Here is a 72,089-nt window from a genome sequence, read left to right on the forward strand (position 1 = left end):
TGGAAATTTTTCAAAAAATCCATAACAATACAATAGATTCCATGTTTCCCAAACAGACGTTTAATAATTGAGAAAATATTAGACTATATTCATTATTTCATGTTTTTGCCTTCCCACGCCAATGCTTCCCTAGCACAGATGACAGAAATATATACGAGATGAGCTATGGGTTAAGCTGACCTTTGATTGTATTTAATTTACGCTCTGATCGAGTAGTGGACTGTATACTTCACCGTGGGAGAATTTCGGAAGGGTCGAGGGAGAAACTTCACAATCGTTTACATTAATTAATAACTTTATTGTCTATCCTTATATAACTACACATTTAGAACACTTTAAAAATCAACTTAACTTCATCATCACACTCACACTAACATCATAACACGTCTTAACTCAGTGCTGGCTAAAAAACTTCTGAACATGTGACGCCAGGAAATTTCCACACAAGTCCTGCAGTGGAAAGTTTCGGAACTGTACACGTCGAACCAGCAGAAATCATCGATCGGCCCATGCGTTGCGTTACGAACTTCGTCGATCAGCAGTCACCGCCTTCGTCGATCTGCGATCGCGTTGACAAGGGGCGACGGTAACTTAAATTACATCGAGCTGTAGGTAACTGCTCGAACATCCTCCCCCGGGGAATCGTCGACTTCATCGCCCAAAGGTTGATTGTCCAGAATCGGTAATGGTGCAAGTTTGTGAATTGGTCGCATCAACAAACCAGCCTTGGTTCGTAGCTCCACAGTCCTAACCATGTTGTCCGCACCCGGGTATGTTCTTTCGATTCTTCCCATCTTCCAAAGTTGTGGTGGTAGGTTGTCATCTTTGACCAAAACTATCATATCTTTCTGCAGATTTGAATGTTTGCGAGTCCATTTGCATCTTGTCTGCAACTCCATCAAATATTCGCGAGACCACCGTTTCCAGAATGCTTGTCGTAAATTTTGCACATATTGCCAACGAGAGAGACGGTTCAAAGGAATTTTGTCGTATGTTGGCTCAGGAATTGCATTCAACGGTCTACCGATTGCGAAATCACCTGGTGTGAGGGGTTCCAAATCCGCTGGATCGTCAGATGAAGCGTACAATGGCCTTGAATTCAAAAGCGCTTCAATCTGGCAAAGTAAAGTGGCAAACTCGATCATGGTGAGTAAAGCTGATTGGCAAATCTTCCTCAAAATTGTCTTGGTACTCTTCACTCCGGCTTCCCACAATCCGCCCATGTGCGGCGCATTCGGTGGTATCATCTTCCAGCGAATTTGTCGAGGGTAACAAAATTCAAAAATTTTCTGCTCGGTCTGTTGCTGTTTGAAAAGCTGGTATAACTCATGAAGCTCATGCTTCGCTCCTACAAAATTTGTCCCGTTGTCAGAAAATATATCTTCAGGCAATCCTCGACGAGATACGAAACGAACTAAAGTAGCCATAAATGCCTCAGTAGAAAGATTTTCTACAGCTTCTAGGTGAATTGCTTTCGTTACTAAGCAAACGAAAACACATATATACCCTTTAACCGGGCCCGCCTTACGCGATGTTTGCTTAATCATAATGGGTCCTGCAAAATCAACACCCACCTTTTGGAATGCTGGAGCTCTATCGCATCTACTCGCAGGTAGATCTCCCATAAATTGGTTTGCGGTTATTGGTTTGGTCTTAAAACATTTCACACAAGCTCTTGTCACCTTGCGAAAAGTAGATCTTGGTTTGAGAATCCAAAATTGTCTGCGTACAATAGCCATTAAAGTAGACGGACCAACATGCAGATTCTCGCGATGGATTGCCATAATAAGGCTTTCAACTATTTGGTTACGGTTAGGTAAGATCCACTGATGTTTGTTGTCTTCCATTAAATTCGAATGGCGCAATCTACCACCCACTCTCAATAATCCATTATCCAGTATTGGACACAAATTCCATATACGTTTGCAAGGCTTACCCGCCTTCACTCTTTCAATTTCATCTGCTAAGTACTGATATTGCAGCACACGCACTAAAGTATCCATTGCCGCTCGTAGTTCTGCCACAGTAGGGTATCGCTCCAACACGCGATTCATTTTTGTCTTCTCCTTGCAATTTCGGTAAAAGCGCAACACATATGCTAACACACGCTGCAGCTTTCGAAACGATTCAAATTTGTCGAATACGGGCAAAGGTTCTAGGCTAACCACCGCATGTACGCTGACAACACCTTTCAACTCAGGAACGTCTTCATCAGCCAACGGCTCCGGCGCTGTCGTATCATACATCTCATTACGCAAAAATCTTGGACCATACCACCAAAGATCATTTTCCATCAACTTATCAGCAGATACCCCACGAGAAACCAAATCAGCAGGATTTTCTTTTGTGTTATTGCAAATTGCATCAAAAATGCGAATTGCAAGTAACTTGCAGACAAAATGCAAGTAAAATCTTAGCAGAGAGCTGTCAATAGTTAACGTCAAATAAATGTGACCTGTCAAATTACTGTTTACCAATACATCAGCCAATACACTTTATTGTTTATGAAAAACAGAAGTGAGCAAACATAACTACAAAATCATCAACTAACTAATTATTTAACTAACTAACGTAACTAATTATTTAATATTGCTGGTTTTGTACTGATAGTCCGCTTAAAGGGGCTGATAGTCGGACGAAGGGGTTAATCCACACATTTTAGCAAAAATTTGTATGCGCTGGCATATTTCTTTCTAGAGTAAGTTTTTTAAAAGATTGGCTTGTTATCTTCCTTTTTCAGGACCATGGTAGGAAGAAAGATTAACTTTGTAACTAGTCAGATCCACGGACGGCACGCATCAGAAAATACAAAATATCACGCTATGTATGGATATTACGTTATAAACAGGCCAGTCGGAGAATTAGCGGCACTATATGGGAAACATCCTTCAACGATCTACAATTGGATCCATGAATTCGAAGAGAAAGGCAGCTTCAGCCGCTCTCCGTACGTCAGGTCTAGAAAGTTCGGAGAAAAGGAAAAAGAATGGTTGCACCAATTATATACTACTACTGATCCAACATTCTACCTGGATGAATCACAGTCTCGATTTCAGCAGCATTTTTCAATGGGGATTAGTAAATCTACAATTTGCCGTCTATTACAGAAAATTGGATTTTCCCGAAAGGTGCTGGAGAAACGTGCAATGCAGATAAAAAACACTGAAATCGAATTTTACTGTTCGGAACTTCAATCCTTGGAGTGGGACATATTCAATATTCTCTTCCTGGATGAGATATCGTTTGACAACCGTGATATGAGTCGAAGCACGGGCTATGGCCCGATTGGAAAAAGAATCATTGCTCGTGGTAACCATGTTCGCCAAACTCGAATTTCCTTGCTCTGTTTTATGGGAGTTGGAGGTATCTTGGAAACATTTTCAACTGATGGAACTTTCTCCAGGAAAATTTTCTTTGAAGCATGCAGAGAATTCGCGTTGAGTGGTCGGGTAAATCAATATCCAGGTAAAAATTCTATATGGATTCTCGACGGAGCAAGGATTCACGTTGACCCGAATATGGTGCGATATTTCCGTTCACTAGGAATAATGTTCGTATTTCTTCCCGGATACTGCCCACACATGAACCCTATTGAAATTTTATTTGGTCTTATCAAGCAAATGTTCAAACGTTATTACTTCAGCATTAATCATGACGATCTTAAAGTATTTGTTCTGGGAATTGCGATGAAGTTCGCCACTTTCAATGCCACTAAATTGTTCAAGAAATGTGGTTATTATCCAGGACGGCGTTTCGAAGCTAAACTTGAACCAGCCTAATAAATATTAAACACGAGATTCAACCGAGTTTTATTTATTAAAACAAAAAAAGCTATGGAGCATTTCAATAGTTAGCAGGAAAAAAAATCATATGTGGTCAACATCAGGACAATCAACAATCTTCTCAGCGTACAGCCTTGACTCTTCTCCTTCGCTTACTTTAAGAGAATGCTTGAAAGCAGAAATCAAAGACTTATTGTTTCGTCTACAAGCTTTGAATTGTTGTATTTGGTTACGCAATTCAGTAACAGTGGATTCCAACTTTTCGAAAGTCGACTCAATATCTGCAATCATTGTTTCGAAGTTTTCCTGAACAGTCTCAGCGATCGTGGCATCCTCAATTGAATCTAACAATACAGCATGTGCGCTGCTTTCTTCGACTTCAATAAACAAGTGCTTCAGATGATCGGGTGGCGATGCAGTAATTAGATCATCTCTAAGATGAGCAGCCGAGCATTGTATGTAATTCGCCCACAAAGTGAAACTGGCATCCAAAGGTTTCAGAAATCGGTCCTTGTTTTCTTTTTTCAACGTTGACACCTCATCAAGCTTTGGTTGGCATCTGCTCCTGATCTATCTTTCATCCCACCAACACGTTTTCCTAGTGATAATATTTCTTTTGCCCGATCAAAATCCTTTGCACTGATCAGTGAATCAGAGTAGACAAGTACAGACATTTTAACCGTAAGTCCTTTCAAACTCGCTAAAAAGTCATCAGTTAGATCCGAAAGCCGTATTGAATTTCGCTTGTACTGAAGCCGGAAGAAGCGATCTCTATCCTCCCAACACGGTGTCGTCACGGGACTCCATTCCACCTGCTCTTCGCATCCTTCTTCGGCACGCTGGTATAAAATTTCTCGCCTTAAAACCGAGCTGTATGCGCACCATACCTGTCGTTCAAATTGGTCCTTATTGTTTGCCTGAACGTGAAGCATGTCTATAGGCTTGTCCTTCTTCTGACCTTTAAATTCTCGCTCGTGAGCCTCGATGTAAAAATCAAATACCTCACCATCCGCTTCATGTTCCATTCTTACGTTATCGTTATCTGAAAATACATCGTTGTCAAGGTACTCCATATCCTCGAAATGGTTATCATCGTTTTCACAGAGATTTTCATTTCCACTTTGAGTGGCACTTTCCGAATCGGTGGCAGACATTTTAAAGAGCACAGCTGCAAATTAATTAACTTATTTATAATGACAAAGCAAATTAAATTAAGTAGGTATTAACACTCACCATGAGAAATTTAGATGCAATCGGTTCACTTTGTATTTGTTTACTTTTCAGCCTGGAGCTGTCAGTCATTGTATGCAGTGACACCAGATTTTTGGAAAACTGTGAAATCTGAAATTATAACAATGTAACAAACGGGCGAGTTTGTTAATTTTTCAGTTTTTATTTCTCTTTTATCACTCAATATGCGCAAAATAATTCAGATAAAAATAACAATTCTGCCAAGAGTTCTGCTCGTATTGTGACAATGAAAAAACATCTCATGTTTTATCCACATTATAACTATACTACAAAATATTGCAGTGGCTTAATTTTGATCGCAACACTGATTGCAAGATCTTTGGGTGTTATTCAGCAGTTGCTGTGCATTTTGATGCTTCACTGCAATCTGCAATAATATAACACCAACGAAATTTATCACCGGTAGCGATAATCTCACTCACACGGTTGGAAACGAACACATCTAGTAGGCTGGGATTTTTCTGCAACCATGCGAGCACAATTTGGCTGTCAGACCACAAAACTATTTCATCGAATACAGTATTCAATGCAGAAAGGATTTTCTTCACTAAGCGGTGTAACAAAAGGGCCGCAAGCAATTCTTTACGAGGAACGGTGAGTACACTCTTTGGTACTATTTTTGATTTTGCGGTCAATAACTGAACGGCAGCTTGATTTCCAGGAACAACGGATCTAATAAAAATGCACGCTCCATAAGCGTACATGGAAGCATCGGCAAAACCGTGCAGCTCAACGACAGTGGCATTTGAACGCACCACCCGGCGTGGAATACGAATTGTGTTGACACCACTTATGGCCTTCAGGTAATTATCAACATCTTGCTTCAATTCACCAGTGATTACGTCATCCCAATCAATTTCCTCTTTCCAGGTTTTGTGCATCAAGAGTTTCCCGATAACGATCACCGGTGCTACTAAACCTAATGGATCGTACATTCGTGCTATCACTGACAACAGTTGTCTTTTGGTTGCTACCTCAGTGTTGGACATAGGAAACGAAATAAACATCAACTCATCTGATGTAGGGTTCCACATTAAACCCAGCGTTTTGATTGCTTCGTTTGTGCCGATGGATACTAGTTCTTCACGATCAACCTCAGGAATCTTTTCCAGCAATTCGACACTGTTTGACGACCATTTATGCAGATGGAAGCCACCGGAGGAAAGAAGTTCAATCAACTGTTCTTGTGCGGTGGAAGTTTTGATGAGGTCATTGAACCCAAATAATGCATTGTCTATATAGCAATCATTCTGAATAACATCAGCAGCAATAGGAAACCTTTCTTTTTCATCGATTGCCAACTGTTGTAGTGCCCTTGTGGCCAAGAAAGGAGCGGAAGCAGTGCCATAGGTGACAGTAGTCAATTCTAGCACGCGAAGTCGGCACGATGGATCTTGTCTCCAAAATACACGTTGTAGGGGAGTATGGCAGTCATCGACAACGATTTGTCGATACATTTTAGTAATGTCGGCAGATAAAACATATTGTGGCTCACGAAAGCGGAGCACTATAGACTGTAAATCACTCTGGTTAATGGCACCTACCTTTAGTACGTCATTCAGGGAACAACCAGAGACCTTTGCAGAAGCGTCAAACACCACGTGGCACTTGGTGGTAGTATTCGACGGTTTCAACACAGCATGATGTGGTAAGTACCATTTTACTATACCTGGCAAATCATTATCTTCACTTATTTCCTTGCAGTGTCCAAGCTCCTCATATTCAGTCATGAACTCAACGTACTGTTTTTTCAGCTCTGGCAGCTGAGCAAATCTTCTTTCCATTGCACGGAATCTTCGCAATGCTACGGAACGGGAATCACCAAGCTCGCTTATTGTGTCACGCAAAGGCAGCTGTACGATATATCTACCAGTTGCGTCCCGTCGATGGGTGGTCTGAAAATGCAGTTCACACTCTTCTTCTTCGCTGCCACGCTTTGAACTGCCGTGCGCATCTTCTACTTCCCAAAATCTTTTGATAGAAGAATTCAAATCCTCAAGGGTGACGGAATGCGAATGGACCACTGGAACAGCAGTTGGACTTTCATCATAGGTACCACCGACAACCCAACCAAACTGTGTCTCTCGTAGGATAGGAGTGTTATCAGAAAGCGTGATTTCCCCTGGCAGTATCAATTTGAGGAACAATTGATTTCCTAGCAGCATGTCGATCTTACCCTTCTGGTAAAATTGTGGATCTGCTAGTCGCACACCGGTCGGAAGGTTCAATGAACCTACATCGATGGATGTGGATGGCAAGTCGGCTGTGACTTTGTCTGTCACCAAGCAACTCACGTCAGCTACAAAATTGGAGTATCGCGAGTGTACTGTTACGACGCAACTGCTCGAAGCATGGCTCTTTATGTTGTTTACTCCTGCTACAACTACATTGGATGGACGCTGCTTCAAGCCTAGGATTTCAACCATAGATCTAGATATCAAGTTAGCCTGCGAGGCTGAGTCAAGTAAAACTCTAACGGGGTGGGAATTGCAGTTTGCATCGATGACATCTACTACGGCCGTGAGCAACAGCACATGCTGCTTTGGTCTGGTCTTACTAGATGAACAGGTGGCGGTTGTTAATTGTGACTGACTTGGCTGTTTGTTTTCATCTTGCATCGCTGATGCTTCTACTTGAGCAGGAGAATTTTCTTCGGTTGCTTGTGGCTTTTCCTCTAAATGGAGCAGACTATGGTGACGTCGCTTGCACTTGAAGCAAGTCTTATCAGACGGGCAATTCTTACCTTGATGCCCTTTTCTCAGACAATTAAAGCAAACCCTTTTCTCACGTACTTTGGCTAGTCGCTGCGGTATAGAAAGGGATCTAAATTCGGAACAGGTAAAGTTTGCATGTGGCTTACTACAGAAGTCACACTTGACTTCGTACTCGCTAGAAGTAATCGCAAATGATTTTTGAGAATTTGGTTTCGCTGTTGTAACTGTTTTCGATTGAGTTTGTTGGGGCTTCGTTGTCGATTCACAACGCTCTAAAACAAAGCACTGATCTTTCAGAAACTTGAGGGTATCAGCATACTGAGGCAATTCACCATGAACGATGGTTGTCTCCCAACGTCTTCGGGTCTCTTTATCTAGAGCCTTTGCTAACAGATGGACCAGAATCTGTTCCGATACACCAGTAAACTCTTGTTCCAGGTATTTTAAACTTTCTACGTGTCGGGTACATTCATCAACCAGATTTCGTAACTCACTGTGGTTCTCTTTCGACATTCGCTTTAGGTTGAGCAGTCCACTTATATGATTGTCGATTGAGTGACGTTTGTTTTCGTACCTTTCCTCCAGCAGTTGCCATGCATGAGCATAATTGCCTTCATTGATGGTCTTTGCATCTATTAGACCAGCTGCACTACCAATCAATGACTTATCTAGGTGGTATAGTTTTACTGCTGGCGGATCAGGACCTCTATCTACTAGGTCTTTGAACATCGCTTTAAATTTCGGCCAACTTTCGTAGCGACCGTCAAACGTGGGAATTGGCATTCGGAGAGGTTGATGTACCACGACAGGTGCTTGCGGAACAGCAACGGCTTGAAATTGGCTGGCGTTTGCAGCCAAGGCATGGGAACTAGGATTAAACCTACTAGCTTGCTCTTCGAGAATGATAGATACTTCATCGTGCAAACTATCAAAGGTGTCAAAATGCTCGTCGTGCGGTTCACGCTCATCAGCGGACACCATGCCTATTATCTGATCCTGAATCTTTAGATACTCAGCATAGGCGGCTTCTAGCTTTCGAGTGTAAACCTTTACCTGAGCTTCGGTTAGGGTAAGGGTACCGTCGTCGGAATGGCAAGTATTAAAAATTTTGGTTACCTTACCTTTCGCTACGCCGCGACGGTGGACGAGTGCATCTAGCTGCTCCATGATTAGCAGCTTTTCCTGCAGCTTAAACTTACGCTTCTGGCGTTTACCTGTTGGAGTGGAGGCTGACGAAACTGATTGCCCAAGTGCTTTATCAGATTCGACACTACCATGCGGTTGCTTGGAACCTCCGGACATACCACCGAAGACGCAACTTAGTTTCAAGCCTAATGCTCAAAACCGGGAGAAACACAGCCAAGTCTGTGTTCACGTATACCAAAGCTTACGTCTTCGATCAGAACACTTCAATCACTTCACTATTTAGGTTTATGCCATCGAATTTCAACAAAATGGCGGTTTTTTCTCGGTATTTTTCCACTAGCACATGCTCACCAAGATGGCGTCCAAATATGACCGTCTCTTTTCGGCAGTTTTTCCACTATTTCACTGGCTCGCTTCTCGAGCGCACTACCATTTTCACAATTGGCACTTCCGAAATCTCAGTCTCTCACAACATCCGGTTCGAAGGACCAAATTATGTTCGAGTAGTGGACTGTATACTTCACCGTGGGAGAATTTCGGAAGGGTCGAGGGAGAAACTTCACAATCGTTTACATTAATTAATAACTTTATCGTCTATCCTTATATAACTACACATTTAGAACACTTTAAAAATCAACTTAACTTCATCATCACACTCACACTAACATCATAACACGTCTTAACTCAGTGCTGGCTAAAAAACTTCTGAACATGTGACGCCAGGAAATTTCCACACAAGTCCTGCAGTGGAAAGTTTCGGAACTGTACACGTCGAACCAGCAGAAATCATCGATCGGCCCATGCGTTGCGTTACGAACTTCGTCGATCAGCAGTCACCGCCTTCGTCGATCTGCGATCGCGTTGACGAGGGGCGACGGTAACTTAAATTACATCGAGCTGTAGGTAACTGCTCGAACACGCTCTATAGAATCCACGCGAAAATTGTTGAGCTTCAGTGGGTGCTGCTTGCTCGGAATAAGGTATCGAAGACATTCAAATTCACCAAGCAAGACGCCAACAAACCGAAGAAGTAACCGACTCGCCCGCCAGCGAACGGTATGGTTTTTGCTGCTATCAATACCCAGTAAAATCAATGGATCCTCGCTGCAAGCCGTTAGAAGTAAATCGCCGCTAGCCACAATTGTGACGTTCCAAGGTTGGACACATTTGTGAAAAAGGTTTTGAAATTAGCTGTCGAAAAGCTGGTCCAAACAAAAAGAACAGGCGCTTCCGATTTGTTCAAGGTTGATAAAACGGACGAAAACAATTTATCTTTGCTAACTGCTGCAAAGGCGGCTCCGATTAAAACTGTACTACTGGAGTAAATATGCGGGTGCCCCCGAACAAAAATCTACTAAGCCAATGAAAACCGTAGCAAAGGCACCGAAAGCCCCAGTCAAAGTCGTTCCAGCGGAGAAGGTGCCCGAAAAAAACTGCTGTCTAGATGTAAATTTCCTTGATTTGCATTACTACTATCTGGTAGAAAACAATCAGTTCTTTTAAGAACTACTGAATAAAAGTATACGAAGCAGTTAAATTGATTTTTCTCACATTTTAAAGTGATGTTGGCAGTTTAGTATGAGCGTTCGAAGTATGAGCCCGTCAGAAATTACATGTTTAAACTGTATTAAGACAAACCTTCCGAAGAATATATCTGAACAAAATTGTTCATATACCTACACATGCAAAATAATACGAATTTAAGATTCTTTCTAAAAGCATGAAACGAGTAAGCCACATTATCTGGCAAAAGAAAACTGTGCCACTTCGTAATTCGAGACTAAGCGTTTAGTGAGAAAATCGAATTGCATCTTCATTTACATTTATATATTAGGCCCTAAAAAGGGCTAATTGTTGTATATAGTTACATAAGCCTGACCAGATACATTTACTATAGGCCGGTATACTTTGGTACCTTCCGAGACGGCGCGCTTGGCAAACTCACCCGGCACAACCACACACAACTGTGAGTGCACGTCTGCCATGCCCGTTGCCGTGCCATCCCTGTCGGCATTAAATGAAAGAAAATAGCGTTGCTCTCCTAGTGGCGTGGCTTTTTCTTCTTTTTCCTATCGCGCTTTGCGGCCTTTCCACTGGTTTTCGGTGGCATGAAGACGATGCTTCATATTAGGTTGCTCTGCAGAAACTGGTAGCTCTTTATTAAGGAAGCACCGGACACCGGTTTTCTTCAAACAATGTACGGAGTACGGTTTCGTTGTACCGCCTTTCTTTCGTGTCTATGATTCTCTGCCCTACGTTGATCCGCCTTTGTTACAACTTGCTGCCGTTTGCTCTGGTATATAATCAGAAGTAAGCCGGCGAACGGCATCATTTTCGCATAAACCTTTGCACGGTGCCTAACCTCAACTCTGGTTTGACGTTTTTGTGTGTTTTGTTTTGATTCCCTTTGTAACCTAATTTTATTGCTAGTGGGTTTATTACTTGTAATTCGTCCCACTTGTTTGCGGGAACCGGAAATACCCGACTTTTCCGAAGCAGGAAAATGATAACAGTTCTGTACAACATATATTTTTGTCCTTTTTGCAGTTTTTTGTTTCTGGGTCTTGCGAATAAGTAATCAAAACAAACCCCATAACACTGTCAAACCTGGTAAGAAAAAAAACGCACTGACATCTGCGTGCAATGCTTTATTGGCATCGGTACGGTACAGAGCACTAGAGCAGACAGCAGAGAGTTGCGGTTATATCTCCCTCACTGGACTCGGCAAACTGGTAAAACGCAGCGCAGCGGCAGCAGCAGCAGCAGCAGCGGATCATTGTTTGGTGTAGAGTGCGCCGAACGCGTTGGTACTGGAGCATTGATCTATTATCAGCTGTATTAGAATATTTGGTGGCGGGAGCGGAAGAATGGAAAATGCTCTACCGGTAACCATTGTCACCATTGCCCTGGGAGGTGTTGTTTCAAACATTCAAGCCATTCTGCTGGCCGGATTTTCAACCACATAATTTACCACAACCCGTCCTTTTTAGGACGAACGAATTTGTTTATGAAGAGATGAAAATTTTTCTGTATACTAAATTTCTTTAATTAAATTTCCCAATGTCGCTGATTCTTTAAATCATGAAGAATTTCTTCTGATTTGATCTATAAAACGTTAAATATGTGGTGACTCACCATGCGATCTTCTAACTCATGACGTTGCTTTAATTCTATTTTTGCAAAAAATTTTTGCCTTCTCACGCCAGTGCTTCCCTAACACAGATGACAAAAATATATAGGAGAAGAGCTATGGATTAAATTCCCTTTGAATCAAAGGGATCAAAGTTTGATTGTATTTAATTTACGCTCTATAGAATCCGCTCGAAAATCGTTGAGCTTCAGCTGCTTCCCCGGAATAAGGCAACGAAGACATCCAAATTCACTAAGCGAGACGCCAATAAACCGAAGAGTCAATGGATCCTCGTTGCAAGCCGTCTAGAAGTATATCGCCGCCAGCTACAATTGTGACGTTTCAAGGTTGGACACATTCGTGAAAAAGGCTTTGAAGTTAGTTTTCAACAAGAGAAAGCTGGTCCAAACAAAGAACTGGCGCTTCCGGTTCCTTCGCCTACCAAACTTGCTAGCGAGAAGCAAGATTACTAAGTCAAAGAAGACCATAACAAAGGCACCGAAAACTCCAAAGCCAAAAGAAGTTGTTTTAACGGAGAATGCGGTTCGAAAAAAGCTGCTGCCAAGCAGTAAATTTCTTCGATTTGTATTATTAACAGCTGGTAGAAAACAATCAGTTCTTTTAAGAACTACTGAATAAGTACCTATATGAAGCAGTTGAATTGATTTTGTGAACGGCATCATTTTCGCGTTGTTTGGGTTACAAATAATAATGAGAGTTACGATTTTATCTCCCTGTCCGGATCCGGAGGTGGTAAAACTCGGCAGCAGCCAATTATTGTTTGGTGTGGAGTGGAAATTACGCCGACCGTGTTGGATTCGAAACATCGATCTATTATTGTCAATTGCAAGGAAAATTATCCAATCAATAAGTACGCAATCGCTCATAAAAGTGCTATTTTAGCTTAAATCGTTTCGGTCTCTTCGGCGCACTTATTGCTTGAAAGATAACGAAAAAGTACGCCGAAGATCGAAACGATTTAATGCAAAATAGCACTTTATGAGCGATATCGCACTTTGGATGGTACAATTTTACTTGCAATTGACAATAAGCTGCTATAATAGAATATTAAATTAGCTAGAAAACCCAAATTTTGGTCGCGGAAGCAGAAGGGTTTAAATGGGTGGGAATAGTGATGTCCGAAATTTTCAATTATTCGATTGCCGATTAATCGGTGAGCCTTATCTGCACTAATCGATTAATATAACTATTCGATTAATTCAACTACTCGTGCTGGCATTATTCGATTAAAAATTATTCGAATATTCTTTGTGTTATTCGATTAGTTGAATTAATCGAACGATTAACGGACATCACTAAGCCCATCTGAAGGACGAAAGTTGACAATGGACACTACGAGTCAGAAATTTGAGAATTAGAGATTAACAAACGGACCTTTTCAGGTCCACCATATATATTAGCTGAAGAGTTGAAATTATGAATTTCTCACATGTAAGAACACATTTTTTTAATGCGCAACTTGAGCATCTATATATGAAATTCATACAAAAATCACCGGCTTTAGCATTGGGAGACGAATTGCGCTACATTCGTAGTCCTACTTCAAGCCTGCGCCCGTGCCCCTAGGCATGGACCTTTGTACTTTTTCTTTTTAAATTTTATTTCTTCATTTTGCAACCACTTACAAGTGCCAATTACATGAAAATGAAACGAATACTAACGAATACGCGTTATAAAAACCGACAGAGATCATAGAACCGCACGTAGAACTAAACTGCTCTGGCAAAATAAACCATTAATGAAACCAATATATGTAAACCATACCAGACTCTTGCACCTCCTTCAACACATACATATGACCTACGTAACGAACCAAACCAAAAAACAACGGCGGCACAAAATGATGATAAAATAGTCAACATAAAATAAAGAATACCTAACCCGAAAATAACATGAAACGTGAAACACGAGTCGGTGTTGGAACGAGGAAATTTTTCAGGATCCGCAAAAGCTCCTAAACTTTACTATAAAGTACACTGTTCACTACTTGTTTTACATTTACCGAAGCGGACGGTTTATCGAGATTTACTTTAGCTATTTGACTTTAGCAATAGCCCGTGGTAGATCAACGGATCTCGGGGTTGCTTGAGGGACTTAGTTCTTCAGTTGGCGATAGCCCGATTGGGGTCGCATTGAATGCACAAAGTCTGAAGTCGAAATGGCTTGCTTTATTATTTGAAGGGTTTGCTTTTATAGTTAAATTTTGGTGGAAAATATCGGTAATGCATATCGATATTTTCCTTATTCTAAATGCATTCTTAAAGCTAAAAAGAGAAAGACTACTGGGACAGAAAGATTCTTTGTTCGATACATTTGGTTCTGGAATTGTAATTCGAATCCTTACACCGAGTCACATAGGCCACCGACAGGTCGGAGAGCCAGCTCAGCAAAATGCGTGCACTTGTGAAGTGTATGCATGGCGCTGGTGCTAGCGTTCGGTGCCCGCCGTGTGTCTCAATACGATCGGAGTTGTCTGTTTTGTTTTGCCTGTTGCATAATATTTATTTACATGATGGTGTGCATGGCTAGGGTAGAGTACGGATGGTACACCTCCCCACTTTTTTGAATAATGAAGTGAAACGTAATTATTCAGAAAAAAATATAGCCGTCCCAGATGCCTTTACAAATTTGTGATTTTTGAAATGTTTTTTGTTCTTGATTTTTTTTTTGTTTTATATAATATGTTTTGCTTGTCACTATGAGACAATTATAGATATATATTTTAAAAAAATTAAGTATGATGTCACTATATAAAAGTTGTTGTTATTATTCACATTTTAATTAACCTATTTTGTGTACAGTATTCGCAATTTTGGATTTTTACTACTTCTTAGAACTAATTACTAACATTGTTTTGACCAACGATTGTAATCTATTGAAAAAAAATTAATGCATGATAAAATATAAATTTTTATTTAATACAATTTGCTTCTTGATTAATAATAATGAAAACCTTATATCATCGTACCCAGTAGCTTTTTGAATTAAAGCAATTTACTATTACGGCAAATTAGTTTTGGCCTCATTTTAGAGGTCTACAGAAATAGCAAACTTTCTTTGCGATTTCTCCAGAAGAGCAACCTTGATTGACTTCCATTATATTTTAATACATCTGGTCATCTGTGTGCCAGGCATCCGGGGAAAAAATCCATTATAGGTCACGAGCGCTAGAGCCTGTGCCTTAACTAGTATTTAACAATATTTTCCAACGGACACTAATGTCAGCGTTGATTGTTATATCCCGGGCATCTGGGGCTAAAATTTTATTATTCACTTCTTAGTTATGCTTCGATACCGTAGTATGAGCCAATATTTTTCTCATCATATATGCTCCCAGGTATAAATTGTTTATTTTTCGTTTTCTTATAATCTATGCCTTTGTCATGGATTTTTAGCCTTTTCGCATGACAAGGCAGGCTTGGCTTATTTGCGTAGCTCTTTAAAATAAAAAGTTGTGGAGTAATAAAATAATAAAAAAAGGTTTAAAAAGTGGTTAGGGGAATGCTGAGGATTTTTAGCCTGTTCGCTCAGCTATTAGTAAGTGTCTTGGCACTGGTAATGGTACTGTGACGATTTCCTTTTTATGTGCATCAAGTACGGGAAAGGGGATTGTTTATTGGGTAGGATAAATAAATCGACCTTCGCACTGGAAATGGTAATTTTACGATTTCCTTATAGCGTGCAGTAAGGTGGATTGGTTAAATAATTAGGACTGTCTCCGCACTGGGATCAGAAATTTTTGCAATTTCCTTATTAATGTGCAAGGAGAGTTTAGGAAAATCCACGTTAGTGGTTATACATATGTATAATAACTTAATGTTTCGGGAAATCCTTCTGGCTAACCTGATTGCAAATTGATTCGAATTGCATTCTGGCTTCCTGAGACTTTCCTTCTTGTCAATGGTTCTATTGTTATCCATTATAAAAATTGTAAATGGTTCTAGTGTTAACCATTTATAATTTAAATTGTATGTTATGCACTTTCAATTAAAAATAATGTAAGCTGTGAAAAAAAATTTATAGTAAAATTTATGCATTCGCTGAGCTGTTCTGGGTCACTCATGATTTAAGCCTCTTCATTTAATATTTTTCATATATTCATAATGTAATTTTATTTTATTTAAACAATCATATTGCAAAAATATAAGTCTCGTTTTTTCAAGGCACTTGTGGGTTACAAATTTAATTATTTATTATTTTAACTTTTTAATTTATTTTTGATTCATTTGATAAAAATTCAAAATTCAAACTTTAATAAAAAAAAATTCTTTATAAAATTTAAATATCAATACTCTTAAAAAGATTACTTTAATTTTAATTCACTTTAATCCATTTAATTAAAAAAAAATTAATACAATAATAAGAAGAATTTCACTCACGCATAGTTCATATTCACTCGTGTGCTTTGTCGTGTGCCAGTTCGGTGTTGATCCATGATTGCTGCTTTGGATTCTCTTTTCCAACCTCCTCTAGTATGTCTTCGAGGAGTTTTCCTAGCTCCGCGTAGACTTCCTCTTCTTCCGGGTTCATGTTGTTGTCTTATAGTTAATTCGTGGTTGTAACCATAATGATGAATCTGCCTATATGTGTATCAGCTGATGGTTTGGCTGAATCGACTAACGTGTTTGTTGTTGTTGTACAGGGTCCAGTTACTCCATGTCACGAAAGTTGTTTCTGTATGAGCCAGTGTCGTGTTATATTTCATTGCAGCCAAGGAAGGTTATTTCTCCTGTTGTAATTATCGCGCCTGTAGTTGTTTTGGTATCGGTCGTGTGGTGTCGTTTTTCTGTTGTCGTATCGTGGGTGAGGTCTTGGCTGGTTCCGTTGCGTGAATCAGCAGCATCACGCACTTGTGTCGAAGATTGCAAGTCAAGCGTCACGTGTCGCCATATAAAGTACACTGTTCACTACTTGTTTTACATTTACCGAAGCGGACGGTTTATCGAGATTTACTTTAGCTATTTGACTTTAGCAATAGCCCGTGGTAGATCAACGGATCTCGGGGTTGCTTGAGGGACTTAGTTCTTCAGTTGGCGATAGCCCGATCGGGGTCGCATTGAATGCACAAAGTCTGAAGTCGAAATGGCTTGCTTTATTATTTGAAGGGTTTGCTTTTATAGTTAAATTTTGGTGGAAAATATCGGTAATGCATATCGATATTTTCCTTATTCTAAATGCATTCTTAAAGCTAAAAAGAGAAAGACTACTGGGACAGAAAGATTCTTTGTTCGATACATTTGGTTCTGGCATTGTAATTCGAATCCTTACACCGAGTCACATAGGCCACCGACAGGTCGGAGAGCCAGCTCAGCAAAATGCGTGCACTTGTGAAGTGTATGCATGGCGCTGGTGCTAGCGTTCGGTGCCCGCCGTGTGTCTCAATACGATCGGAGTTGTCTGTTTTGTTTTGCCTGTTGCATAATATTTATTTACATGATGATGTGCATGGCTAGGGTAGAGTACGGATGGTACATTACTTATCAGAACAAGAGCCTTATTGAGTTGTGAACTCGTTTCTATTGTTTCTGTGTACAGATTTAGCGAAAACTAACCGATCTTTTTCGAAATCAATTTGATTTTGGCGTAAAATAGCCCTTTTTAGCGTTGCACTGTATTTATCGAAATTGTTGACCCTTGTGCTATTCCGATTCCAATTGGCATCGATCGTTTAAATTGCGAAAAGAAAAAAAAATTAGTAAATAACTGACAATTGCTGTAGGATATATTTAGTATAAATTTTGCTCCACCTGAAACTGAACGGATAGAGAACGGGTAGGTAGCTAACTAGCTAGCTAGAATGAGAATGGATGAATCCGGTCCGGCTGACGGTCAGAGGCGAATCGGTGGAATTCGAAAGCCCGACAGAAGAAGCATTGAGTACCATTCATTACTGCTGTACTGTGCTGTAAAGAAGCAACAAACAATCCAGGTGAATGATAAAGTATTGCAATAAAAATAATTTCCGAATGGTTGTGTTTTAGCGGGTGAAAATGGTCCCTCCCCTCGCCCTAATTGGCTTGAGGTTACTAGTTCGAGGAATCCCAGAACCAGACTCATGGCAAGTATCATTCTTGTCCACGTTTATACCCTGCTGACGCCTACCGCGCTTTCAGACCCACGACCACTAGACCATTGAAAGATGATTCGCTCCACGCTTCTTTTTCTGCATCAACGGAACGCACGCCAAAAAGTATGATGGAAACCCTCATCCCGTCCGTCACAGCCGAGTATCGCTGTCCCGTCGATTATGTCATCAGTCGCTGCCATCAGAGCCGTTCCGTTCCTGTGATCGGTACCGGTGATGAGGGTTTCCAACTTGCTTTCCCAGGCAAGTACCGACTTTATAGTCTATCCTCGCTCCTTAATGTTCTCTCCATCCGTAGCAATGGTTCCTGCAGCGGCATTCCTTGTCATCGAGTCTCCGTTCCCAGCGCCCACCTAAACTGCCATCCGCCGTGTACTCCAGCCTCCGAGCCAAATTGCGGAATTGTCACAGCTAGCAACGTGGAAAATAACTATCTGAACGATGCATTGCCGATACTTGAAGTCGACAGGACACCGGGATGCACCGACAGTAGCACTATGGAAGTCCCTATCCTCCCCGCCGCAGTCGCGCCTTTCCTGCCAGCGCTCATCAGTCGTCCCGGCCCTGCGTGTGGGTGTAGCGAAAGGGGCTTCCAAAATTCCCTTCCAGGCAAGCGCACTACCGCCAATCTTGATCCTCCCGTTGATCCGTCTTCCGTTTCTAGCACATCATCCAACCGGCTACCGAACAGTACTCGCGACGTCCAGCAAAACATCCACGTGTACTACCAGAATGTAGGCGGAATGAATGCAAGCGTTCACGACTATCTGCTAGCATGTGTCGATAGTCCATACGATATAATCGTTTTAACCGAAACCTGGCTTGACGAACGAACCTCCTCCACACAAATCTTCGGACCGAACTACGAAGTCTTCCGGTGTGACCGAAGTGCGCACAACAGCCGAAAATCAACGGGCGGCGGCGTTTTAGTAGCGGTTCATCGTCAACTCAAGGCCTCTGTCTTAGAACACAACGACTGGTTACCTGTTGAGCAAGTTTGGGTGTCTATAAATTTATCCGATCGCTCTCTATACCTGTGCGCTGTCTATTTCCCACCGGATCGAGTAAGGGACGCCGTACTCCTCAAGGCTCATATGGCATCGGTCTCCACAATTTCTTCGGCAGCCTCCGCCTCCGATGATTTGCTAATTCTGGGAGATTTTAACCTCCCCGGGATTAATTGGCGTGATCGCGGCAACGGCTATCTGTTCGTCGACTTCAGCTCTGTAACTCCTCCCCCGATCACCACCGAGTTGTTCGACTGCTATAGTACAGCCACTGTGCAGCAAATTAACAAAATCACCAATGAAAATGGACGCTGCTTGGATCTCTGCTTCGCTAGTGTTTGCAGTCAGGCTCCAGAATGTATGTTGACGCCTGCTCCACTCGTTAAAGATGTTCTCCATCATCCACCGCTATTAGTTCCGATTTATCAACATACACCATGCAAAACGACCGACTCACCGTCGTCTGTCTATTACGATTTCAACTGTGCCGATTTTGATGCGATCCAAGGTATACTAAACAGTATCGACTGGAACGCAGCCTTGGAAGAGAACAACGTAAATGCTGCCGCCTTGACCTTCTCGCACATTTTAAATTATATCATCGACCGCCACGTACCGAAAAAGACGATACGCATAGAGCCGCACATGCCTTGGATAAACGCCACGCTACGTCGCCTTAAATCTGAAAGAAAGGCTGCCTTGAGGAGGTTCTCAAGGTATAAAACCCAATATCTGCGAAACCACTATCAGGCTCTCAATAAGCGCTACAAAAAGTTAAGCCGACACTGCTTCCGCAAATACCTAAACAACGTTGAGCGAAGACTGAAGCGTAACCCCCAGTCGTTCTGGAAATATGTTAGTGCACAACGGAAAGACGACGGTCTTCCATCAGCCATGTTCCTTGGAAGCGACACTGCGACCAAATTGGATATGGTTTGTCAACTGTTCTCGCGGAAATTCTCCAGCGTCTTTGTCGATGAAAGGCTGTCCGAAACAGAAGTATCGACTGCTCTAGACAGCGTTCCAAATCTCAGCGACTCTCTCACTAACCTGTCTATTGATGATTCTATGATCAAGCAGGCCGCTTTGAAGTTGAAAAACTCAACTTCCAGTGGACCGGATGGCGTACCTTCAATATTTTTAAAGAACTGCATTGATGCCTTGGCTGCTCCAATCCGACGTCTATTTAACTCCTCGATTAGCTCAGGCATATTTCCTTCAGCTTGGAAATCCGCTTACATGTTTCCAGTTCATAAGAAGGGGAACAAAAGGAACATAGACAACTACAGAGGTATCTCTGCCTTATGTGCATTATCGAAACTCTTCGAGCTCGTTGTGTTCGTGCCAATTTCCTCGTTCGTCCAGCAATACATCGCCGATGAACAACACGGATTCATGCCGAAGCGCTCAACGTCTACCAATCTACTAACTCTGACTACGTACGTAACGGACTGCTTTGACGACCGATCCCAGACGGACGTTATCTACACTGACCTCTCCGCCGCCTTCGACAAGCTAAATCATCAAATCGCCGTTGCAAAACTGGACAAACTGGGCATTGGAGGGCCGCTGCTTCAGTGGTTTAAATCGTATCTGACGAACCGTCCCATCAACGTGTCTATCAATGGCTTCACCTCACCGTCCTTCACCGCTTTTTCTGGAGTCCCACAAGGAAGCCATCTCGGACCGTTGGTCTTTCTTATTTATTTCAACGACGTCAACTTAATGCTCAAAGGTCCTCGGCTTGTGTTCGCCGACGACCTGAAACTGTTTTCGAAAGTCAACGATTCAACGGACACTCTCGCACTCCAGGAGCAACTGTTGATATTCGCTGGATGGTGCGAACACAATCGCTTGGTACTAAACCCCGACAAATGTGAAGTGATAACTTTTTTTTTTTTTTTATTTTCCGTCACCGTAACAATTTTAATAATATGTTTCATTGATATTTTTCGGTGAAATAAAACCCTTCTTTTCTCGGTCTGCGTAACGTTTCTGGCTACTATGCTTCGCCTATCGTCAGACGCCTGGAAAATTTTATTTTTGGTCAACTAATTTATACAAATTTTAAACACATTTTTCTTTTCACAAACTTACATTACAAAAACAAATAAAAAGCTTACATTTTCGTCACTCTATTTTCTTAGCACATTGCTAATGCTGCGTCCGTTGCCGACGAGTAACCATTGCCTGCTTACTTTCTTCACACTGCCGTAGCTTAGTGACCAGACCGTTATACATTGCGTTGAATGTTCCACATTCACGCTGTAGGTTTACAGTTTTTTCTTCCCCCAGTATCTTTATATGGAACATCTCCGCGGTTTCTCTGCTCTCCTGGTTCTCGACTCTTTCTAGTATGCGTGTATTATCAAAGTCGAATATGTGTCCGCTCTGGATAGTGTGCTGTGCTAGTCCGGATTTTGCTTCTTTTTTCTTTGCGTCGTTCTTATGTTCAGCTATTCTCGTCTCCAACCGTCTTCCCGTTTGTCCAATGTACACTATGCCGTCATCTGTACCACATGGTATAGAGTACACTACATTTTTCTGTTTACTTGGTGGGATCGGGTCTTTCAGCTTACTAAACACACGATGCTTGATCTTATCTAGTGGTTTGAAAGCTAGCTCTACATTATGTTTCCTTAGGATTTTGTGCAGTTTCTCACTCAGACCCGGTATATACGCAGAAGAAGCAAACTTAATGTTTTCTTCTGTTTGCTTAGTAATTTCGAGCGTGTTATAAAACTTGTGAACTCTAGCTTTTAGTATTTTTTGATCAAACCACTCGGGATAATGGTTATTTTTTAATATGCTTTTTACAGTTTTGATGGCGCATGGCCGATTTTTTGGATCCGATAATTTAATCGCTCGATCGATTAGCGCTATTGCCGTATTGCATTTGTGTGCGTACGGGCTTTGCGAATGGAAGTCGAGATATTTGCCATCGACTTGTTTCGGCAACCATGACTTTTCCAGCTTACCGTTGTTTCTAGTCAGCATCATGTCCAGGAACGGATGTAACGTCGCTGTACACAAACATTCCAATCGAAGATGCATTTGTATCAATGAAAGATGGAACGAAATTGGGAAACATACCAACATCGATCAAGGCAGCTTCATAGCAGCAGTCAGGCTCGTATTAGATTCAACCTTCTTCGTCTACCAAGGTACTACATACTCTCAATGTTTCGGGGTCCCAATGGGTTCACCTTTATCACCTGTAATTGCAAACCTGGTAATGGAAAAACTGGAACAACACTGCATAGCTGAATTAGAGAAGAAAAACATCAATCTAACAACATACCGCCGGTACGTGGACGACTGCTTCTGTGTGGCTACTGAGGAACAAATTAACGAAATACTGGCGACATTCAACAGTTTTCACGACAGGCTGCAATTCACCATAGAAATGGAAGCGAATAACAGCATAAAATTCCTGGACATGATGCTGACTAGAAACAACGGTAAGCTGGAAAAGTCATGGTTGCCGAAACAAGTCGATGGCAAATATCTCGACTTCCATTCGCAAAGCCCGTACGCACACAAATGCAATACGGCAATAGCGCTAATCGATCGAGCGATTAAATTATCGGATCCAAAAAATCGGCCATGCGCCATCAAAACTGTAAAAAGCATATTAAAAATTAACCATTATCCCGAGTGGTTTGTTCAAAAAATACTAAAAACTAGAGTTCACAAGTTTTATAACACGCTCGAAATTACTAAGCAAACAGAAGAAAACATTAAGTTTGCTTCTTCTGCGTATATACCGGGTCTGAGTGAGAAACTGCACAAAATCCTAAGGAAACATAATGTAGAGCTAGCTTTCAAACCACTAGATAAGATCAAGCATCGTGTGTTTAGTAAGCTGAAAGACCCGATCCCACCAAGTAAACAGAAAAATGTAGTGTACTCTATACCATGTGGTACAGATGACGGCATAGTGTACATTGGACAAACGGGAAGACGGTTGGAGACGAGAATAGCTGAACATAAGAACGACGCAAAGAAAAAAGAAGCAAAATCCGGACTAGCACAGCACACTATCCAGAGCGGACACATATTCGACTTTGATAATACACGCATACTAGAAAGAGTCGAGAACCAGGAGAGCAGAGAAACCGCGGAGATGTTCCATATAAAGATACTGGGGGAAGAAAAAACTGTAAACTTACAGCGTGAATGTGGAACATTCAACGCAATGTATAACGGTCTGGTCACTAAGCTACGGCAGTGTGAACAAAGTAAGCAGGCAATGGTTACTCGTCGGCAACGGACGCAGCATTAGCAATGTGCTAAGAAAATAGAGTGACGAAAATGTAAGCTTTTTATTTGTTTTTGTAATGTAAATTTGTGAAAAGAAAAATGTGTTTAAAATTTGTATAAATTAGTTGACCAAAAATAAAATTTTCCAGGCGTCTGACGATAGGCGAAGCATAGTAGCCAGAAACGTTACGCAGACCGAGAAAAGAAGGGTTTTATTTCACCGAAAAATATCAATGAAACATATTAGTGAAGTGATAACGTTCTCGAGAAAGCTGAACCCTATAATATTCGATTACCGATTATCAAGCGTACCCTTACGCCGTGTAGATTGCGTCAAGGATCTTGGGGTACTGCTGGACTCTAAATTGACTTTCAAACAGCATGTTTCATTCGTTGTCGACAAGGCCTGCAGAAACCTGGGATTCATCATGCGCATCGCCAAAAACTTCAACGATATTTATTGTTTGAAATCACTCTTCTGTGCGTTGGTTCGCTCTAACCTCGAGTATTGCGCACCCGTATGGAGCCCGTATTACCAAAACGGCGTCATTCGAATAGAGTCGGTACAACGGAGGTTCATCCGCTTTGCCCTCCGTAGGTTACCATGGAATGATCCGTTCCGGCTACCAAGCTACGAACAGCGCTGCAGATTAATCAACTTGGACACCCTGCAAACACGTCGGGACGTAACTAGAGCCGTCTTCGTATCAGATGTTCTGACATCCCGGATTGACTGTCCTTGGATTCTAGGAAGACTAGACATCTTAACTCGGTCTCACTTAACGCGGAACAATTCCTTCTTGCATTTACCACATCGGAGAACTAACTACAGCACTTTCGGTACTATAACCGGCTTACAACGGAACTTCAACCGTTTTGTGTCCTACTTCGACTTTGACGTCAGCCGCAACGTGCTGAAAACCCGATTTAGAGCTCTTGCTATTAGTTTTTAAGTAGTCAGTAGGATAGAAAAATCTGTTGACTTTTAATTAATAAACAATAAACAATCTGGCTGCCAAGATGTTGAGGGCCGTAATCCCTACAGTAGGAATACAAAATTTCGAATCTAATTACACGTAAATTCATTTAAGACTGTACGAAACTGTTTCGTGGTAGAAAACAACGAAAGGAATTCGTACATTTTATGCTTCATGGTACTGATACAAGATTTTACATTTTTACGACGATTTTGGAATTAACACGGTTTTTTTACAATTTTTGAATTAACACGATTGACCAAACTCGTGACTTTAGTCATGACCTTGAAATGCGGTCAGGCATATCTTAATATTTTTTTTTTTGAAACGATGATTCTACAATTGATGAAGGGACGGTAAGAAAAAGCAATGAAGGATTTTTTTTTCTTTTTTTCCGGGAATGAAGGGGAAGAGTGGAAAGGAAGGGGGGGGGGGGGGGTAATAGGTAGCTATGCTTAACAAGTTGTCGTTGTGACTCCTATCTTTTGTCCAATGCTGGAAGGTGCATGGGTCGAACCAAGCTGTAATCAGAGATTATAACCGGATTCGAACCCACAACACCTGCCAGGGCGTGTCGCTCACTGGTACCCGTGTACCTTTGAACCACAGAGGCGCTGGACAAAAGAAGTCTGCACAACCCCCCTTATTAACCATAGCGACATGGGTTGGTCTATTTTTAGACACAAATTGTGCCTCTTCCTCCACCTACTGTAGAAACCACCGACCGAGAAGTTTTAATCTAACGTGTTTTTACTTTCAGGACGACGACACTATGCAGGCCCTTACGACTTGCAAGGTACTGCGTGTGACGCTGTTCGTCCGAAAGCGTGTTAGTCCGCGTTTCTCAGCGCGGTTCTTCGGAGAAAGGCTCCGTTCCTATGACAATTGACCAAACTCGTGACTTTAGTCATTACCTTGAAATGCGGTCAGGCATCTATACCTATAAAGAAGGATTTCTGTCTGTCTGTCTGTCTGTCCGTATGTTCCTTATAGAATCGAAAACTACTGAACCAATCGGCATGAAAATATGCATGTAGAGGTTTTTTAGGGCCAGGAAAGGTTTTAGTGATGGTTAGAAACCCCTCCCCCCACTAAGAGGGGGGGCTCCCATACAAATGAAACACAAATTTCTGCATAACTCGACAACTAATCAAGCAAATAGAACAAAATTTGGCATATGGGTGTTTTCGGTGACAAGAATTTATTCTATGGTAAATTGAGACCCCTCCCCTCTTTATAAGGGGAATTATAACTCCTCTCCTCTTTAAAAGGGGGGCTTCCATACAAATTTCCTCATAACTCGAGAACTAATCAAGCAAATGGAACCAAATTTGGCATGTGAAGGTTTTCGAGGGCAAGAATATTTTCTATAGTAAATTAGGATCCCTCCCCACTTTAAGAGGGAGGGCTCCTGTACCAAAGAAACATAATTTTCCTCATAACTCGAGAAGTAATTAAGCAAATGAAACCAAATTTGGCATGTGGGTGTTTTTGGAGACAAAAATTTTTTCTATGATGAATTGGGACCCCTCCCAGTTTTAGGAGGGGGGGATCCTATACACATGAAATACAAATTTCCTCATAACTGAAAAACTAATCAAGCAAATAGAACAAAATTTGGCACGTGAAAGTTTTCGAGGGCAAGAATATTTTCTATGGTGAATAAGGACCCCTCCCCACTTTAAGAGGGGGGGCTCCTATACAAACGAAATACAAATTTCCTCATAACTCGAGAACTAATCAAGCAAATGGAACCAAATTTGGCATGTGAAAGTTTTCTAGGGCATGAATATTTTATATGGTGAATTAGAACCCCTCCCCACTTTAAGAGGGGCGCTCCTATACAAACGAAATACAAATTTCCTCATAACTCGAGAACTAATCAAGCAAATGGAACCAAATTTGACACGTGGGTGTTTTTGGAGACAAAAATTTTTTCTATGATGAACTGGGACCCCTCCTCACTTTAGGAGGGGGGGGGCTCCTATACAAATGAAATACAAATTTCCTCATAACTCGAGAGCTAATCAAGCAAATGAAACCAAATTTGGCATGTGAAAGTTTTCGAGGGGAAGAATATTTTCTATAGTGAATTAGAACCCCTCCCAACTTTAGAGGGGGGGCTCCTATACAAACGAAATACAAATTTCCTCATAACTCGAGAACTAATCAAGCAAATGGAACCAAATTTGGCACGTGGGTGTTTTTGGAGACAAAAATTTTTTCTATGATGAATTGGGACCCCTACCCACTTTAGAAGGGGGGGCTCCTATACAAATGAAATTCAAATTTCCTCATAACTCGAGAACTAATCAAGCAAATGGAACCATATTTGGCATGTGGGTGTTTTTGGAGGCAACCATTTTTCCTATGATGAATTAGGACCCCTTACCTTCTTAAGAGGGGGGCTCTCATACAAACGAAATACAAATTTCCTCATAACTCTAGAACTAATCAAGCAAATGGAACCAAATTTATCATGTGGGTGTTTTTGTAGGCAAGAATATTTTCTATGGTATATTTTCTATGGATTTCCCCACTTTAAGAGGGGGGGGCTCCTATACAAACGAAAAACAAATTTCCTCATAACTCGAGAACTGATCAAGCAAATGGAACCAAATTTGACATGTAAGTGGGTTTGGACGCAAGATTTTTTTCTATGGTGAATTGAAACCCCTCTTTTTTTTAGAAAGCGAGTTATGGCCCATCTCCCCTTTAAGAGGGTGGGCTTCCATACAAATGAAATGCAAATTTCCTCTTATCTCGAGAACTAATCAATCAAATGGAACCAAATTTGGCATGTGGGAGTTTTAGATGGCAGAAATTTTTTCTATGGTGAATTACGACCCCTTCCCCTTTTAAGAGGGGAGCTCCCATACAAATGAAATTCAAATTTCCTTATAACTTGAGAACTAATCAAGAAAATGGAACCAAATTTGGCATGTGGGAGATTTTGGAGTCTTGAATTTATTTTACGATAGTTGGAGACCTCTCACCCCTGTGGTAGGGGGATATGGACTCTCATACAAATAAAACAGAAATTTTTGCGAAACTCAAAAACTAATCAAACTCGAGAAATTCGAGACTCTTCCATAAAACATTAGTCAAAACAAGACCACAAAAACTATCTATAGTAACACTAGATCATTCAGGACGAGACGGTCGCGAGTGTTGCCGGTGACCCGCCGTCGGAAGCGCCGCCCACTGGGGGGCTTGCAAAACTCGAGATTGTGACAAAGATCATCCGAGATTCATGATTTACGTACAACACAGGTTAATTTGTAGCAATACGAAGTTTGTCGGGTCAGCTAGTATCTTAATATTTTTTTTTAAACGATGATTCTACAATTGATGAAGGGACGGTAAGGGAAAGTAATGAAGAAGGATTTTTTTTTCTTTTTTTTCCGGGAATGAAGGGGAAGAGTGGAAAGGAAGGGGGGTAATAGGTAGCTATGCTTAACAAGTTGTCGTTGTGACTCCTATGTTTTGTCCAATGCTGGAAGGTGCATGGGTCGAACCAAGCTGTAATCAGAGATTATAACCGGATTCGAACCCACAACACCTGCCAGCGCGTGTCGCTCACTGGTACCCGTATACCTTTGAACGTATACAGTTTCCACTGGAGAAATTTCACAATCTACTCCATTGAGTTGGAATCTAAATCCCTGTGTGAGTCTAGTACTATTTACAACGTTTTTGGGGATAGCCCCTTTAGCTGTCGATATTGATGCGAACTGATTGTGTTTCTTCTGTTGTTGTAGTTCGAGTTGCAGTTGGTTCTGCAAAACATAAATAGTAATAAACATAAATGCGATTCCTCTTCACGAAGCTTTAATTGTTCATGCAATCTCACGACCAGGGCTTGAAAAGGGATCGCAAGTTGAATGTGCCTGCCGTGAATGCGAACTTTCCGCATTCAAACTCCGCTTTTTGAACGATCATTTGACTGTTTTTTCAATCCAGTCAATCTCCCGCTTGCGCTGCTGCCGTCTTACAATTCATGCGGCATCTCTGTAGAAGCAAACAGTCAATCTCCCGTTTTGCTTTGCGCTTTGAGAATATGAACTGCAAACTGACTGGAAGCATACGGTGACGTATTTTTTCGTTTCTCTTTTTGTCTCCAAATCGGCTGCTCACAGTAATAGTTTGTCACCCGGACGTCGGTCCGACGCAAGCAAAATATTCGTTTGTATTGGACGGAGTCCCACCGACTTCTTCCATGCACATGTAGTGGTTGTTTTTTTGTAGTATTGAATCATACGATTGTGCGGTTGCTTTTCGTAAGCGTGGTGACTGCCAGTCATTTGACTGTTTTGCAGTCATTCGCTGCTCCAAACGGTAAAGGCAACTTGATCGAAACGAAAATGTTAAACAGCGTTAGAATGCGTTCATACTACTGCGTGCCATCGGCGTTTGACTGAGCAAACTGCCAGTTGTGTTATGCATAGCGTTCGTATTCCATCACTAAACGGACGGTGTGAACTTGAATGCGCGTTGATGGGACTGCGGTAGAAAAAAAGGATCGGTCGAAGCCCTGCTCACGACGACTAAGGATTCTGTGAGTTTCGGTATTGTTAACTGCTTGACCGGTTTCTGAAATGATTGAGCGTCTAACGGGTTTACTGTGTTGATAGCGGCTCCTGCCTCCGCGGCTTGGGTTTCGGTCGTAACTATGGGTGCATCTGCGTGTTTCTCTACCCATTGATTAGTACGTGTATAGAAGAACGAACAGTGCTGCGGTGACTACGAATGCTGCGATTGTCACTCTCTTGTCGAATATTCAACAGCTGCTGCTTTTGCTCCAGGTGTTTTTTTCTGTAATTCGTGTTCTCGGTGCATTTGTTGCATTTCTAACTCGTGCTATTCATATTTTTTGAAACGATGGTTCTACAATTGATGAAGGGACGGTAGGGGAAAGAAATGAAAATTTTTTGATGAAGGAGGGGGAGAGCGAAAAGGAAGGGGGGGGGGGGGGGGTATTGGTAGCTATGCTTGTCAAGTAGTCATTTTGACTCCTACCTTTTGTCCAATGCTGGAAGGTGCATGAGTCGAACCAAGCTGTAATCTGAGATTATAACTGGATTCGAACCCACAACACCCGCCAGGGCATCATGCTGTTCAGCCAAGTGAATTAAGTGTTGTTCTTGACGCGATCTCTGACTAGAGGCTGTAGATTTTGCTTGCGTTGCGTGTCGGGTGGGCATTGAACCGGTAAGAATCTCGGGCAAATCCAATTTCGATTTTCTACGGAAGCTGTAACTCCGGCACACGAAAAGTGCCACCAACTATCGCACTTATCACAGCAGACGAAGTTATCCTCGGTGCTAGGCCGTTCATAAGCCACATAGCCAGGCTGAGTTCGTTCAGGTGTCTGAACGGAATCGGTGCTGTTCTCCATGAAATCTTTGAAGAATGTTGCTGGAGGACAGGAAAACTACTGATGTTTGAGAGCTTAAGTTTATTGATACGCTTCAAAGCTGAAATTTATAGGCTTTTTAACTACTACGTGAATAAAGATGGAATTGTACCTACATTTCAGTGTCACCCTCACAACTTAATGTCCACTTATCAATGGGATTAAGGTTTTCGAGGCAAACTATTTATCCTACAAACCAAATTATGCATTAAATAATTGGCAGAGAATGAACAATCAATTCTTACACGATTTCAGATTAGTAGACCGTATTCCGACATAAGTCCACACTTCACTATAGGCTAATCAAGATCCGCCTAATATGGCAAAGAATGCATTAAGTTTTATATTAAGCAGTTGTTAGTTCAATACCTACTCGTAGCTGCTAATATTCACAAGAGAAATGTATATATATATATATATATATATATATATATATATATATATATATATATATATATATATATATATATATATATATATATATATATATATATATATATATATATATATATATATATATATATATATATATATATATATATATATATATATATATATATATATATATATATATATATATATATATATATATATATATATATATATATATATATATATATATATATATATATATATATATATATATATATATATATATGGCATATATACATATACTAGCTGACCCGACAAACTTCGTATTGCCACAAATTAACCTGTGTTGTACATAAATCATGAATCTCGGATGATCTTTGTCACAATCTCGAGTTTTGCAAGCCCCTCAGTGGGCGGCGCTTCCGACGGCGGGTCACCGGCAACACTCGCGACCGTCTCGTCCTGAATGATCTAGTGTTACTATAGATAGTTTTTGTGGTCTTGTATTGACTAATGTTTTATGGAAGAGTCTCGAATTTCTCGAGTTCGATTAGTTTTTGAGTTTCGCAAAAATTTCTGTTTTATTTGTATGAGAGTCCATATCCCCCTACCACAGGGGTGAGAGGTCTCTAACTATCGTAAAATAAATTCAAGACTCCAAAATCTCCCACATGCCAAATTTGGTTCTATTTGCTTGATTAGTTTTCAAGTTATAAGGAAATTTGAATTTCATTTGTATGGGAGCTCCCCTCTTAAAAGGGGAAGGGGTCGTAATTCACCATAGAAAAAATTTCTGCCATCTAAAACTCCCACATGCCAAATTTGGTTCCATTGGATTGATTAGTTCTCGAGATAAGAGGAAATTTGCATTTCATTTGTATGGAAGCCCACCCTCTTAAAAGGGAGATGGGCCATAACTCGCTTTCTAAAGAAGAGAGGGGTCTCAATTCACCATAGAAAAAAATCTTGCGTCCAAAACCACTTACATGTCAAATTTGGTTCCATTTGTTTGATTAGTTCTCGAGTTATGAGGAAATTTGTTTTTCATTTGTATAGGAGCTCCGCCCCCCCTCTTAAAGTGGGGAAATCCATAGAAAATATACCATAGAAAATATTATTGCCCACAAAAACACCCACATGATAAATTTGGTTCCATTTGCTTGATTAGTTCTAGAGTTATGAGGAAATTTGTAATTCGTTTGTATGAGAGCCCCCCCTCTTAAAAAGGTAAGCAGTCCTAATTCACCATAGAAAATATTTTTGCCTCCAGAAACCTCCACATGCCAAATTTGGTTCTATTTGCTTGATTAGTTCTCGAGTTATGAGGAAATTTGAATTTCATTTGTATAGGAGCCCCCCCTTCTAAAGTGGGTAGGGGTCCCAATTCATCATAGAAAAAATTTTTGTCTCCAAAAACACCCACGTGTCAAATTTGGTTCCATTTGCTTGATTACTTCTCGAGTTATGAGGAAATTTGTATTTTGTTTGTATAGGAGCCCCCCTCTTAAAGTGGGGAGGGGTTCTAATTCACCATAGAAAATATTCATGCCCTAGAAAACTCACATGCCAAATTTGGTTCCATTTGCTTGATTAATTCTCGAGTTATGAGGAAATTTGTATTTCGTTTGTATAGGAGCCCCCCATCTTAAAGTGGGGAGGGGTCCTTATTTAACATAGAAAATATTTTTGCCCTCGAAAACGCATACATGCCAAATTTGGTTCCATTTGCTTGATTAGTTCTTCAGTTATGAGGAAATTTGTATTTCATGTGTATAGGAACACCCCTTCCTAAAACGGGGAGAGGTCCCAATTCATCATAGAAAAAATTTTTGTCTCCAAAAACACCCACATGCCAAATTTGGTTCCATTTGCTTAATTACTTCTCGAGTTATGAGGAAAATTGTGTTTCTTTGGTACAAGAGCCCCCCCTCTTAAAGTAGGGAGGGGTCCTAATTTACTATAGAAAATATTCTTGCCCTCGAAAACCTCCACATGCCAAATTTGGTTCCACTTCCTTGATTAGTTCTCGAGTTATGAGGAAATTTGTATGGAAGCCCCCCCTTTTAAAGAGGAGAGGAGTTATAATTCCCCTTATAAAGAAGGGAGGGGTCTCAATTTACCATAGAATAAATTCTTGTCACCGAAAACACCCACATGCCAAATTTTGTTCTATTTGCTTGATTAGTTGTCGAGTTATGCAGAAATTTGTGTTTCATTTGTATGGGAGCCCCCCCTCTTAGTGGGGGGAGGGGTTTCTAACCATCACTAAAACCTTTCCTGGCCCCAAAAAACCTCTACATGCATATTTTCATGCCGATTGGTTCAGTAGTTTTCGATTCTATAAGGAACATACGGACAGACAGACAAAAATCCTTCTTTATAGGTATAGATATATATGGCATATATATATATATATACTAGCTGACCCGACAAACTTTGTATTGCCACAAATTAACCTGTGTTGTTCATAAATCATGAATCTCGGATGATCTTTGTCACTATCTCGAGTTTTGCAAGCACCCCAGTGGGCGGCGCTTCCGACGGCGGGTCACCGGCAACACTCGCGACCGTCTCGTCCTGAATGATCTAGTGTTACTATAGATAGTTTTTGTGGTCTTGTTATAGATTAACTAGCTGACCCGACAAACTTTGTATTGCCACAAATTAACCTGTGTTGTTCATAAATCATGAATCTCGGATGATCTTTGTCACTATCTCGAGTTTTGCAAGCACCCCAGTGGGCGGCGCTTCCGACGGCGGGTCACCGGCAACACTCGCGACCGGCTCGTCCTGAATGATCTAGTGTTACTATAGATAGTTTTTGTGGTCTTGTTATAGATTAATGTTTTATGGAAGAGTCTCGAATTTCTCGAGTTGGATTAGTTTTTGAGTTTCGCAAAAATTTCTGTTTTATTTGTATGAGAGTCCATATCCCCCTACCACAGGGGTGAGAGGTCTCTAACTATCATAAAATAAATTCAAGACTCAAAAATCTCCTACATGCTAAATTTGGTTCCATTTGCTTGATTAGTACTCAAATTATAAGGAAATTTGCATTTCATTTGTATGGGAGCCCACCCTCTTAAAAGGGAGAGGGGTCGTAATACACCACAGAAAAAAAATTCTGCCATCTAAAACTCTCACATGCCAAATCTGGTTCCATTTGCTTGATTAGTTCTAAAGTTATGAGCAAATTTGTATTTCGCTTGAATGGGAGCCCCCCCCCCCCCTCCTAAAAAGGTAAGAAGTCCTAATTCATAATGGGAAAAATGGTTGCCTCCAAAAACACCCACATGCTAAATATGGTTCTATTTGCTTGATTAGTTCTCGAGTTATGGGGAAATTTGTATTTCATTTGTATTGGAGCCCCCCCTCCTAATGTGGGAAGAGGTCCTAATTCATCACAGAAAAAATTCTTGCCTCCAAAAACACCTACACGCCAAATTTGGTTCCATTTGCTGGATTAGTTCTCGAGTTATGAGGAAATTTGTATTTCGTTTGTATAGGACCCCCCCTCCTAAAGTGGGGAGGGGTCCCAATTCATCATTGAAAAAAAAATTGTCTCCAAAAACACACATATGCCAAATTTGGTTCAATTCGCTTGATTAGTTCTCGAGTTATGAGGAAATTTGTATTTCATTTGTACAGGAGCCCCTCCTCTTAAAGTGGGGAGGGGTCCTAATTCACCATAGAAAATTTTCTTGCTCTCGAAAACCTTCACATGCCAAATTTGGTTGCATTTGCTTGATTAGTTCTCGAGTTATGAGGAAATTTGTATGGAAGCCCCCCTCTTAAAGGGGAGAGGAGTTATAATTCCTCTTATAAAGAGGGGAGGGGTCTCAATTCACCATAGAATAAATTCTTGTCACCAAAAAAAAACACCCACATGCCAAATGTTGTTCTATTTGCTTGATTAGTTCTCGAGTTAGGAGGAAATTTGTATTTCATTTGTACAGTAGCCCCCCCTCTTAGAGTGAGGAGGGGTCCTAATTCACCGTAGAAAATTTTCTTGCCCTCGAAAACCTTCACATGCCAAATTTGGTTCCATTTGCTTGATTAGTTCTCGAGTTATGAGGAAATTTGTATGGAAGCCCCCCCCTCTTAAAGGGGAGAGGAGTTACAATTCCCCTTATAAAGAGGGAGGGGTCTCAATTTACCATAGAATAAATTCTTGTCACCGAAAACACCCACATGCCAAATTTGGTTCTATTTGCTTGATTAGTTCTCGAGTTATGAGGAAATTTGTATTTCATTTGTATAGGAGCCCCCCCTCCTAAAGTGGGAAGAGGTTCTTATTCATCATAGAAAAAATTCTTGCCTCCAAAAACACCTACATGCCAAATTTGGTTCCATTTGCTGGTTAGCTCTCGAGTTATAAGGAAATTTGTATTTCGTTTGTATAGGAGCCCCCCCCCCACTTAAAATGGGGAGGGGTCCCAATTCATCATAGAAAAAAAATTTGTCTCCAAAAACACACATGCCAAATTTGGTTCCATTTGCTTGATTAGTTCTCGAGTTATGAGGAAATTGGTATTTCATTTGTACAGGAGCCCCCCCTCTTAAAGTGAGGAGGGGTCCTAATTCAACATAGAAAATTTTCTTGCCCTCGAAAACTTTCACATGCCAAATTTGGTTCCATTTGCTTGATTAGTTCTCGAGTTATGAGGAAATTTGTATGGAAACCCCCCCTCTTAAAGGGGAGAGGAGTTATAATTCCCCTTATAAAGAGGGGAGGGGTCTCAAATTACCCTAGAATAAATTCTTGTCACCGAAAACACCCACATGCCAAATTTGGTTCTATTTGCTTGATGAGTTCTCGAGTTATGCAGAAATTTGTGTTTCATTTGTATGGGAGCCCCCCCTCTTAGTGGGGGGAGGGGTCTCTAACCATCACTAAAACCTTTCCTGGCCACAAAAACCTCTACATGCAAATTTTCACGCCGATTGGTTCAGTAGTTTTTGATTCTATAAGGAACACAGGACAGACAGACAGACAGACAGACAGACAGAAATCCTTCTTTATAGGTATAGATGTTTTATGGAAGAGTCTCGAATTTCTCGAGTTGGATTAGTTTTTGAGTTTCGCAAAAATTTCTGTTTTATTTGTATGAGAGTCCATATCCCCCTACCACAGGGGTGAGAGGTCTCTAACTATTATAAAATAAATTCAAGACTCAAAAATCTCCTACATGCTAAATTTGGTTCCATTTGCTTGATTAGTACTCAAATTATAAGGAAATTTGTATTTCATTTGTATGGGAGCCCACCCTCTTAAAAGGGAGAGGGGTCGTAATACACCACAGAAAAAAAATTCTGCCATCTAAAACTCTCACATGCCAAATCTGGTTCCATTTGCTTGATTAGTTCTAAAGTTATGAGCAAATTTGTATTTCGCTTGAATGGGAGCCCCCCCCCCCCTCCTAAAAAGGTAAGAAGTCCTAATTCATAATGGGAAAAATGGTTGCCTCCAAAAACACCCACATGCTAAATATGGTTCTATTTGCTTGATTAGTTCTCGAGTTATGGGGAAATTTGTATTTCATTTGTATTGGAGCCCCCCCTCCTAATGTGGGAAGAGGTCCTAATTCATCACAGAAAAAATTCTTGCCTCCAAAAACACCTACACGCCAAATTTGGTTCCATTTGCTGGATTAGTTCTCGAGTTATGAGGAAATTTGTATTTCGTTTGTATAGGACCCCCCCTCCTAAAGTGGGGAGGGGTCCCAATTCATCATTGAAAAAAAATTGTCTCCAAAAACACACATATGCCAAATTTGGTTCAATTCGCTTGATTAGTTCTCGAGTTATGAGGAAATTTGTATTTCATTTGTACAGGAGCCCCTCCTCTTAAAGTGGGGAGGGGTCCTAATTCACCATAGAAAATTTTCTTGCTCTCGAAAACCTTCACATGCCAAATTTGGTTGCATTTGCTTGATTAGTTCTCGAGTTATGAGGAAATTTGTATGGAAGCCCCCCCTCTTAAAGGGGAGAGGAGTTATAATTCCTCTTATAAAGAGGGGAGGGGTCTCAATTCACCATAGAATAAATTCTTGTCACCAAAAAAAAACACCCACATGCCAAATGTTGTTCTATTTGCTTGATTAGTTCTCGAGTTAGGAGGAAATTTGTATTTCATTTGTACAGTAACCCCCCCTCTTAGAGTGGGGAGGGGTCCTAATTCACCGTAGAAAATTTTCTTGCCCTCGAAAACCTTCACATGCCAAATTTGGTTCCATTTGCTTGATTAGTTCTCGAGTTATGAGGAAATTTGTATGGAAGCCCCCCCCTCTTAAAGGGGAGAGGAGTTACAATTCCCCTTATAAAGAGGGAGGGGTCTCAATTTACCATAGAATAAATTCTTGTCACCGAAAACACCCACATGCCAAATTTGGTTCTATTTGCTTGATTAGTTCTCGAGTTATGAGGAAATTTGTATTTCATTTGTATAGGAGCCCCCCTCCTAAAGTGGGGAGAGGTTCTTATTCATCATAGAAAAAATTCTTGCCTCCAAAAACACCTACATGCCAAATTTGGTTCCATTTGCTGGATTAGCTCTCGAGTTATAAGGAAATTTGTATTTCGTTTGTATAGGAGCCCCCCCCCACTTAAAATGGGGAGGGGTCCCAATTCATCATAGAAAAAAAATTTGTCTCCAAAAACACACATGCCAAATTTGGTTCCATTTGCTTGATTAGTTCTCGAGTTATGAGGAAATTGGTATTTCATTTGTACAGGAGCCCCCCCTCTTAAAGTGAGGAGGGGTCCTAATTCAACATAGAAAATTTTCTTGCCCTCGAAAACTTTCACATGCCAAATTTGGTTCCATTTGCTTGATTAGTTCTCGAGTTATGAGGAAATTTGTATGGAAACCCCCCCTCTTAAAGGGGAGAGGAGTTATAATTCCCCTTATAAAGAGGGGAGGGGTCTCAAATGTGCTGTGCTTGTCAAGCTAAGCTAGTCGAGTTTATTTTAGAGAGTTTATTTATCACCGTTTTTAAAGTGTTTTTGTACCAAGAACCTTTTAATTTTTAACCATTCATTTCGTGTTTGTCTACTGAGTTTCAATAAAGTGCAGTTTAAAGTGTAATTGTTGATATCAGTGAAAATTTGTACATTTATTTTTGTGTGCTGTGCCCGCTGCCGCTTCATTCCAGTTGGATTGTTTCATCGCAGTACCTTAGACAATAGATAATCCATACGAGCAGACCGTTGCCGCTTTTGCGCTATCGTATATGTACATTGCTTGCTGCTTGTGTGCCTTGTTGAGTGCGAGTCGGATATTGTGCGACGATGAGCACTGAGAAAAGTTGTTGTGCTAAGTGCAGCCAGGAAATAACTGGCATCGATTTCGTTACCTGCCGTGGTTACTGTGGTTGCAGACTCCACATGTCGTGCTCGGGTGTTACTCGTGCCCTAACGAATTATTTTCAATCCCATCGTAAAAACTTATTTTGGATGTGTGATCAGTGTGCTGAGATGTTTGAGAGCAGTCACCTTCGTTCTATTACGAAGCTAGCTGACGAAAAATCTCCGCTGATGTCTCTTACGGCTGCAATCAACAATCTTCAGTCGGAAATTAAGCAGATGTCTTCAAAAACGGTTCCTTCAGTTTTGTCGCCAGTGGTCAAACGTTGGCCGTCAGTTGAACCCGTTCGCGCTACAAAACGTCCCCGTGTACCTGATCTAGCTTATAAAGCATCCGAATGCCAATCCGGTTCTAAGCAAGCAGGGCAAAACGTTGTGTCCGTTCCCGTAGTTGACAATTCGGCAAACAAATTTTGGGTCTACTTATCCCGCATTCGCCCGGATGTGACAAATGAACAAGTTTCTGCTATGGTACGAGCAAATCTCGAGATATCCCAAGAACCTGAAGTTGTAAGGCTGGTGGGAAAAGCGGCGGACATTAGTAGTATGACGTTCATTTCCTTCAAAGTCGGTCTGGATCCTGCGCTAAAGTCGGATGCACTTGACCCTTCGACTTGGCCGGAAGGTATTGTATTCCGCGAGTTTGAGGATTATTCTGCCAAAAAATTTCGGAGATCCCCAGCTGTGAACTTGACGCCAACGCTCGATACTCCGCTCGATACTCCACCGGAAATGATGCAGCAATAAATAGTGACTTCGCGCGTGTTAATTTAGACGATAAGAACCCGAAGCTTGCCCTTACCGCTGCCGATGATGCCCTCTGGTTTTATTATCAGAATGTAAAAGGATTGAGGACCAAACTTGACGACATCTTTCTGGCATCTTTCGATTGTAGCTACGACGTAATTATGCTAACGGAGACTGGGTTAAATGACAGCATCAATTCACTGCAGATTTTCGGTACCTCATTCAATGTATTCCGTTGCGACCGATCCAGTGTTAACAGCGACAAGCATAGTTTTGGCGGTGTGTTAATTGCTGTTGCCGAGCGGCATGGTTGTTCCCGCATTAACACATGTAACGGCAATAGCCTGGAGCAAGTGTGTGTCTCTGCTACGATACGGGGTCATCGTTTCCTGATGTGCAATATTTACATTCCTCCCGACAAAAGCCGATCAGTTGATATAATTGAAGAGCACATTAGCACCGTCCGTGAACTGTGCAACAAGGCCTCTCAAGGTGATACTGTCCTTGTGTGCGGCGATTACAATCAACCCCGCATTGCATGGCGCAAAGACGAGAGCGGTACTCTTCCTAACGTGTCATATTTAACTCCAGCGAATATAGCATTGGTCGATGGCATGGATTTCTTGACCATGAATCAAGTAAATCTACAACTGAATAACAACGGCCGCTCTCTAGATTTAGTTTTTGTGTCTGAGGCCAGCCGTGCTGCGGTTACCGCTTCAGAGGATCCCCTACTACCAGTAGATCTTCATCATCCTCCACTGGATATTCGCATTAATGTTTGTGGCGAACTTTCGGAGTCGCTACCAACGACTGATGAACGCAGGAGAGAACTTAATTTCCGGAAAATCGACTTCGACAGACTTTCTGCTTACCTATCAGCTGTAGATTGGCGCTGTATCCACAATTGCGTGGATGTTCATGGTATGGCCTCCCTGTTCGGCGATGTTATTCGTCAATGGCTAAACTCAAACGTTCCAGTGAAAAGAAAACCAATTTCACCTCCATGGAGTACTTCTCTTCTTCGTCGAGCGAAAAGGGACCGTAATCGTTGGCTGCGTCGTTTGAGGATTGATAGATCAGTAGTGTTAAAGAACAATTTCAAGAGGGCGAGTGACAACTACAGAAAGTTAAATGCTGCACTTTATAAGTCGTACGTTCTAAGGGTGCAGTTTGGTTTGCGTCGGAATCCAAAATCGTTTTGGAGTTTTGTGAATACGAAGAGGAAAAATCAGTCAATCCCATCTAACATGGTTTACGATGGCAGAGAATCTACGAGTGAAGCCGAAACATGTGATTTCTTTGCGATACATTTTGCTTCAGTCTTTCAAGCTGAACAATCGTCCGATGCAGACGCCGAACTTGCCGCGTCTAATGTCTCACTGGATTCTGTAGACCTGGATACGTTTGAAATTTCGCCCGCCATGATTGTTGCTGCCTCAAAAAAGTTAAAAAGCTCGTACGTTCCTGGACCGGACGGAATCCCGGCTGTTGTTTTCTGTCGCTGTGCTAGTTCTTTTGCTGAGCCGTTAGCCGCCATTTTTAACCGATCATTCGTTGGGGGAGAATTTCCTGCGAGCTGGAAGCTGTCATACATGTTTCCCGTGTATAAAAGTGGTGATCGTCGTGACGTCAGAAATTACCGTGGGATTACCAGCCTTTCCGCCGCCTCGAAACTGTTCGAGATTATCGTCAGCGACCGAATTCTACAAGCAACGAAGTCTCATATCTCCTCTGACCAACATGGTTTCATTCCCGGCAGATCCGTAACTACAAACTTGTTAGACTTTGTTACCACTTGTTCGACGGCTATGGAAGGCAGAGCGCAAGTTGATGTCATCTATACGGATCTGAAAGCGGCTTTCGACAAAATTGACCACAAAGTGTTACTGCGTAAATTGTTGCGAATGGGAGCCTCGAGCAGATTGGTGTCGTGGCTTTCATCCTATCTGATTGAAAGAACGCTTCATGTCAAACACGGTATAAGCATCTCGTCACCGTTTGTTAATAAATCTGGAGTTCCGCAAGGGAGCAATTTAGGACCACTTTTGTTCGTCGTTTTCTTCAACGATGTTGCATTCTCGCTTGGTTACAGATGCAAACTCATTTACGCCGATGATTTGAAAATCTACGTAGTGGTGCGCTCTATTGAGGACTGCCTCCATCTGCAAATGTTGCTAAACGTGTTCGTCAATTGGTGTCAGCTGAACAAACTTGTTATAAGTATCGCAAAATGCAACGTCATGACCTTTCATCGTTCTTCAGATCCGATTATGTTTGATTACCATATCGACGGTACTATTTTGAATCGAGTGGACCATGTAACGGACCTTGGTATTCTACTGGATCCTAAGCTTACCTTTCATGCGCACTATAAGTCGATCATTTCTAAGGCAAACCGACAGCTTGGCTTCATCTCCAAGATTGCCAAGGACTTTACGGATCCGCATTGCTTAAAGGCATTATACTGTTCTCTTGTTAGGCCGATCCTTGAAAACACTTCCATTATATGGACACCGAACGACGTAACGTGGAACTTAAGGATCGAGCGAGTCCAAAAAAGATTCATACGGCTCGCTCTCAGGAATCTTCCATGGCGTTATCCCTGGAATCTCCCAGCGTATCCAGATAGATGTCAACTGCTTAGTCTCGAAACGCTCGCTCGGAGACGAAAAATCCAGCAAGCCGCTTTCGTTGTTAAATTGCTCGCTGGTGACATCGATTGCCCACATCTTTTATCCCTGCTTGATTTCCGGGCATCAGGAAGATCCTTGCGACAGCGATCATTAATGCAGCCAGGATTTTATCGAACACGCTATGGTTACAACCAGCCTATCGCTGCGATGGTACGCCTGTTTACTTCGGTGGAATCTGTGTTCGAGTTTGGAATGTCTGCATCCCAATTTGTTAATCGAGTGAAAAGATTAAATATTATATAAGTACATCATACACTTCATTAAGACAAATTGTCAGATGGATTATAAATAAATAAACAAACAAATAAACAAATTACCCTAGAATAAATTCTTGTCACCGAAAACACCCACATGCCAAATTTGGTTCTATTTGCTTGATTAGTTCTCGAGTTATGCAGAAATTTGTGTTTCATTTGTATGGGAGCCCCCCCTCTTAGTGGGGGGAGGGGTCTCTAACCATCACTAAAACCTTTCCTGGCCACAAAAACCTCTACATGCAAATTTTCATGCCGATTGGTTCAGTAGTTTTTGATTCTATAAGGAACACAGGACAGACAGACAGACAGACAGACAGACAGAAATCCTTCTTTATAGGTATAGATATGGCATATATATATATACTAGCTGACCCGACAAACTTCGTATTGCCACAAATTAACCTGTGTTGTACATAAATCATGAATCTCGGATGATCTTTGTCACAATCTCGAGTTTTGCAAGCCCCCCAGTGGGCGGCGCTTCCGACAGCGGGTCACCGGCAACACTCTCGACCGCCTCGGCCTGAATGATCTAGTGTTACTATAGATAGTTTTTGTGGTCTTGTATTGGTCTTGTATGTTTTATGGAAGAGTCTCGAATTTCTCGAGTTCGATTAGTTTTTTAGTTTCGCAAAAATTTCTGTTTTATTTGTATGAGAGTCCATATCCCCCTACCACAGGGGTGAGAGGTCTCTAACTATCGTAAAATAAATTCAAGACTCCAAAATCTCCCGCATGCCAAATTTGGTTCCATTTGATTGATTAGTTCTCGAGATAAGAGGAAATTTGAATTTCATTTGTATGGAAGCCCACCCTCTTAAAGAGGAGATGGGCTATAACTCGCTTTCTAAAGAAGAGAGGAGTCTCAATTCACCATAGAAAAAAATCTTGCGTCCAAAACCACTTACATGTCAAATTTGGTTCCATTTGCTTGATTAGTTCTCGAGTTATGAGGAAATTTGTTTTTCATTTGTATAGGAGCCCCCCCCCTCTTAAAGTGGGGAAATCCATAGAAAATATACCATAGAAAATATTCTTGCCTACAAAAACACCCACATGCTAAATTTGGTTCCATTTGTTTGATTAGTTCTAGAGTTATGAGGAAATTTGTATTTCGTTTGTATGAGAGCCCCCCCTCTTAAAGTGGGGAGGGGTCCTTATTCACCATAGAAAATATTCTTGCCCTCAAAAACTTTCGCATGCCAAATTTTGTTCCATTTGCTTGATTAGTTCTTCAGTTATGAGGAAATTTGTATTTCATTTGTATAGGATCCCCCCCTCCTAAATCGGGGAGGGGTCCCAATTCATCATAGAAAAAATGTTTGCCTCCAGTAACCTCCACATGCCAAATTTGGTTCCATTTGCTTGATTAGTTCTCAAGTTATAAGGAAATTTGAATTTCATTTGTATGGGAGCTCCCCTCTTAAAAGGGGAAGGGGTCGTAATTCACCATAGAAAATATTTTTGCCTCCAGAAACCTCCACATGCCAAATTTGGTTCTATTTGCTTGATTAGTTCTCGAGTTATTAGGAAATTTGAATTTCATTTGTATAGGAGCCCCCCCTCCTAAAGTGGATAGGGGTCCCAATTCATCATAGAAAACATTTTTGTCTCCAAAAACACCCACGTGTCAAATTTGGTTCCATTTGCTTGATTAGTTCTCGAGTTATGAGGAAATTTGTATTTCGTTTGTAGAGAAACCCCCCCCTCTTAAAGTGGGGAGGGGTTCTAATTCACCATAGAAAATATTCATGCCCTAGAAAACTTTCACATGCCAAATTTGGTTCCATTTGATGGATTAATTCTCGAGTTATGAGGCAATTTGCATTTCATTTGTATAGGAGCCCCCCTTCCTAAAGTGGGGAGGGGTCCCAATTTATCATAGAAAAAAATTTTGTCTCCAAAAACACTCACGTGCCAAATTTTGTTCCATTTGCTTGATTAGTTCTCGAGTTATGAGGAAATTTGTATTTCGTTTGTATAGGAGCCCCCCCTCTTAAAGTGGGGAGGGGTCCTTATTCACCATAGAAAATATTCTTGCCCTCGAAAACTTTCACATGCCAAATTTTGTTCCATTTGCTTGATTAGTTCTTCAGTTATGAGGAAATTTGTATTTCATGGGTATAGGATCCCCCCTCCTAAAACGAGGAGGGGTCCCAATTCATCATAGAAAAAAATTTTGTCTCCAAAAACACCCACATGCCAAATTTGGTTCCATTGCTTAATTACTTCTCGAGTTATGAGGAAAATTGTGTTTCTTTGGTACAGGAGCCCCCCCTCTTAAAGTGGGGAGGGGTCCTAATTTACACTTGTTTTCGTTAAAAAATCGACGGTCCGGTCGGTATTAATCCGTGTATTAGCGCTCGTTTCCTAACCTCAATATTGATTGTGTTGTGGATACCGTAATATGCAATAAGGAACTATAGAAGCCGTCTACTGTAGTGCTATCGTTATTATTAATATGTCACAAGATGTATGTAATGCTTGCGGCTGTGAAAATCCTCCACCAGTCGGAAAACACAGGAAACGTTCCAGAAAGAACAAAGCGAGCAACGAAGCTGTAAATTGGATTTGCTGTGATGGTTGCTCCAACTGGTCCCACACCTGCTGTGTTCGTATCAATGATGCAGTTTTACCAGTTCTCGCGCATTTTTGGTACTTCTGCGGCAACTGCTGTGCTCTGGGAAACCTTATTGCTAAACCAGAAACGTTCCAACCCTCATCGACATCCAGTGACCTGAAGCAAATCACTAGTCACATCGAAGACCTAACCTCTAAATTAACCAGCTTACGGTCAGAACTCGAGTGCCTTCGTTCGACGAATAAAAAGTTATTTGATCGTCTCCAGAGCCGTATACAAGAATGCAACACGTCAGAAGAAAGGCATACTGAACAACGGAAAATGTTAGATGAAATGGAACGGAAACTAGAAATGATTGAATCTGGTGCGAAACTTGCAAGTACCTGCTCACAAAGCGTCAATAATGTTAGAATGGCAATAAACAAAGTTCCAGTGCAACCCGGCGAGAGAGTCTCAGCCATTGTTGGGAAAATATTCGGTCTCCTCGATATTTCCGACCGGATGCCGCATGTCGTGAATTGTTTTCGTTTATCCGTAAAACCATCTAAATGGTCAGATCGTTCCATTACTCCGACCATCATCGTCATTTTCGACGATCGAGGAGCTCGTGATGCTGTACTCCGCCGATATTTTGAACGATATAACCATGTCAAACTATGTCGGATTTTCACGGATCTCCCGTTAAATTACCGTTTTACCATCAATGAAATGCTTCCCGTCTCTATCTTTCGGATTCGCAATCTGGCACTGAGACTGAAGCACAAAACAGTGGTACAGTCGGTATTTGTACGCAACGGCTTAGTCTCTATACGGCTGTTCCATCAAACACGTTACATTCTTATTAAAGATGTCAAGCACCTTATTGAGTTGACAAATCCCGAAAATAGGACTAAGTCAACATCTTTAGGCGCAGTAGAAGCCGATTCTCCTCATGTATCACATCCTAGCTCGCTGCAGTACAGACGGCTTTAAAAATAAAAATATATTGTTAATGCCCAGAATCAGCCATACCAACCTCCGTATCGGGCATCTCAACGTCCGAAGTTTAGAACATCATATTGATGGTGTTAAAATTTTGCTCAATAATTGCCAATACAATTTCTTTGCGGTAACTGAAACCATGCTCCGACCCTCATCACCTGTTGGTCCCATCCGAGTTCCAGCCTACAACTTCATTCGGCACTCCTTGCCTATTGGAAATGGAAACAGAACTAGATCGTTTGGCGGCGTGGGACTGTATGTTCAAAAAGGAATTAAAGCGACGCCCATACTCAAATCTACACATGAGCCAGGAGAGAACAGAGCAAACCGTCTAGAGTTTCTGGCAATTCAAGCAAAAATTAACAACTATAACATCTGCGTTGTTGTGGTATATAACCCGTCTGGATCCAATCCGCTATTCGCCCAGTGTTATGAAAAGCTTTTGGTAGACCTACATGAATTTGATTTTGACAGAATCTATCTCGTTGGCGACTATAATATAAATGTGGCCGCTAGTCGCCCCTGCGGTAATATGATGGCCCTGAATCGAATTCACTCATTTTTTAACTTAAGTCTTCTACCAACTACGGCCACACGAATTACCGAGCAGAGCGCGACAACCATCGATCTACTAGTAACAGACTCCCCTTCCTCAATCTGCAAGTCAAACACGCACTATGGAAGTGCTGTTTCAGACCACGAGGTAGTGTACCTGATTGCCGATGTCCGTGTACCCCGTACCGCTCTTCAAGCTATACGAATACGTAATATGCGTAGCATTAATACTGTTCGACTGCAAGCAGACTTCCAAGCAACTGATTTACGAGAGATATACGACACGGCTGATGTTAACCGCAAAGTTGAGCTGGCAACAGCAAAATTGCAGTCCCTTTTGGAAGCTCACGCCCCGAGCAGAATTATTCAAGTTCGGGACAAGCGTACCCCCTGGATTACCCGAGACATCGAAGAGGCTATAACAGTAAGAGACCTCGCCTATACGCTATATGTAAGAAATCCCAACCGCTCCAGAAACTCACCGCAATGGCAGGAGTATGTACAAAATCGCGATAGGGTTAAATCGCTGATCTTTAACGCTAAAAAGCAATATGCTGACAGAAATTTTGCACACGATCTCCCAGCCAAACAACTTTGGAACAACCTGAAGAGAGAAGGAATACACACAAATTCAAAGAACAAATCCCCCAACGATTTTGATGGTGATCAACTTAACCAGTTTTTCACTGAAGGACATCTACTGCTGCAAAACAGACGCAATATTCCGCCCTCCACGCATATCGAAACTCAACGCATAGTTATCCAGCAAGAACTTCTCTTTCGGCCTACCAGTGTTATTGAAGTGGCCAAGAAAATGTCCGAGATTTCGTCCAATGCTATCGGAAGCGATGATTTACCTATTTCGTTTGTGAAAATGTTGAGCCCGTTCATTCTCCCACTACTGAAACACATTTTCAATGCCATCATCGCGTGTAAAGTATTTCCATCATCTTGGAAAAAAGCGGTTGTAACACCAATTCCAAAATCGAATAATATTACTACTCTCAAAGATTTTCGACCCATTAGCGTCCTTCCGGCGATCTCAAAGATTCTAGAGAAGATTTTGCTTACACAAATTGCCGATCATCTAGACATCTATAACCCACACTTGATAGCCGAACATCAGTCAGGTTTTCGACGCGGATATAGCACTACAACCGCACTTGCAGAAATAACGCATAACATTTACAGCAACCTCGACAAACACCGATGTACTGTAATGGTGCTAGTTGACCTCTCACTAGCCTTCAATTGCGTCAACCATCAAATCCTTCAACAAAAACTGAACCACGAATTCGGATTCTCGGCGGCAGCCTGTGATCTGATCTCATCGTTTCTCGACCAACGCAGCCAAGTTGTCAAGCTAGGCGAGTCAACATCACCAGAAAGACAACTATTAGATGGAACACCCCAAGGATCGTGTTTGAGTGCTTTGCTGTTTAGCCTGTACATCAACAGTCTCCCGAGTGTTCTTAAATGCCGGTACCAGCTGTATGCAGATGACCTTCAAATCTACACCTCTGGACTCGTGGGGCAAGTCGATAATCTTATAAACACCATAAATCAAGACCTTAATGCTATCGAAGTCTGGACCAAACAAAATTTATTATCTCCCAATCCAGAAAAAACTCAAGCAATTATTTTTTGCAAGGAAAATGGTGTTTGTCCACAAAATAACATCATTTTCTGCGGAGAATCGATTCAGCTCTCAGACAATGTGACTAATCTGGGGCTCATTATGGATAAAGGCCTGAAATGGATCCCTCAAACTAATAATATCGTGAAGAAAGTTTATAATACTCTCCGGACATTTCGTCGATTCCAGAGTGTGCTATCCACAGCTACTAGGAAAAAGCTGGCCCAAGCTGTTATCGCACCCTTATACACTTACTGTGATGTAGTGTACTTCCCAGGATTAACAATGAACCTGAAACAGCAACTTCTTCGAAGCTTCAAATCAGTCGTGCGTTTCGTCTACAACCTACGTCGTCGCGATACCACAGCGGAAGTTCGTCATACGATTTTAGGAAGAGACCTGTTAGATAATTATAGACTACGAGTCTGCTGCTTTCTACGTCGCGGCTACCTACGTGAACTACCTAGTTACCTACTACAGCATCTTCAACCAGGGATAAACGACCGGGCCAGGTCATTTGTCCTCCCACATCACTCAACTTCCAGCGGAAGGAGCGTGCTCATAAGCGGGGCAACGATGTGGAATAGCATACCTTTGGCCGTTAGGCAATTACCATCCTTAGCCTTATTTAAAAAACACCTCAATTAGGAATTAGGAATAATATTTTTATACTTGTTTTAATCTGTAATTTAATATTTGTTTACCATGTTTTGTAAATGTACTTTCCTTGACTTGAGTAAAAGCGATGTAGCTGACAGGTTTTCGTCAAATTAGTGATAATAAATTACAATTTACAAAATTACTATAGAAAATATTCTTGCCCTCGGAAACCTTCACATGCCAAATTTGATTCCATTTGCTTGATTAGTTCTCGAGTTATGAGGAAATTTGTATGGAAGCCCCCCCTTTTAAAGAGGAGAGGAATTATAATTCCCCTTATAAAGAGGGGAGGGGTCTCAATTTACCATAGAATAAATTCTTGTCACCGAAAACACCCACATGCCAAATTTTGTTCTATTTGCTTGATTAGTTGTCGAGTTATGCAGAAATTTGTGTTTCATTTGTATTGGAGCCCCCCCTCTTAGTGGGGGGAGGGGTTTCTAACCATCACTAAAACCTTTCCTGGCCCCAAAAAACCTCTACATGCATACTTTCATCCCGATTGGTTCAGTAGTTTTCGATTCTATAAGGAACATACGGACAGACAGACAGACAGACAGACAGACAGAAATCCTTCTTTATAGGTATAGATATGGCATATATATATATATATATATATATATATATATATATATATATATATATATATATATATATATATATATATATATATATATATGGTAAATGGTTGAATAATGCGCTCCAGAACTACCACGAAGTTCCACAGCCTCTTATTTAGCAACTCCTCTCTCTACCTCCCCGTGGTACCATCCGGGATACGTTCCTTAGTGGAAATCGGACAACCGGTGGAAACTAGGGTCGTATGCGGACAGAGAAGGGGGCACTCACGCGAAGGCTGAGTGTAAACTCTCCGCCTGCAAATGACGGATCTCGGTAGAAGCATGTTCGATGAACCTGAAAATACTGAGAACCTGAGCAGAGGGTCCAAAGCCCCCAAAGGAGGATGGTTTTAATAGCTGTTATCCATGGCTAAAAGTAAAAACAAGAATGGATAAACCCCTAATCCAAGGTGTCATGCGACCCGTGCCGAGGGATGAATGGTGGGGGGGTTTCATAAATACTCAGCCTCAAACGGAGCCTGTGGAGTACCAGAACGCCCTCCACAGTAAACAGCCCTTACCGCATCATGAGGGGCTCTGATGCGGCGAACTCTTCTTTCCCCTCAACTCGTGGGATTCTATATGAGCAATCAAAATAAAATATTAACTTCAGTGAGCGCGGACGGATTAGACAATCCGTTCGCAAGAAGTGGTATCCAGAGGTCTCCGCCGATGACTCTCCAGCTTAAAAACCTGGACGAGATTGCCCAAGCGGGTGAACTAGCACGAGCTCTCAACGAGCAATGCAAAGTGGTGGTGACTACCGAGGCAGTTCGTCCGCGTATGGGACCGGCGGGAACCCAAGTAGCAACTATAAGACTTCCACTGGAAGACGGAAATGCAGCCCTGAAAGTGGCTAAGCTGAAGGTGGGATGGTCCGTGTGCCCACTGAGCGTGTTCCAGCAGCCGGAGGCCTGCTTCCGGTGCTTTGAGAGAGGGCACAGGTCCTGGAGCTGTAAGGGGCCAGACCGAAGCCACTTGTGTAGGAGATGTGGCGGTACGGGTCATATAGCGAGGGACTGTACTGCGCCACCCAAGTGCCTGATATGTACTGGCCAACGGGACACTAAGCACACAACAGGAGGCCTGAAGTGCCCGGCAGGCGCGCTGGCGACTAAAACCCGGGCGTAGTGCAGGTAACGCAACTGAACTTGAACCACTGCCACGCGGCCCAGCAGCTGTTGTACCAAGCAGTTATTGAGTCGTTGACGGACATTGCAATCATCTCGGACCCATACCGCATCCCTGCCGGAAACGATAACTGGGTGTCGGATAGGTCCGGGACGGCGGCTATATGGACGACAAGCAGGTTCCCGGTTCAAGATGTTATGTCAACTGCAGACGAGGGATTCGTGGTTGCCAAAGTGGGTGGAGTGTTCTACTGCAGCTGTTATGCTCCGCCGAGTTGGTCTATCGAGCAGTTTACGCGGATGGTGTACCGACTATCAGTCGTGCTGACTGGTCTAAGGCCGTTGGTTGTGGCGGGCGACTTTAACGCTTGGGCGGTAGAGTGGGGAAGTCGTCGCACGAACCATAGGGGCCGGATTCTGCTTGAAGCTCTGGCAAAGCTCAACGTAGATCTGGTCAACGTCGGCACCACAAGTACCTTCAGTAGGAACGGTGCGGAGTCTATCATCGACGTGACATTCGGCAGTCCTGGTCTGATAGGAGACTGGAGGGTAGACAATGGCTACACTCACAGTGACCATCAGGCGGTCCGCTATGATGTCGGTCAGATAACGAGGCGGCAGGCGGCGAATAGATCCGACACTCCAACCACCCGTGGATGGAAGACATAATACTTCGATCCCGAAGTATTTGTGGAAGCAATCCGAAGAGAGTGCGGTGATCGTGGTATGCCCGATCCGAACGCTGATCATTTGGTTGAGGTACTGTCGCGAGCATGTGACGCTACCATGCCTAGGAAAGGTCGACATAGGCATGGCAGGTCACCGGCTTATTGGTGGACAGATGAAATTGCGGAACTCCGCGGAGCGTGCTTTCGTGCGAGGAGAATTATGCAAAGAGCTCGTTCGGACGAAGGCAGGGCTGAATGTCGAGTAGCACTTGCTGCTGCACGCGCAGCGCTTAAGAGTGGGATAAAAGCTAGTAAGCGAGCCTGCTTTGAAAGGTTATGTGCTAGTGCCAATGCGAACCCGTGGGGTGATGCCTACAGGGTCGTAATGGCAAAGACCAAGGGAGTGATGGCGCCCTCATAGCAATCGCCAGAGATGCTGGAGCGGATCATCGAGGGCCTCTTTCCGCGCCACGAGCCAAGGCCCTGGTCCCAGGCCGCTGAGTCGTCCCACGGCCGACGTTCCAGTATCTCAGACCATAGCGTAGGATGGTCGGCCTCCCAGCCGAACATCCAAAGTAACGTGGGCGACGGCGGTTTGGCGGTCGGGGACGAAGTGACGGTTACGAATGAAGAGCTCATTGATATCGCTAAATCCCTAAAGGTGAGCAAGGCACCGGGGCCAGACGGAATCCCGAATATGGCCATTAAAGCGGCTATGTTAGAGGCTCCCGAGTTATTCGGAGCAGTAATGAGGAGATGCCTGGAAGCTGGCCACTTCCCGGACAGATGGAAGCGACAGAACCTCGTGCTGTTGCCGAAGCCGGGAAAACCTCCGGGTGTTCCCTCGTCATATAGGCCGATCTGTCTGCTCGATACTGCCGGTAAGGTGCTGGAGAAGGTTATCCTTAACAGACTCGTACAGTACACGGAGGGTACAAACGGTCTGTCAAGGAATCAATTCGGCTTCCGAAAAGGCAAATCTACGGTGGATGCAATCTTGTCTGTCACTAAGACAGCCGAGGTGGCAATCCAGCGCAAGAGGACAGGTATCCGCTATTGCGCAGTTGTCACGCTTGACGTGAGAAATGCGTTTAATAGCGCTAGCTGGGACTCCATAGCCAACTCGCTTCGGAACGTCCAGGTGCCGGTGTCGCTGTACAGGATCCTGGAAAATTATTTCCAGAATCGTGTGCTATGCTACAACACGGAGGAGGGTCAGAAGTGCGTTCCAATCACCGCAGGGGTCCCGCAAGGTTCCATACTGGGCCCGGTGTTGTGGAACGTCATGTATGACGAGGTGTTGAAGCTAAAGTTCCCGGTAGGGGTGGTGATAGTTGGCTTTGCGGACGATATCACCTTGGAAGTCTATGGTGAATCTATCAGAGAGGTTGAGTTGACGGCTGCCCACTCTATAAGCATTGTTGATGATTGGATGCGATCCAGGAAACTGGAGCTAGCGCATCATAAAACGGAGGTTATCGTGGTGAACAAACGCAAGTCGGTACAGCAAGCAAAAATCAGTGTCGGGGACTGCACTATTTCGTCAACGCGGTCCTTAAAACTTCTGGGAGTCATGATCGACGACAAGCTCAAGTTCGGGAGCCACGTCGACTATGCCTGCAAGAAGGCTTCCATAGCTATTTCGGCATTGTCTCGTATGATGTCTAATAGCTCTGCGGTATATGGCAGCAAGCGAAGGCTATTAGCCAACGTGGTCCAGTCTATACTTAGGTATGGCGGACCGGTGTGGTCATCGGCGTTAGGTACCAAAAGCTATCTAGCCAAGCTGGAAAGCACCTATCGTCTCATGTGCTTGAGAGTGGCGAGAGCGTATCGCACAGTTTCACATGACGCAATCTGCGTCTTAGCAGGTATGATGCCTATTGGCATTATCATCAGCGAAGACGTAGAGTGCTTCAACCAACGTGGAACTAAAGGCATTCCCTACTCGTTAAAAAAAAAAAAAAAAAGGCATACGGAGTACCACAAGATCGGCCTCGATGACCACATGGCAGCGGGCATGGTCTAATTCCACAAAAGGTCGGTGGACACATCGACTTATCCCGGAACTATCTGGGTGGGTCTACAGGCGCCACGGCGAAGTCAACTTCCACCTGACACAGATTCTGTCAGGGCATGGTTGCTTCAGACAGTATCTGCATAAGTTTGGGCATGCGGAGTCCCCCGCGTGTCCCGAATGCGTGGACGTTGAGGAAACTGCAGAACATGCTTTCTTCATATGCCCTCGTTTCGCGGGCGCGAGAAGCAGCATGATGGCAGTGAGCGGACAGGACACTACCCCGGATAACTTAGTCCAAAGGATGTGTTCCAGCTCGGACATCTGGGGAGCGGTCAATGCGGCTGCTACCCAGATTGTACTCGAGCTACAAAACCACTGGAGAGCCGATCAACGGCGAATAAACAGCCTAACTACCATAGTCCAGTAGTTATCTAAGCGAGTGCATTAAGCACAATAGCCCTTCCCTGAAGTTATACCGATAAGGTGGTGCCAGGGGGGATTGAGGCTGGAGACTCGAGTAGGGTTTTAGTGGGTCGGGATCCTCACGCCCCATTAGGGGGGCCGGGATACCTAAACCCCACTCCCTGAGTTATCTTCTCAGGTGTCTGATAGTACCGTATCTTCTAAGGTGCTCAGCAGATTTCCCAAAATATATAATATATATATATATATATATATATATATATATATATATATATATATATATATATATATATATATATATATATATATATATATATATATATATATATATACTAGCTGACACGACAAACTTCGTATTGCCACAAATTAACCTGTGTTGTACATAAATCATGAATCTCGGATGATCTTTGTCACAATCTCGAATTTTGCAAGCCCCCCAGTGGGCGGCGCTACCGACGGCGGGTCACCGGCAACACTCGCGACCGTCTCGTCCTGAATGATCTAGTGTTACTATAGATAGTTTTTGTGGTCTTGTATTGACTAATGTTTTATGGAAGATTCTCGAATTTCTCGAGTTCGATTAGTTTTTGAGTTTCGCAAAAATTTCTGTTTTATTTGTATGAGAGTCCATATCCCCCTACCACATTGATTAGTTCTCAAGTTATAAGGAAATTTGAATTTCATTTGTATGGGAGCTCCCCTCTTAAAAGGGGAAGGGGTCGTAATTCACCATAGAAAAAATTTCTGCCATCTAATACTCCCACATGCCAAATTTGGTTCCATTTGATTGATTAGCTCTCGAGATAAGAGGAAATTTGCATTTCATTTGTATGGAAGCCCACCCTCTTAAAGGGGAGATGGGCCATAACTCGCTTTCTAAAGAAGAGAGGGGTCTCAATTCACCATAGAAAAAAATCTTGCGTCCAAAAACCACTTACATGTCAAATTTGATTCCATTTGGTTGATTAGTTCTCGAGTTATGAGGAAATTTGTTTTTCATTTGTATAGGAGCCCACCCCCTCTTAAAGTGGGGAAATCCATAGAAAATATACCATAGAAAATATTCTTGCCTACAAAAACACCCACATGATAAATTTGGTTCCATTTGCTTGATTAGTTCTAGAGTTATGAGGAAATTTGTATTTTGTTTGTATGAGAGCCCCCCCTCTAAAAAGGTAAGGGGTCCTAATTCATCATAGAAAAAATGGTTGCATCCAAAAATACCCACATGCCAGATATGGTTCCATTTGCTTGATTAGTTCTCGAATTATGAGGAAATTTGTATTTTATTTGTGTAGAAGCACCCCCTCTTAAAGTTGGGAGGGGTCCTAATTCACCATAGAAAATATTTTTGCCTCCAGAAACCTCCACATGCCAAATTTGGTTTCATTTGGTTGATTAGTGTAGGGAATGGTAGCATATAATGTATTGTCAGAAAAAGTGAGAGCAAAAGAGAGAGATAGATCAAGAACACAGTAGAAATGAAGAAGATGCAGAATAAACTCGGGATAGTCCGACCGAAAAAAGGGAACATGCGGCAGTCTTGTGATTGACTTGATTGGTAGAGCAACGAAGTTAGAACACAGAGAACAGACATCCAAGCTAGAACAAAATTTTTGCAATTTCCTGTGTAAAAATTCAAACGAAAAACCGTTAAAATTAAAACAGTTATCCAACGCCGCCTAGCCTACGAATCGCCAAACTAAATTGACTCACATTGACTGTCAATCACCGTCAAGTATTTCCGTCAATTAACGATGGGAAATAACACTCAAAACAGTTATCGATACATCGGAGGTATTCATCGATGATTTGACGGATACCGTTTCAAACAAAAATAGTCAAATAGCTACAATAATAATAATGGTAATTAACATAACAATTATGATAACATCAGTAAAAAAAGAATTTTGCCACGTATGAGTCACAAATCGCTAGTAATTTCTAACAATGCAGCTTGACGATATTATCGATATCACACTAGTTTCGATAGTATCAACAAACATTTGTAGCATTCCCATCATTCGGCTTGTTTACAAAAGAGCTTTTGATATTTTTTTGGTTTTTACATAAGTAAAAGAGGGAAAGAAATATGTGGGACTTTTACCACACGTGACAGTTACTTATGAGTTTTCGTATATGTATAAAAGGGTTACGAAAATTTACTTTTTTTTGGCAATGGCATGGCCAATTTCAAAACAAATATAATTTTTGTAGTGAGTGCAGTACGTTTTTTGTGCGAATATCAGCTAAATCAGTACGGTAAGAAAAGCTGTTCTGTAAAGCATTTATTCTGCAGCAAACCATGAAACAAAGAGGAACCTGACAATGTGTGATTGTTTCGATGCCGGCAAGGTGCTGCAACATTACTTTTATTCCTTCCTAAGACATGCCTCCCGCAACTTCATCGTTCGGTTCATTACGGCAGCGGTAAACCTAGTTATTTGATTGAGCTATCATAGTGAGTTAACTAGAATTGAATCGCGTTTAATAGCGAATTTGTCTACTTGAACCTTGTCGGAACTGATGGAACTGGATCATTCGCTTAATTATAGAGCATGGATAGACGATTGATGAAAAGGATGTTGCTACCCTGTGTAATATCTGCATCTGGTGCAATCTATGCAGTCGTGAATTTTGATGGGATCAGCCGATGTTACCTCGTAGACGTTGAACGAAAAATATAAACTGATCGCCAATGGCAGTATGCGAGCTTTGCGGGTTTTCGGCCTTGGATTTTGTATTGAAGTAAGTATCCTGTTCACTGACATTCACAAATTTCGTAATGAAATAGTTTTTACAGGACTCAGGTCTACGCAAATGGTAGTGTTCTGGGTAGGCGCATCGCCGGTAGGAACAAGGCGGTGAACACATTCAAGAATGTGTAGCTGGATCAGCTGCTATTCGCGCCCCTCTTGTTGGATATGCTAATCGGAACGATCTACTGCATGGCCATAATGGGGATGAATGAAATCAAGCGAAGGTTGAAAAATGACCACAAGACACACCATATTCTATTGACTAACTACTACATTTGGCCGAGGGTTCAACTGAGCAATTTTTATCTTGTGCCACTTAACTAATACGCACTGTTGATGCGGTTTGTGACTGTTTTATGCAACAAAAAGCCAATCGAATGACAATTCAAAAAATTCTACAGCTTCTTGATGGCATACTTGAACTATGTGTGCTAGCACATCTGCTCGTGGTTGTGTCAGATCGTTTTTTAGGTAAGTTGCTGTTGAAGATAAGCGCTTTTGTTATCTTTATTTGTATTGTAGATAATATTCTTCATCTATTGTAGAGAATCCAGAAAATATTTTAGCAGCATGTCGGCGTTTCTTTTGTTTTATATTTGAACAATTTACAAGAACACGAAAAATTTATCTGGAATTACAATAATGGTAATAAAATTTTACAAAAGATTCATACGAAAAGCTTTGCGATTCCGTTTTTTGCTTTTCTTTTTAGCTAAAGTTGCAATCTTGTTTTTATATCGAGTATCCCTGAGAAAACCTTGAATAAATGTGTTAAACAAAAAATCGATTAATCGTTCAAAACATGTTTTGCAAATTGCGAACTCAAATCTATCATAGTTAAGGTATTGTTTCAATCGTTTCTTAACGCCTTTTCTATTTTCGTATAAGAATTTGTTAAATTTTTGTTTAAAACTGACAAATGCTGTCAAACCAATAGTGTACAGGGTGTTGTTAGGTATTTCAATATTCCGCTGAGAAAATTGAGCTTTGATGTTCAAAAATAAATAATCGTCTTCCTCCACATTAAACGGGCTACTATATTTTCCGAGTAAAAGAATGTATTAATATATTATTTTTTATCTCAAACTAGAAACGTTCGTGGATTGTTCAGAGCTAATTTGATCAGTATTTAGAAATTTTAAGAAACCTGCTTCTTTGCCATAATTGTTTTTCAATTCATTAACAAATAGAATTAATTTAAAAATAAAAAGGATAGAAAATTTCATTATCCCAAGTTTTACTAAATTAGCACCAAACAAACAATGAACATTTGTAGTTTGAAATTATTTTATAAATTTTTTTTTTACCCAAAAGGCTCAACGTTCTTAACACTATATTTACGGTTTGCAAGTTTAACACGACATTTTTCATGACGAAGTTTTGGAATAGCGGCTCCTGTAATATATACCATTGCATTTAACTCTTTTTTAGAAGTAATAAATGGTGTTGTCAGATCAAGTGGTTCAGCGTCACAGAGAGACGAACTTTTTGGATTTAGAAATGAACCGACTTCCAAATCTGTCTCATTCAAAAGAGGCAATAAGCCATCATTTTGACAATTCGGACCAACTGGAAATGCTTCATCAGCAGCTGAAAGCATGGCGTACTTGAACGCACTTGCAAACTGAAACGCGTTTGGGGCGTCGTTAAACCCACACCTTCTGCGAATCTCAGAGAAAAAGTTCTCGGCACAATCCTGACACATCGGATTTGTGGCTAAATGTTGGCAATTGTATTTGGTTCTCACAACTTTCCATAACCATTTTAAGGAATTAATGTTACTGATGAGTCCTTTTATGTAGTGTGGACGCCTTTGGACTGTCCGCAGTTGTTTTGATTCATCCTCCGCCTAAAATAAGAAAGCATTAATAGAAAAAATTAGTGATGCACTATATTTGTACCTTAGCTATATCAGTACAACTATTAACTGTATAATACATATTTTCGAGAGTACTGAGCATCTCATCCAAGAACTTCATGTGATCCGAGTAATCGGTTATGGGCGCTCTAAGTGGCTGAAATTCATATTATAAATTATTTTATAGATGTCTGAATGAACAAGTTACCTTCCCAACAGAATCGGCATAATTTTCCTTAGAGTTGAAAATATCGAATAGTTTATCGTGCATGTCCATAAAAGCTGCAGTTTGCAACGCGTTCGCTGGTAACTCGTTAGTTTGAACATAGTAGCGTATTGCAATAGCACATGACTCGCTCAATGTTCGTGTCGCTAATGCTACATTCATGGCTGCGAACGGAGGAAGTTCAATACTCTTAGGTTTCAATTTCGGAGCAAGTCTTAACGCCGACGATGAGTCGATATCAAAGAGATCTTTTACGTGTCCAAACGAAGCTATCATATCATTGAATACCGCATTGTTTTTGAATAATGCGTTTCTAGCGCTTTTTATTAAATGTGGTGGGTCGTAGAGTAATGCAATCGATTCTCCATTAACATTAATTAGTGGAACTTCTGCTGTTGCACCGGCTTCGCGAGCCATTTTTAAGTTAGTGCTACACTGGTCTAATGTTAGTACCAATGGAATATAGCCACTATTTCGGACTGCAGTTATACATTTTTTGATTAATTTCAATTGAATGCCACTATCCAAGGAGTTGTGGGCAAGGAAATACGCAATGGGCTGTATAAGAGAAAATCAATGGTTGTTTTTTAAATATTGTATGAAAAATATACCTGTTTGAACCGTTTATAAAGACCGGACACCATAACAACAATAGCTTCTGTTGCTAGCTTTGCTGGATTATTTTTTTCGATTCGTCGAGAAATGCCGTCATTGGGGAATCCATGAAATGTATCCGTTTTAGCGCAGTATGTGAGTTCCGGTTTCACGGACATGCCGTCGCAGCACATGGTTGTAATTGTATAACGCTTGTCTTTAATTCGCTTTGTCTTTTTTTTCATACTGTCTAGAATTGCCTGATTTATTCCCGGTTCCATGCGGATGGCCTTGTTGTATCGATGAACGGTATTTTTATGAGGCAAAACGATTTTTTTAGATCGCTGAAGATACCGATAGGTGCGAGGACCACTCAAATATGCACCAGCCGCAAAACGCATCGTCTCTGATTGATATCTTCGAGCGAGTGGCTTGCGGTTGGCGTTTATCAAGGAATCAAAAATCACAGGATTTGACTTAGCCTGCTTTCCGAGTTGCTCATCGGCGGTCTTTTGTTTTTGTAGCAATCTATTCTCGCGTCGTAACTGCAATACGAGACGTTTGTACTTCAAGGAGGATGTCAATCGACGTTTGCAGGCTTGTTTGGCAATAAATAGTTGTCGTCGTGAATCTTTTAGCTTCTCCTTTAGCAGATATTTTGAAGCTCGCTCTGCCTTCAATGAGCGTTGTAGCTGCAGATTGCGACTTGTATTGCTCAATTTAAACGGTTCCTCTACCGATGGCATTTCTAAGCTAGTTAACCCACAATTTGATGTGCTGTTCGATGGAATTACGGTGGATAGTCTTGTTGAATCGGCTGCTGCGTAGCTCGATCTATTTCGCAAGCTAGTGGAACTCAGCGAAAGATCCCATGAGGCCGTTGAAGAAGCTGTAGCGGAGATGTTCCGTTCGAAGGTATTCTCATCGTCTTGGCTGAATCGAATATCGTATTTATGTGAAATCCATTTTTCCAAACTGCTGGGAAAAGCTTCTGAACACAAACTGTAACGTTGAACCAACAAAGTGTATTATTATTCAGCGTTAAATAATTTTTTCTTACCTTTTACATAAATCGGAAGACGTGCGTTCCATTACACTGGTAGGCATGCTATCCAACTGGTCCGGTGTATCTATTTCAGTTATATGATTAAAAACTTTTGATGAATCAATCAAACAATTTTTATCGGTGATTATGTTTTTTTTGCATTCGAAGTAATTCTCGTTTACATTAAGTTGAGTAGCATGTTCATCAGAGATCAATTCTCCAAAATTAACAGGAAGAGCAGTTAAACCTAACCTGTAATGTTAAATCAAACAACTATATTGTTATTCAGAGATAAATATATGTGTTTCTCACCTTTTATGTAAATTGGAAGAAGCGCTTTCCGCTGAACTGATAGTTGCGGTGTCCACTTGAGCAAGTGTGCCTGTCAACGTTGGGAACGACGAATCAATAGAATTTTTATCGGAGTTCAAAACTTTTCTCCATTCGAGGTAATTCTCATCATTTTCGATGAATTCAATGTCATATTCATCGGTAATCGGTTTTTCTAAATTTACGGGAATTGCAGCTGAATATAACCTATAATGTTGAATCTGTATGTTTTGTTATTCAGCCCTAAATGTATATGTTTCTCACTCTCTATGTATATCGAACAAAGCACTTTCCGGCAAACTGGAAGTCGTATTATCTATCTGATCCAGGTTGTTCGTCACTGTGTTATGCGGTGTATCTGCGGGAGAGCAACTCAATGGGCCAGTTATTGAATTTGTCGACGAACCAATCGGAGAGGTATTGTCGGTGATTTTTTTCCATTCCAAAAAATCCTCATCGTCCTCAATGAATTGAATACCGGGCTCTTCATGGATAGATTTTTGAAGATTAACGGGGACAGCACCTAAACACAACCTGTAAAATTAAATCAATGTATTGGTAATTTTTATTCATTGTTTGTTTCTCACCCTCTATATTTTTTGTCAGCATCTCGAAAGGCCGTTGCCGGGAAGTGCTGAGAGCACACTTTTTTCTGAATGAATCCTTTAGGGCCATGTTTTGAAAATGTTTCTATGGCCTGAGCGGATCGACATGCGTCAACCCACATGGAACACCTGAGTATTTTTCTATTAGGACATTGCACCAATAAAAACATTGTAATATTTACTTACAAAATATCCGTTTTGGGAAAGTTGAAAAACGATACGTTGCGTGCTGCTCCTGGTCCGATGCCCTGATAATTGTTGCACGAAGAAAATTCACATTTTCGTCCCATTTCGATCTAAATCGTTTATTTCGTATACCGAATCAAAAAACAACAAAGATTCTTTTCAATTTTGACAGATACCTTACCTTACCGGGCTTACCGGTGGCGCCGCCATCAAACGAATCGCCAAACTAACAAAAGCGAGGGGTAACTTTAACGTGAACGAGGGGTAATTTCGAAATGGCCGTTACAAAAATTTACACAGGTCGAGCATGCTAGCTTGGATGTCTGTTCTCTGTGGTTTACGGTAGATCCAAAGAAGAACATGATGTTAATCTCGCGGCAGTGCTAGAGCGCCTTCGCAGCCACAACGTTCAACTCAATGAGTCAAAATGTGTTTTCGGCAGTCAGTAATGTATTTGGGCCTCGTAACTTTTACCGACAAGTTCATAATTCGAGCAGAAAAACAAAACGACTGAGAGCTCTGTCAAAATCCAAAAGCTTTTACTGGTCTGCCAAAGAAGAAAGTGAGTTTGATTACTTACGCAACCATGCATTAAAAGCTATTAAACGGCTAGGTTACTATAGTATTGAAGACGCGATTGAGTTATTTGTGGACGCTTCACCAGCTGCGCTGGGCGCGGTAGTTATACAATTCAACGAAAACAAGGAGCCTAGAATTATTGCCTGCGCATCGAAAGCACTGACAATCACCGAACAACGCTATCCACAAACCCAGAAGGAAGCTTTAGCGATTGTTTGGGCGGTTGAAAGATTTTCCTACTATCTTTTGGGTCGATCGTTTGTCATACGCACCGACTCAGAAGCCAATGAATTTATATTCAGTACGAACCATCGTCGTGGAAAAAGGGTAGTCTCTAGAGCCGAATCGTGGGCCTTAAGGTTACAGCCTTATGACTTCAGAATCCTACGAGTACCAGGAGAACAAAACGTGGCTGACGCGCTGTCTAGGTTGGTTTGTGAAACGCAAACGCCACTTCCATTCGAGGATGACGATTCGAGTAACTTTCTTTACATGCTAGACTCTGGTTGCATGGAGATTACATGGGACGAAATCGAAAAAGCGACTGAAGAAGATAGTGAGTTAGTGGAAGTAAAAGAAGCGGTAGAAGCGGTAGTGGAGTAAATCGCTAAGGAAATTTGAAGCGCAGAAAAAAGAACTGCACGTACTTGGACACCTTATATTTAAAGGCGACAAAACGGTGTTACCAAGAGCCCTCCGTTCAAAGGCGATGACTTCAGCACACGGAGGACATGTAGGTGAGGTTGCAATGAAACGGATCATGCGCGAATTCTTTTGGTGGCCGGGGATGTCGTATGACGTAATTCAATTTGTCAAACAATGTGAGACCTGTGCAATCCTGACACGCAAGAACCCTCCTTTACCACTATCCTGCAGAATTTTGCAGGAAGGAGCTTGGGAAATAACCCAAATAGATTTCCTTACTATCCCTGGAGCCGGGACAGGCACATTCTTAGTAGTTGTTGACACCTACTCCAGATATCTAGCGTTGGTTGAAATGGGTCAAACAGACGCTTCTAGTACCAACAAAGCTTTGTGCCAAATTTTCAAGACATGGGGATGCCCACTGATCATCCAGAGCGATAACGGGCCACCCTTCCAAAGCGCGTCGTTCATCGACTTTTGGGAGGAAAAGGGTATAAGAGTCCGCAAATCAATTCCGCTCTGTCCACAAACAAATGGAATCGTTGAACGTCAGAACCAAGGCTTAATTAAAGCAGTGGCAGCATCAAAAATTGATGGTGAAAACTGGAAACATGCACTGCAGCGGTACGTTCACCACCATAACACCGTAGTACCCCATTCGCGCCTAAATGTAACGCCCTTCGAGCTCCTGGTCGGCTGGAAGTATCGCGGTACGTTTCCTAGCCTTTGGGGCGGATTAAACAAACAGCTAGATAGAATTGATGTGGAAGAACGAGATAGTCAAGCAAAGCTATCCAGCAAACACTACGCTGATAAGGCACGTGGAGCAAAGGAATCTGATATAGTCGTCGGCGATGTTGTGCTCATGGCACAACAAAAAAAGTCTAAAGTAGATCCAACATTTTCCAGTGAACGGTTCACCATAATAGCCAGAGAAGGTGCTAAGGTAGTGCTAGCTAATAATGGAGGGGTACAATACTCTAGAAACTTGCAAGAGGTCAGAAAAGCTCCGTTTCTGACAGAAAACCTCAGCGTTAAACCTAGTGAGGAACGGGTAAATGAGCAGCAAACAGCGGATTATAACGAACAAATAGGGGAAGCAGGAGAATATCAGTCTGATAATAATGAATATTGTTCGGGTCCTTCGTCTGAAGCCAAAGCAACTTCAAGAACATTAAGAAACCGTGAAAACATCCGAAAACCATCAAGATTCGACAATAAGTTCTTATACACCATTTTTTGTTAAGAGTAGTGAAGCAGGAGAATGTGGGAGATAGAAATAATATAAGTAAAATGTACATGAATAAACACATCGAATTAATTCTAACAATATCACAGTCTCTTAGAAAGTTCGAACATTACTCTTAATAAATATAAAAATTGTTTCACAAGGGAAATTCTGACAACACTGACATTGCAAAATACAATCAAATGCGGCAACAGCGCGTTAATAGGAAAATAAGAATATTCTCTGTAAGACAGCTGTCGAGCGAAGCTATATAAACAGCTGCCCTCCGTACGAACTTTCATTCTTGTGACGGATTTCGGAGAGGAAGGATCTCACCCTCATGGACCAGCAGCAGAAGCAGCAGCAGACAGCGAAACCAGTGGCCCCTTTGGAGGGTAAGACCACTGTTCAACCCAAGGAAGCGGATCCACACCGGCGGCGCGGTACTCTGCTGTTCACCCCCGAACAGCAGAAGGGATGGACGGCGGCGCTGGCAAAAAAAGGCTGGCTGAAGGACAGCAGCAAATCCGTCTCGGAGCACGACAATACGGTCTTACTTGCTATTTGAGATAGAAACCGACACGTTTGATTTACATGAAATTTTTGGAAATTGAATAAGTTTACAAACTTTGAACCAAATAGAAGCAATTATAAATTTTGATAGTTCCTTTTCTCGTGAAATTGCTGAGTAAGTTGTTACTAATGCGGGTAAGTGCAAGTAAAAGTAAGTTGTAAGATGAAATATTATTCTTTAACATATACATTGCGTAGTAAAGGTCTAGTTTATACGTTTTTGAACTATGCATAATTTCCTGTAATGCCATTCTATTTGATTCACAACAATCAAGTTTTCTTGAATAAATTTCATCAATTTTTATTAACCTTCGGTTACTCACGCTGTTGTATTTCGTACATGTGTAGGTTTTTGAATGCCATATTGTTATAAAGTTACAAATCGTATATTACGTATATACTAACGTATATTCTTCAGTAAACTTGTTATGAGCAAAATGTCAGAATTATTCAATGCAATAATACTTTAAATTCTTAGGAAACAAGATTAGCATAAACCGACATCACAGAAACGAAGCAAGCAGCATGTGAGGTGTACCGCAATTGACCCAAACTGGAATTTTCTCTCGTTTCTTCATATGGAAAAATGGTGTCTGTATGCAGCAAAACTACCAGCAACTGTAAAATGTTTAAGATGTATCCGTCTGCTAGTAGTGCTAGTAACTTTGTAATACATGAAAAAGTCATACAACAATTAGAAAAATAGTTAGAATAGAAAAACTGATTTTACAAATTCATATACAATAAATAAGATTTTTCTATCTTACTGTCTTAAGCAAAATTTCTTGTAATAATATGCTCTAAAAGTTTGCAGAACACATCAATGTGTTGTATTGAAACTGAAGGAAAATAATTTTTTATTTCACTTTTAGGGGGATTAACCAAAATTCAAATTCTACCAGATGATAGAGCTTTCAATTTTAGGAAACTCTTCCAAAGGTTCGATAAACTTAAAACCAAGTTTTCCTTTTAAACTGCTTGTCCGTTTTCAATAAAACTTGGCAAAATGTTTAGTAATAGTAAGAGCTTTCGTTTGGTACTAAGATCGTTAAAATTGGTTGCGTGCTTCCGGAGAAAACCGTGTCACGTAATTTTCACATTTTTGCTTATAACTTTCAAACGAAAAGTCAGACCACGCAACCATTCAATAGCGATATACTAGGCAATAATACCTTTCAAAAAAAAGTAATAGCAGTCGAATCGGTTCAGCCATCTCCGAGTAACAGGCGATAGAAAATCCGGAGCGAACACACACACACACACACACACACACACACACACACACACACACACACACACACACACACACACACACACACACACACACACACACACACACACACACACACACACACACACACACACACACACACACACACACACACACACACACACACACACACACACACACACACACACACACACACACACACACACACACACACACACACACACACACACACACACACACACACACACACACACACACACACACACACACACACACACACACACACACACACACACACACACACACACACACACACACACACACACACACACACACACACACACACACACACACACACACACACACACACACACACACACACACACACACACACACACACACACACACACACACACACACACACACACACACACACACACACACACACACACACACACACACACACACACACACACACACACACACACACACACACACACACACACACACACACTGCGCAGTTCGTTGAACCCTATCGATTGGTATATGACTCGACCCTCTGGGCCTTGGATCAATTTCGTGTTTTTCGACCATTTTCTAAACCTTTGTTATATAGTATAACAAAGGTAAAAACATTGTATTTACTGAGAAATAATTAATGGATCAAGTGACCCAAGGGATCAAGTCTACCTGGTCTCCCCTATAGTAAACTAACCGGAATCTAGTTGGGAAATGAAGTGGGTAGGCTTTAGCTTCGATTTTACTGTGGACCCACTTAACGTACCTACAAGATATCTGATATCATGCAAGCACGGCCAGCAACCTCCAGAAAATTTAGTGGACCCTCCCGGTGCCTTCAAATTGACCAGGCCAGACCTGCTCACCCAATTCTACACATAGAACTAACATATAAGCGGTTGATGAAGGACTCGATAAACCACCAACCCAAGGGAGGGATATATGATTATTCACTGTAACTGATATAAATAAATACATGCAACATTATATTCATAGCTGCTTTAACATAAGTATTATATTGTTTTATAAATAAAATAATTCTATACAATGGAGACATAAAATCATTACATTTGAACGTGATATCGAGACCCGCTCTCGGTTTGATCCATTGCATTGCTCAATATATTTAAAAGCATTTCATCGCAGCTAAGTATATTAAACTAAATAGTAAGTATTACAACCTAATTAGAAATTACAACACAATTGATGCGCGGACTGTGGGACAAAAGTTTTTACCTTAGCGCTAAACGTTTATTTGATTATTGATCGTAAATTTTTGTTAGAGAAATATGTTTGAATGCTAATATATTTATAAATACTACCAACATAGCCTGAGACTGCATATGTCTCATTAAGTAAAGGGATAGGTTTACTTTTTATTCGATCTTCTTTTAGCAGATCCATTTTTGAAGATGTCAGGTGAATCGCCATTGATTAATAACTTGCCATTTTTCAAGGAATTTTCGTTTTTGAGCATGTCACTGGCCTTGAATGGCAATGACAGTTCCGTTGTGCGCTGTAAAACGTAACGTTCTAAACTCCGACCGACCCTGCAAAATATTGTAAACAAAACTTATAAAACAAATACAATTGTAGGGTAAGATAAATTTTAACTCACTGATAAATTTCGGTATCATCTGTATTATACAGATCGCAATTACGGAAAACCAATTGAACATCATTCATCATTTGTTCATTAATTCTGTATTCACCCATGTTTAACTTCGATTTAATCTTTGCAAAATCCATAGGATTTTTTATAATTGAATAATAGTCAGGGACCTCCTTAACTGATACTGGCCTATTAAATGGCCATGAATCCGGGTGCTTCAAAATATCTTCTAGCAATGTGTAAAGAGCAACATTGTTCAATGGTAAATCATCGCCAGTACGACGACCACGACGACCACTAGAAGAGTCCAAATCAACATCACTGATATTTAGTGTGCATCGACGCGATTTACTATGTGGTGGTAATAGCTCATCATCTAACTCATCTTCACCATACTCATTGGGCAAGGAACGTTTCTTAGCAGAATTTCGTTTTGATCTAGTCATAGAAATAAGTGGTTCATCGTCGCTGCTGCTCGCAACGTCTTCCATTGTTTTACATTGGACTGATCGCTTTTTTGAAGTACTACTAATCTGGTTCTGTTCTTCATAGTCCATAGGTTCTACATCAAAGCATTGATTGGCGTTATCACCATCACCAGATTCAACGTCATCATCATAATCATTTTCGAAACTGTCTTCTTGTACATGGCTAGCAGCTAAACGTACCGAAACCTTCCTTTTAGCTTTTTTACTATTTTTAGTTTTCTTTTTTGAAGGTTTTTTATCCATTTTTTTGCAGCATTTGTCACAATTCCACTTTTTTTTTGGAGTATTACTCATAGATTTAGTGCATTCCGGATGATAAGCTTTACTACATGTATTACATATCGCTGAGGCCCCTCCATCTTTACATTTATTACAGATCATTTGTTCGTTTTCACTTAAGCATTCCTCTTCCACTTCCTCTTTGTCAACAGTTGCATCTAGTACTTCTTCATTTTCTTGATCCTCCTCAATTTGTTCCTCTTCGACAAAAACTTTTCGTTTCTTTGTTTGCTTCTTTTTGGCGTAATCTTCAGGTCGGCACTTTGGACAGAACCAATCCCCTTCCGGAACTTGCTTAAGTTTGGGCTTTAAACAATACATATGACAAGCACGATTGCATTCATCGCATAGCAGGGTCATATCTGGGTCACCCTTTCGCCTGCAAATCATACAAGCTATACGCTCCGCCGATCGTGACCACTGAATGGCGTCATATAGAACATTGTAGTATAGAAAAATTTGAGAAAAACTTGTTGCTCTCATTAATGTTGCTTCCCAACGGGCTAAATTTTTTTGCCCTTGTATTAACTTTTTTGTCATTGTTGCTTTATCCTTTGTTTGTTTTTCAATGCCGAAAGGATAGCGAAAAAATTTGCAATCTATACATTGTTCAATTTGTAACAACGCTTTAGCCAGTGAATGTACCTTTTCATGCCAAAGAGTTGGATCATGAAGCGAAATAGCTTCATCGTCTGCATTTTTCGACTCAAGCATCGTATTACTATCTAGGTCATATCCAGGATCTTTGCAATGTGTAATCGATTTATTTTCATTATCGTCATCTGAATCACCATCCTCCATTCCTTCGTCGGTTTCTTCTTGATCTTCTTTTTTTTCTTTAATGGCCATCACACGGTTCGAGCCCCAAACTAGAGGTTCGGAAAGTTGTTTATATTCAAAATGTTCGATAGCTTCACGCCACTCATCACGATCACTAACTTTCATGGAACCTAAATAACCTATTGTAATCCTTGATTCCAGTTCCAATAAATTTTCCCGTAACGATGTTTCGAAAATTACATTCGCATCTGTTCCTGATTCATGATTGAAATTTGGTGAATCATACTTTTTACTGTACATTACAATATTTCTAGCCATCACCTCATCACGCTGAGTTGACGTGGCAGTGACCTTTTCGATAGGGCAGTCTTTTATATGAGACAGAATTAATTCTTTTTCGTTTTCCAAATTTTCCCGAAGAACCTTTTCTCGTAACCCATGTGAATTAAGGCTTTCGATTAATTCATTCAGCTCTTCTTCTGTGTGATAAAAACCCCAGCGCATAGAACCTGGATAGTTATAGGTATGAACAGGGCACGCCTTCGAATTGGCTGTACACATCATCAGCTCGGCAATAGTCGGGGGTACTGGTTCTTTTTTAACAGATACAGATGCGTCGTCGATAACACCGTTCATAGTCGTGGACTTATTATGATCATTTAAACCTTTTAGCTTAGCACTGCCGTTTAGCATTAGTTTTTCAATAACAAGTTCTTCAACTGCTACTTGGTTTTCTTTATCATTTTGACTCAATTTGTTATTCATAATTGTTTGTGTGATAAATTTTTTTCGTTGATCCGCTGGACATGTAGCTAAACCCGGAATATGTGGCGTAGGTACATCAAGACACTTACCACTAAATGTATGATCATGTTCAACGAACAGTCCCGGAAGAGATTCGAATAACCAATAGCTGCGATGTGCGCGATCAGATCCTAGATAAATTTGATAATCAAAAAAACTTTCTTTACATTTATCAATGTCTCTTTGTAAAATTTTGATGTCACGTTCTACTTCAGCATCCATTTTGACTACGTCTTGGGCCATTTTTTCTTCCAGTTCCTTACGTAAATTTGCCTTTTCTTCCGAGGTTCCTTCGTGAGCCATAACCTGAAAAAATTGTCGAAGTGAACACATAAAAAGACCGAATATGCAATCAAAAGTAATCAACACTCGCTAACCAGCATAAAATACTTCTAAACAGTATAACCATCTGTACGACAAACCTAAGTCGAAACCTGAATATGAATAAATAAATTTTAATATAGAATAAGGAACAATCACCGTAACATTCGAAAAGTATGGAGCATCATGAACGAAATTGTACATCTCAAACAACTAAATAATAGAAAAAGAATAACTGAAATAGTTGTACAAAACACGGTAGTTACGGATTTGGCTAGAATGTGCAATGAATTTAATAAACATTTTGTTAACATTTCATGTCACCTTCAAAGAGCTCTTCAAAGAGATTTCAATAATCAACCACAAGTTTGCACCTCAAATCGCAAGTATATCTATATCAATTATTATGCTCCCAGCATCGGTGAAATAGGAAACTATTTTCGAGATATGAAAAGCTAAAGTTCAGCTGGTATAGATTTGATACCCTCCAAGTTTTTGAAGCAAAATATTCATATCTTCCTACCAACGATAACTACTCTTACTAGCTCTTACTCTACTAAATCAATCGTTACACGAGGGAGTGTTCTCAGAACAATTGGAAAAGGCTCGGGTTGCGCCCATCTGTAAACAAGGCATCAAAAGTTGAAAATTATAGACCAATCTCAATCTTATTTAATTTGTCTATAAGCCGTTTGAAAAATTAATAGGGTAGGACGTGGCAGAGTGTGTCACGGGGCAAAGTGTGAATGATGTTTTCTAAGTCCTATATGACATTATTCCAAGTTTTCTTTTCTTTCAAACATCTTATCAGTACCTTTTTCTACCAGGGATAAATAATAATCAACAAGTTATGAGTGTCTATTTAAAAAATCTTTGAAATGTTTGGCACCGTCGCTTATGCGGAAAACTGTTATCATTTAAAAATTCAATGTCTTTGCTCCATATTATAGATAAATTATTTATTTCGGTTTAACGACTGCATAGAAAAGTGATTTACCTATTTATTTGCAAGCGAGCGTTAATTTTCATGTTCAAATAACATGCTTCGGGGCAAAGTGTGTCACAGTTGTCTGGGGCGAGGGTTGTAAATGTAAAGTTAGAAAAATATTGCTTTGAATACGTTTTTAACATCTACTGTTTAATCTAGTTTACCTATAGGTATGGCATAAGTATGCATAAAATAACAACGATTGAGAAAAGAACGTATGAGCTGCTAAATAGACCAAGCGATAAAAATGCTCAAAACAACGTGTCGAAAATATTGAATGCACGTTGCGGGAAACTGCAAAACTTACACTGATTGACTTGAACATGCAACTACAATTGTTTTTCACTATTTTAAATAACTTTGGTGAATCCTACAAATTTAAACCATCCTATTTAGGAACGTGACACTCTTTGCCCTATTGATTGACACACTTTGCCCCGGTGTTTTTCGACTACCAGAAAAAAGGGTCTTTTTCAAAGCTCTTGGAAAAATAGAAAAAAGAACATTTTTTAATGCTCAATATTTCCAGGATTGTATTACATAACGCATAACGCATTGCGATTAAAATACTGATATTTTATAATCTAGCACAGTTTGAGTTTAAGTGACACTCTTTGCCCCGTCTTACCCTACATACAAGATTGTACGATTTCTTTCTTCTTTGAAATAATATAATTAGTGAAAGGCAATTTGGATTTCAGCCACGTTCAAACACCAACCACAGGTGCAGTAGCTAGTCTAATCGATCAGATTCAATCAAATGTAGATCAAAGAAAAATCTGTTCGGCGATCTTTATTGACGTATCTAAAGCTTTTGACTGTGTTCCACATATGATATGCTTCTTATGAAACTGTTTAAATATGGCATTAGAGGCAATGCTTATAGTTTGATTGAAACATTCTTGAAGGATCGGAATCAAACAGTTCAGTTAAATGATCATAGTAGTCGTGAACAAAGAATTTATTATGGACGGCCTCAGTGCTCAACACTAAGACCACTCATGTTCATTATCTATGTTAATGATATATTTGGGCTTCCTGTAAGAGGTACTCTCAAAATATGCTGAAAGTGCTGAAAGACTTGATCAATTATTTTTCAGCATGCAGCATGACTTAAGCCTTATAAGTAGTTAGTTCTTCAATAGCGGATTAACCATAAATGCGTCAAAATCTAGGTATATGATCTTTTCAAGCACGGACTGATTCATTTCTATAAAATATGACCTTTTCTTAGGAAGTGATCAGTTAGAAAGAGTCCAAGTTCATTCCTACTTAGAATTATTGATTCAACAACATCTGAAATGGAACAATCATATTGATAGCATACATTCAAAAATAGTTAAATTTTTAGGTATGTTAAGACGATCAATGTAACTTAGTTACAAAGTTACAAAGAAAGAAAATGCTTAAGGACTGTATCGAAAAGTAATTAGCAACTTTTAAAATGATTTTACTCAAAAATGGGTGAAGTAATTTTTATGTGCGTGCAAGCAAAAGTTTGCTTAAATATCTAGAAAGTACAGGCATGCGAAAATCGGTATCTTCACGGACAGCCAAGCAGCACTACTGGCACTTAAGTCCGCCAAATGCGTGTCCAAATTAGTTTGGAAGTGCAGCACAGCATTGAGGGAGCTCTCCCGCCAAAACAAAGTTTTATTACCTAGCAAGACAAGGATCAGCTCAGCAATTTATTGGTCCTGAACCGGTTCTGGGCACCTCCACATCCGCCGTGAAAGCCGAACTGATGACATGGGAAAAGCTAGAAATAGCATCCCGTTGGAATCAAACACAGGGTTGTAGACAAGCCAAACGGTTTATCTACCCAAACCCTGCAGTAGCTAAAAAACTACTCCTTTTAACTCGTAGTGAACTACGCACAATCACGGGACTCCTAACAGGACACAGCCCCGCTCTTTATCATTTAAAGAATATCGGCAAGGTATCATCCGACACCTGCCGCTTTTGTAACTCTGAACCTGAAAGTTCAGCGCATCTGTTCTGCTATTGCGGAGCTCTTGCATTATCCAGGCACAACTTCTTAGGAAGTTTCCTTCTTACTCCATATCAGGTATGGAGCCTAAATCCCAAAACGGTCATTGGCTTTATAAACCATGTAGTACCGAATTGGGGCACAGGATTACAACTATCCCGCACAACTCCATCAATGGGTATGAGCGGTCCGTAAACTGTGTACAGCAATCGGGGCCTGCCACAAAAGACGATCATTAAGACTGTCGCAGTGGCCTTTTAACCCAATGCCCTTCTGACATACAAAAAAAAAAATATCTAGAAAGAGTTGTGCAATCGATTTGTTTCGATTATTTTTTTTACTTTTCGGTATTTCGGTATTACCGGTTTGAAAACGGTGTTTTTATTAACCAAATCGCAAAACGGTTTAAAGTGCACCACACAAGCGTAAAAATATCATTGATAAATA

At 41.1% G+C, this 72,089-nt stretch overlaps 6 protein-coding genes across 6 annotated transcripts in view; 4 read left to right on the forward strand and 2 right to left on the reverse strand.

Moving 5' to 3' along the window:
• Positions 1-5,319: 5,319 nt before the first annotated feature.
• LOC128745961 (uncharacterized) lies at positions 5,320-9,049 on the reverse strand. The gene is made up of 2 exons (XM_053843016.1): positions 5,456-9,049; positions 5,320-5,400 (listed from the first exon to the last, which is right to left on the reverse strand). Exons 1-2 carry the CDS (start codon positions 9,047-9,049, stop codon positions 5,320-5,322), a joined length of 3,675 nt encoding a protein of 1,224 aa, XP_053698991.1.
• Positions 9,050-18,239: 9,190 nt separating this feature from the next.
• On the forward strand, positions 18,240-22,255 carry LOC128745962 (uncharacterized). Its single transcript, XM_053843017.1, has 3 exons — positions 18,240-18,376; positions 18,428-20,261; positions 22,127-22,255. The coding sequence occupies exons 1-3, from the start codon at positions 18,240-18,242 to the stop codon at positions 22,253-22,255; spliced, it is 2,100 nt and encodes a 699-aa protein (XP_053698992.1).
• A 77-nt stretch (positions 22,256-22,332) lies between these two features.
• Positions 22,333-23,421, forward strand: LOC128745963 (uncharacterized). Its single transcript, XM_053843018.1, has one exon. It carries the CDS (start codon positions 22,333-22,335, stop codon positions 23,419-23,421), a length of 1,089 nt encoding a protein of 362 aa, XP_053698993.1.
• Positions 23,422-44,930: 21,509 nt separating this feature from the next.
• LOC128745964 (uncharacterized) lies at positions 44,931-47,569 on the forward strand. The gene is made up of 2 exons (XM_053843019.1): positions 44,931-46,879; positions 47,476-47,569. Exons 1-2 carry the CDS (start codon positions 44,931-44,933, stop codon positions 47,567-47,569), a joined length of 2,043 nt encoding a protein of 680 aa, XP_053698994.1.
• Positions 47,570-61,682: 14,113 nt separating this feature from the next.
• LOC128745965 (uncharacterized protein K02A2.6-like) lies at positions 61,683-62,576 on the forward strand. Its single transcript, XM_053843020.1, has one exon. It carries the CDS (start codon positions 61,683-61,685, stop codon positions 62,574-62,576), a length of 894 nt encoding a protein of 297 aa, XP_053698995.1.
• A 2,803-nt stretch (positions 62,577-65,379) lies between these two features.
• Positions 65,380-72,089, reverse strand: part of LOC128733089 (bromodomain adjacent to zinc finger domain protein 1A) — a 35,432-nt gene continuing 28,722 nt past the window's right edge. Inside the window, exons 4-5 of the mRNA XM_053826694.1 lie at positions 65,999-68,649; positions 65,380-65,930 (exon numbers count right to left, since the gene is read on the reverse strand). Coding sequence (XP_053682669.1) covers positions 65,750-65,930; positions 65,999-68,649 — 2,832 coding nt within the window. The 3' untranslated portion in view covers positions 65,380-65,749. The remainder of the gene's footprint in view (positions 65,931-65,998; positions 68,650-72,089) is intronic.

The sequence above is a fragment of the Sabethes cyaneus genome, chromosome 1 (assembly GCF_943734655.1).
Source record: "Sabethes cyaneus chromosome 1, idSabCyanKW18_F2, whole genome shotgun sequence".
NCBI classification, from domain to species: Eukaryota; Metazoa; Arthropoda; class Insecta; order Diptera; family Culicidae; genus Sabethes; species Sabethes cyaneus.

What these genes read in the sequence shown, in the direction of transcription:
- LOC128745964 (XM_053843019.1), top strand. Translation starts at nt 44,931, where the DNA reads ATGCTCCGACCCTCATCACCTGTTGGTCCCATCCGAGTTCCAGCCTAC. An exon ending in TACACCTCTGGACTCGTGGG is followed by an intron (nt 46,880 to 47,475) that starts GCAAGTCGATAA and finishes ATCTTCAACCAG; the next exon opens with GGATAAACGACCGGGCCAGG.
- LOC128745961 (XM_053843016.1), bottom strand. Translation starts at nt 9,049, where the DNA reads ATGTCCGGAGGTTCCAAGCAACCGCATGGTAGTGTCGAATCTGATAAA. An exon ending in ATGTGTTCGTTTCCAACCGT is followed by an intron (nt 5,401 to 5,455) that starts GTGAGTGAGATT and finishes ATATTATTGCAG; the next exon opens with ATTGCAGTGAAGCATCAAAA.
- LOC128745962 (XM_053843017.1), top strand. Translation starts at nt 18,240, where the DNA reads ATGGAAACCCTCATCCCGTCCGTCACAGCCGAGTATCGCTGTCCCGTC. An exon ending in CAACTTGCTTTCCCAGGCAA is followed by an intron (nt 18,377 to 18,427) that starts GTACCGACTTTA and finishes CTCCATCCGTAG; the next exon opens with CAATGGTTCCTGCAGCGGCA. An exon ending in CTTCCAGTGGACCGGATGGC is followed by an intron (nt 20,262 to 22,126) that starts GTACCTTCAATA and finishes CGTTGTTTCTAG; the next exon opens with TCAGCATCATGTCCAGGAAC.
- LOC128745963 (XM_053843018.1), top strand. Translation starts at nt 22,333, where the DNA reads ATGGGTTCACCTTTATCACCTGTAATTGCAAACCTGGTAATGGAAAAA.
- LOC128745965 (XM_053843020.1), top strand. Translation starts at nt 61,683, where the DNA reads ATGGGTCAAACAGACGCTTCTAGTACCAACAAAGCTTTGTGCCAAATT.